This window comes from Chelonia mydas, chromosome 7, assembly GCF_015237465.2.
Source record: "Chelonia mydas isolate rCheMyd1 chromosome 7, rCheMyd1.pri.v2, whole genome shotgun sequence".
In the NCBI taxonomy this organism is placed as follows: Eukaryota; Metazoa; Chordata; order Testudines; family Cheloniidae; genus Chelonia; species Chelonia mydas.
The window spans coordinates 106,615,655-106,687,743 of NC_057853.1; the positions used below are offsets into that span (position 1 = coordinate 106,615,655).

Below are 72,089 nucleotides of genomic sequence, written 5' to 3' on the forward strand. Positions count from 1 at the left end.
TACTTACAGCTGCCAGTCCTGGTGCTCCATAAGTAGCACATTCCTACGGGGAGCAATTTAATACACTACACCTGGCGGCTCTCGCAGCCGTGCTGCCTGGCAGGAGCTCGCAGCCCCACTGCCCAGAGCCCTGGTGGCATGGCAAGCTGAGGCTGCGGGGGAGGGCCCGGGGGCTAGCCTATCCGGCCGGGAGCTCAAGGGCCAAGCAGGACGGTCCCACGGCCGGATGTGGCCCACAATCTGTAGTTTGCCCACCTCTGGGCTACAGGGAGGGGTATCCAAACCCTATCAAAACAAAATACTCCACTGCACACACAGTGCTGTCCCTGGGCAGAGGATCAGAGAGAGAACAAGCTACATGTGACAGATGTTAGTCACATCCCTTAATGCACTACAGGAAGGCACTCGGATACTATGGTGATAAGGGGGTTAAAAGAGCCTATATATAACAGAATAGGGTCAGAAATAAAGGATAATGTTGGCAGAGCTGTAGCGTGTGATGAATCTGGGACTTAGTTTTGTGAATGTCTGTGAAATCTGTGAAACTGAAGCACAATAAGAGACAGATTTGTATTCAAAATATCACTTTGGAATGCTCACCAGTTATAATTAAATGATTAAATGATTAAATCTGGTGCGTGACTCCTGCTTCAATTTAGCAGTTCTTACATGGTGAGTGTGCAATATGGTGTCTTCCTGAAAGATGCTGGAGCATGAAGACTGGGTGGCACTTAAGAAGGGAAGATGCAGGGAGCAAGGTCATTAACTTCAACTTTCCTTTCATGCAGATTTATATTTATTCTTGATGTTAGCCTGAAACAGGTGAGGAGGCAGCATTGGAGAAGAGAGAAAAGAGCTGGAGAACAAGCCAATAAATGTAATGTTTTCTTCCATATTTTATGCATATATTAGGGATAAGCAAAAGGAGAGAGAGTTTTGATTCTGTAGAATCAGAACCAACAGTGGTTTGGATCCAGGGCCCATTTTATCAGAACAACCAAAGTTCAAGGGTAGTTTGGGAATTATATAACAATTTTTAAAGTTTGTAAAGTGCTTTGGAGAAGAGCACTGCTCTATAAAAACCATAGATTATTCTTAGTAAATATAATATATTTTAAGGAAGAATCACTTAAATGAATGGAACTGACTTATTGAGAAAGCACATTATTCAATGTAAATAAATACATTGTTGGCTTATCATGAGATGACACCCATATAAAATTATGTTTTATTCTGAATCTATTATAGTATCTTTGTCTGACACCTTTCGCGCATCAAATTGAGGCCTGTCTCCTGGTATGTGTATCGCAGTGCTTCCACCCTAGGAACCACACCACAAGAGTAGAAATGGAATCCCACAAAAGCCTTGGGACTGGCCCTGCTGATTTATGGAACATCGCAGAGTGGTAACAACATAATCCCACTCCGAATATTTAAGAGGCTTACTCCTGTGGATCCTTTGAAATGACACACTATGGAAATGGTTCTGATGGGAAATGCTGGAGATGAATTTGTTTAGTAATGTGTTTAGTCAGTGGACATTTGCTTACCGGGAGTGAGTAGAGAGACATTACTGTTACAGGATGACACCTGCAAGCATAGGGGCACATCAGAACTAGAGAGTAACTAGTAATAGGGCATTTTGATAATAGTGAATGCTTTTCTACATAAGATGTAGGTGCACTCTCCATCCTTATGGATGAATGAACATCAGGCAGTCAAAACACACTAGCCCTTTATAATATCAGTTGCCAACCCAGTATATTGCTGGGTATACCGAAAGAAGGAGAGGAGACACTTGATATATATATTTTTTAATCAGGCCGCAACTTTATTATTAGATGTCTGGGACTACCCAGCAGATAAACGTGCACAGTGCAGGTAACTGCATGTTCATTCAATAACTATCTCCGTGGTTTCTGCCACCCCGCCACTTTTTTTCTAGCCACATCCCCCAGCCAACCCACTGCTGGGACCTTACCATCCATCCCCACCTCGTACAAGGGTTAAGGTGGGCTATAAGAAAGAGGGGTAGGCTCCCTGCTGTACAATTCATAGGAGCCCTGAAACACCCCCTTCCCACATTCCTTTAACCAACACCTCCTTTTAAAGTCCTTTATCAAGCCATTTATCTGGTCACTGTATCCCTTCCCTAAGGAGTACCTGCACTGCACGTCCACCCCACACTTACATCATGAGTCGCAACATATAGCCTAACTCCCTTCACTCCTCACCATAACAAAGCCCTCCCGGAACCTGCTGTGGAGAAGGCGAAACCCCCACCCCCAATCCACCTAGGCCAATCGGGTGGTGAGGGAAAAATTCCTTCCCAGCCCCCCTAAAAAGAAGCAGCTAGCGCAATTCCCACAGCAGGTTCTGACCAAACTCATGGGGAAGTAGGGTGTGTGGGTGTTGCCTCACTTGCTCCATGGAAATTATCAATCCAATATATTATTCTGTTACGTATACCAGACAAACGTTCTCTGTTTAGCTCCTATCTGATGGAATGTCCTCATGTTTACTAACGGTCCAAATCCTATAGAATTTGTTCCATAAAATCTCTAATTCAAGTGACTGAGTAAGGACTATAGGCTTTGGCCCAGTAAGCATTTATAACCGGCAGCCGGTATCAAGTGGAGTGCCCCAAGGGTCGGTCCTGGGGCTGGTTTTGTTCAATATCTTCATAAATGATCTGGAGGATGGTGTGGATTGCACTCTCAGCAAATTTGTGGATGATACTAAACTAGGAGGAGTGGTAGATACGCTGGAGGGCAGGGATAGGATACAGAGGGACCTAGACAAATTGGAGGATTGGGCCAAAAGAAATCTGATGAGCTTCAACAAGGATAAGTGCAGGGTCCTGCACTTAGGATGGAAGAACCCAATGCACAGCTACAGACTAGGGACCGAATGGCTAGGCAGCAGTTCTGCGGAAAAGGACCTAGGGGTGACAGTGGACGAGAAGCTGGATATGAGTCAACAGTGTGCCCTTGTTGCCAAGAAGGCCAATGGCATTTTGGGATGTATAAGTAGGGGCATAGCCAGCAGATCGAGGGATGTGATCGTTCCCCTCTATTTGACATTGGTGAGGCCTCATCTGGAGTATTGTGTCCAGTTTTGGGCCCCACACTACAAGAAGGATGTGGATAAATTGGAGAGAGTCCGGCGAAGGGCAACAAAAATGATTAGGGGTCTGGAACACATGACTTATGACGAGAGGCTGAGGGAACCGGGATTGTTTAGTCTGCAGAAGAGAAGAATGAGGGGGGATTTGATAGCTGCTTTCAACTACCTGAGAGGTGGTTCCAAAGAGGATGGTTCTAGACTATTCTCAGTGGTAGAAGAGGACAGGACAAGGAGTAATGGTCTCAAGTTGCAGTGGGGGAAGTTTAGGTTGGATATTCGGGAAAACTTTTTCACTAGGAGGGTGGTGAAACACTGGAATGCCTTACCTAGGGAGATGGTAGAATCTCCTTCCTTGGAAGTTTTTAAGGTCAGGCTTGACAAAGCCCTGGCTGGGATGATTTGATTGGGGATTGGTCCTGCTTTGAGCAGGGGGTTGGACTAGATGACCTCCTGAGGTCCCTTCCAACCCTGATATTCTATGATTCTATGTAGGGCCTGATTTTCAAAAGCATTGATCACCTTCCCCTTCTATTTACTTCCATAGGAGGTATGGGGGCTCAGCTCTTCTAAACATTAGGCCCACTGTGCTTTACTTTTTCAAAGTACATGTAGATGTTAATTAATCCTCACAACACTTTTGTAAGGGTTGTAAACAGGTATTAGCCCCATTTAATAATAATGAGGAAACTGAAACTACAACCTTGCTCAATATTTTTCAATTTATATTTGCCATTTTTCCTCTCGTCACTCTGAAATGTGCCTTTTAATTGCTTCTATATGCTTTCCCGTAAGGCTCCTTGATACTTATGAATGCCATGATTTCATTCAGTTACTAATAATACAATGTTGCATCAGAACTACATTTGGCACTTGATTGTGACTCTTCTGGTAAATTAGCCCTTGGCCCTTTGGAAGTTTTTGTGGCAATTTTAAGCTGGGATTTGAAAATTCCAGCTTTAATTCACCAGTGCCAGAGATCTAGGTTCCAAATATGCATTTAGAGAAAAATATCTAAGGAGGCCCCAAAATGGCCACTAATTTTGTGCCCAAATCAAGAACCATTTCAAACTGATTGCTGTCTAACTATGGGCTAAATCTGAGAGGTCATAGAATCATAGAATATCAGGGTTGGAAGGGACCTCAGGAAGTCATCTAGTCCAACCCCCTGCTCAAAGTAGGAGCAATCCCCAATTTTTGCCCTATATCCCTAAATGGCCCCCTCAAGGCTTGAACTCACAACCCTGGGTTTAGCAGGCCAAAGCTCAAACCACTGAGCTATCCCTCCCCCCACTCTGTGTATCTGAGTTTTCCACTGGAGTCATCAGGAATTGCAGGGGCTGTGTAAGTTTAGTAACTCTGAGACTTGTTCCCAAATGTACAGGTAGCTAAATATCTAAGTTATATCACTTTTGTATCACGATTATAATGCAGAAAACTTACTTTACTATAAATTACTTCATTCTCAGGGCCAGGATTTCTTATACAAGTGCTTAATGCATTAGCACTTGCCAAATCCTAGCTCTGGGTAAAAAAAGGGTTATAGCTGACCCATTTTCAGTAGATCATAGAATCCTATCAGTTCAGGTTGGAAAAGCCACATTAAATAATCTTGTCACTACTCGCAGGACAGGATTCTTCCCTATAGTTAATTTTCTACCATTTTTCCAGTCTAATTTTAACTGTTCCAAATAATGGTGCTTCCACTCCCTCCCTTGAGATGCTAATTAATTACTCCATCAGGGAGATCTTCATGATATTCAGCCTTATATTTTCCTTCCTTAATTTCATAGTATCACTCCTCATGATTCCTCTTGTACTATCCTAAAGTATAGGCAGGTGTTGAGATGATAACTGACCAGAGGGTAGCAATCTACTGCTTTATTTTAAGAAATATAATGGAAATAACCCCTCCCCTAACCCCCCACCAGAAATCTTCACAGTAACATGGTGTCAAAGATTTTCAACAAGAGCCAAAAGATTATTTTCAGTGAAAGTCATTTTACTACTTGTAGCAGAGTGTTTTTTAAAAAAAGTTCTCCAAAGAATCCTGGTGCAACCTGAGGGCAAAATGATTTTCACATACTTTACATTGGGTCTGATGTGCAAGCTTCAGGGAAAGACTAGTGTACACTCCCAAAGCTTCTTTGCACTTGGCTGCCAGAGAAACCTAAGCAAACAGCCATGGAAATGGCCCACACGACGAGCCAGATTCATCTGGAATAATAAGGGGGTACAATTTGCTGCCCTTACTCTTGCAAGCAGGCTGTACCAGGGAAGAGATGCACCCCAAGGGAGGTCAGGTAGCAGTAGTGTTGCCATCTTCCCCCACAGGTTTCAGCAGGGAAACTTTAAAATCCAGCTGGATCTCCATAGACGCCCTGCCAGAGGATGTTACTAGACTGAAGCACTGAATCAGCTCCCAGCTAGTCTATCCTCACCCCACTCCAGAGAGGACCGCACCCATTTCTGCAGGTGTATACGCTGGCTCTGGATGTACTGGCTGAGCAAGGTTGCGGGAGGCTTACGCTGCTGTGCTACCAGTCCTAGTAAACTTTCTGCCACCGGGGACCAGAGCCTAGGTTCCACCAGTTTATTGGATACCAGCACAATCCAGGGAGTGAATCTGGCCTAATCTCTCTTTTTCTGGGGGGAAAAAAACAAAAGTTGAAAATTAGGCCTGCAGGGGAAGGCCATTTTGGTGGCTTGAATTGAAATGATCCATGAATAGTTTTAGGTCTGTAAGTTAGTGTTAATATAAAAAAGCATCTTCATGTATTTTATTCATTGACACTCTTAACTGCAGCCTCAGAAGAGATGGTTAGGATAAACGAACAGGAAGACTGCACTGCCCTCTTCCCCAGAGACGTGGTGCCATCCAGCAGGGCTGAGGTGCCAGGGTGGAGCAGTATGCGGACGCTTGCACTTTTGCTAGCTGTGCTGTCCCTGTGCAGCTAGGGGACTTGCTGTCCACCTGACACCTTTCATGAGCACTGCATTCATTTATTTAAAAAAAGTAGAAACATAAAAATGTGATGAGCCCGTGCTATCATCATGCATCATTAAAGCACTCACTAACCATGACCAAAACACCCATGTCCTTGCACCCTATCCAGTCGCAGCCTTAATCAACACACATGGGCCTAGAAAGATTAGGTACTATTGGAAAACACCAAATTTTGTTTATTTTAACACAACACATTGGGCTGAGCTACAAATATTGTGCGACACATCTTATCTTTGGGCCATAAGCCTGCCCAGAAAGGGGATGCAGTGGGAATCCTGACAACTCAAGGCACGATTCTAGACAGTGGACCATAACAATACATCCTGAGTCACTTATTACTCCTGGTGGCTGGTAAATATTGTTCACTGGCTTGTTGGGCAAACCATATCCATATAGCCCACAAACAATACTGCCCCAGGCACTGGTGCTTGCATCAGATGAATGTGCTCAGCCAGGCGTGTTTGTTGAACATACTTCCAGTTCCTAGTACAGACGTGCACCCCTGAAGGTATTTACTTCATTTGTAAGGGTAGATTGGGGAGGGACCTTCTTTCTGTTTGTATAGCACTTGACATAGTGGGATCCTGGTCCAGGGCTGGGGATCCTTGTTGCTACCACAGAACAAAATAATAATGTTGCCAGGTGGTTAATATTACTTATGTCACTGCACCACATAGGAGCCCTAGTTATGACCCAGGACTTCATTGTGGTAGGCATTGTACATATAGAACAAAAGTGTTATGCTGACTACAAAGGATTTGGGGACTGCCTACGCCCTTTAAATCCTCATGTCATAGCACAGCCTACAGCAGGCTCCAACTCTCTGTAGTTGCATCATAATGGAATCTTCTACCTAAGTTCTTAATAATTATACCTGATGTTCCAAGAAGCTCAAAGATGCATCACCGCAGACCTTGTAGTTTTAGATCTCAGGGACAGGTGTGGGTTTGGAAGGCACGATAATAACATTTGCTCTTATGGTGCCTTTCATCAATGACTCAAAGCACCTTACAAACACTAATTAAAACTTTCAACATGTCTGTGATGTAGCTGTATTAGCTGCATTTCACAAATAGGGTAAGGCCAGAATTTTCAAACTTGGATGCTTAAAGTTAGGCACTTATTGTAAATTTATGTTTAGACACCTAAACAAAAGCAGCCTGCTTTTCAGACACACTGACATGCACTGAAATAGGGATTCTGGTACCTAATTGTTGGCATGAAAATTTAGACATCAGTGAATTGCCTAAGGCCACACAGTAATGCAGTGGCAGAGCCAGAATGTAAACTCAGTGACTCTGACGGCATATTCCTCTGTTTTAACCATTAGTCATGCTCCCTCCCAAATATTTAATGTCATGGTCAGCACTTGTTGGTTTCTGTACGAGACTGTAAACTCTCCAAGACAGGGACTGTGTCTCCAGATGTGTCTGTACAGTGCCTAGCACAAAGAGGCTTTGAGCCTGATCGGGTGCACTGTACTAAAAATATTAGATAATGATCATTAGGGCTGCAGACATGCCACCGCATTATTTTTATCAAAAATCACAGAAAAGCCACCTTAGCAAAAATCACGGGTGAGTAAATTTACTGTGACTTCTTTAAAAAGTGCCCTCCTCCTCACACCGACCACCTGCAGCAGCACCCTTTCCTGGCACCGCAACCTGAATGCTGGTTTTGGGGAGGGGAGGGGATGGGAGAGCAAGCCTTGGCAGTGGTGGCTCCTGTTCTGTGGGTCTGGGCCTGGTGCCCCACTCTGGGTGTTGTGACCTGGTGCATGATGGAGGGATCATAACAGGGGGTGATTGGGCCAAACCTGAGTGCTGCTGTGACCCCATGTGCCAGGTCTCAATGCCCAGAGCAGGGTGGGCTCTGGGTCTAGCTCCCCAGGACAGGAAATGCAAGAGCTATCCATGACGTCTTTCGCACAATGACAAACCTGCAGCCCTAATAATAATGATTGTTGTTATGTCTGTCTTCAAGTAAGTACTATACACTCCCTCCCAAATGACTGGGAACTTGTGATTACATGGCTAGTTTCTAAGGTACATTAAATATTTTAATATACCTATAACTGCAGTATCTAGGCAGCAATATTTGTTTGTTATTATTATATAATCCTTTCCACCCTGTAAATTAACGCAAAACTGAAATCCTTTGCCCTGCCTAATAGAGATAGAGCATTCTGAGCTCTATGGATTTTTAATTTCCAGACCTGGTATTTTAAAATAGAGAGATTACTTTTATATTTCCATAGTGTAGGGTGACTAATGCCATGTAGTGATAATCATCATAAAATATATGCTTCAGGTTGAGGACGTACTCTATGGGTCAGACATCTTGTGCTGCTTTGCATGGTGCTATGGCATGTTTGAGGCCCAGACTAGTGTGTGCTTTCTTTTGGGACGCTATCTCAAAAGCATATTCTGGTGAAACCTTAGGTCTGGGGCATGTTTACAGGAACCAGAATAAGGACTTGTTAAAATTGATCAGGTATATGTGCCTCTCCACCAACTCTATTGCCAAGGTTTTTCTCTCTCCCTTTTGGTGGGGGGGGGGGAGAGAAAGAGAGAGAGAGAGAATGTGTGTGTGTGTGCGTGCACGCAGAATGCAGAGTACAAAATTCTGGTGTCTTTGAGTAATTCAGCTGAGCATAAGGGCCCAAACCAGAATCCTGATTCTGAAACCCCTCTGTTGCTTCCCCCGTTGTCTCCAACCACCTCACTTCAAGCCCCAGGAACAGCTCTGTTGCCCCTTTTCTGCTGCAGCTGCTTCGCTGGCTGCCTGCTACATCGCAGAAGAGGAAACAGAGAATAGCTCTAGCTGCTCCATTGCAGCTGCCTTGCTGGGCTGTGGGAGGAGCCCCAAAGAGAACAAGGTAGGAACTCAACTGGCTCTGCCTAAGCCACAAGGAGTGCCTACAACCTATCCTGAAGGATGACCCATCACTCTCACAGATCTTAGGAGACAGGCCAGTCCTTGCTTACAGACAGCCCCCCAACCTGAAGCAAATACTCACCAGCAACTACACACCACACAACAAAAACACTAACCCAGGAACCTATCCTTGCAACAAAGCCCATTGCCAACTGTGTCCACATATCTATTCAGGGGACACCATTATAGGGCCTAATCACATCAGCCACACTATCAGAGGCTCGTTCACCTGCGCATCTACCAATGTGATATATGATATGATGTGCCGGCAATGCCCCTCTGCCATGTACATTGGCCAAACTGGACAGTCTCTACGTAAAAGAATAAATGGACACAAATCAGACGTCAAGAATTATAACATTCAAAAACCAGTCGGAGAACACTTCAATCTCTTTGGTCACTCAATTACAGACCTAAAAGTGGCAATTCTTCGACAAAAAAACTTCAAAAACAAACTCCAAAGAGAGACTGCTGAATTGGAATTAATTTGCAAACTGGATACAATTAACTTAGGCTTGAATAAAGACTGGGAGTGGATGTGTCATTACATAAAGTAAAACTATTTCCCCATGTTTATTCTCCCTCTTCCCCCTCCCTCCCTCTGTTCCTCAGATGTTGATGTTCCTCAGATGCTGGAAGTGGCCCCCCTTGATTATCACTACAAAAGGTTTTTTCCCCCGCCCCTGTTCTCCTGCTGGTAATATCTCACCTTACCTGATCACTCTTGTTACAGTGTGCATGATAACACCCATTGTTTCATGTTCTCTGTGTATATAAATCTCCCCACTGTATTTTCCACTGAATGCATCCGATGAAGTGAGCTGTAGCTCACGAAAGCTTATGCTCAAATAAATTGGTTAGTCTCTAAGGTGCCACAAGTACTCCTTTTCTTTTTGCGGATACAGACTAACACAGCTGCTACTCTGAAACCTAGCAAAAGGTGGTGTTCCTCCCCAACATGATCACCCAGAGCAACCAGGGGGAGATTGAGAGGGCGGGCTGGGGTGGGGTGTAGAAACTGAGAACCAACAAACAATTACAATTCCTGATTGTCTGTCTCAGCCATGTTGCAGGTTAAAGCAGCAGGGGTAATTTGCACAGGTGTCTATGGCCACTCTCCCTTCCTGTCCCCTACATGTTTCCATGCAGGGAACGAGGCACAGAAGTAAACAATGCTGAGGCCCTCCCAGCAGAGGAACTGTATGCAGATCGTCTCTCCTCCCTTTGCATGCCTGAGCAGCACAGGACAGAGAATCTGCACCAAAACACTGATCGTGGATCCCTTAACCTTTTTGAAATAATATTTTGATAAATCTGCTGAGCAGTAATAGGTCAGCAAAGAGTTGGATTAAGGGTTCACTTACTCAGCAGATGGGTCTAACAAATAAAATTTATTAAGGCAAAACACTTAGTGAGTAGTGATCAATTACTCACAAGTGGGAATCTCATTACAGTCCCCACCAGCACCAGACACTACAGCTTCAGCTTCCCTTTGTTACACAAACTTATTTATAATTTTTTATATTTTCTTATACATGTGTATTAGTCTCTCATTTCCACGTTAACGCTCCTCCCCTGTCAGTACAAGGTTAGTGTGAGTTCAAACCTGTGTTTTTTAGCTTTTTAGCTACTTCGTCTTTTTAGCTACTTTTCGTCTTTTCACCTGTAAAGGCTTAAGAAGCTAAGAAAACCTCGCTGGCACCTGACCAAAATGACCAATGAGGAGACAAGATACTTTCAAAGCTGGAGGGGGGGTAGGGAACAAAGGGTTCTCTCTGTCTGTGTGTTGCTTCTGCCGGGACCAGAGCAGGAATGCAGGTCAGAACTCCTGTAAAGAGTTAATAAGTAATTTAGTTAGATATGTGTTAGATTCTGTTTTGTTTAAATGGCTGATAAAATAAGTTGTGCTGAATGGAATGTATATTCCTGTTTTTGTGTCTTTTTGTAACTTAAGGTTTTGCTTAGAGGGATTCTCTATGTTTTGAATCTGATTACCCTGTAAGGGATTTACCATCCTGATTTTACAGAGGTGATTCTTTTACTTTTTAATTAAAATTCTTCTTTTAAGAACCTGATCGCTTTTTCATTGTTCTTAAGGTCCAAGGGTTTGGGTCTGTGTTCACCTATGCAAATTGGTGAGGATTTTTATCAAGCCTTCCCCAGGAAAGGTGATGTAGGGCTTGGGGCGATTTTGGGGGCAAAGACATTTCCAAGTGGGCTCATTCCCTGTTATTTTTGTTAGACGCTTGGTGGTGGCAGCAATAAGGTCCAGGGACAAAAGGTAAAATAGTCTGTACCTTGGGGAAGTTTTAACCTAAGCTGGTAAAAATAAGCTTAGGGGGGTTTTCATGCAGGTGCCCACATCTGTACCCTAGAGTTCAGAGTGGGGAAGGAACCTTGACAGTAGGTGACTCTCATCCCAGGCAGGATTTGAACTCCTGACCAAATGTTGAAAAACTTGTGACAATGCCCCCCATAAGGCTTTATGGAAATATACTTATGAATGTATATATGACATAACTAGAATGGGTTTTATGCTACCTATGCCATGTAACATATCTCTGTAAAGGTTATGATCTACTGAATCTATTAATCCTATTGTATGCATGTACCATTTTTGTATTCGAAGTTATGAATATTGGCTGCATACTTGTTTGATTCTGAGTAGGTTTTAGTGAAGCAGTTGGTCAGTTTCCTGTGAAAAGACTATTCTCAGTAAGTGCCCAATCAAGAAGCCCTTAAGCCAACAATGAACTTGGAGATGCCAATCCACATCTGCGCTTTCCCAGGAATGTGGCTTGGCTGGTAAGGAACTCAGTCATGCATGGACATGGGACTTGCCCAGGTGACTCCAAAACTCCATTTTGTAGCTGGACTTTGCATAGGAGAAAGGAGGGGGTCTCCACCCACAAGAGAGAGTCTATTTAAACCCGTGGGAGACCCCTCCATTTTGTCTTCAGCTGGCTAAAGAAAGAGCCTCTGCACCCCCAAAGATACCTGAAAGAAACTGGAACAAAGGACAGGAACTACAGGGGGTGTGAGTGATTGCTGGACCCAGACTAGAAGGAGATTAGTCTGTAAAAGAAAGCTTACTGGAATTGGTGAGGTTTTTATATAAGCTTTATACAGGATAAAACGGATCTATTTAGGGTTTGGACCCCATTGGGAGTTGGGCATCTGAGTGTTAAAGACAGGAACACTTCTGTAAGCTGCTTTCAGTTAAGAGTACAGCTGTTAGGGGACGTGGTTCAGACCTGGGTCTGGGTTTGCAGCAGGCTAGCAGGTCTGGCTCAAACCAGGCAGGACACTGAAGTCCTAAGCTGACAAGGCAGGAAAGCAGGAGCAGAAGTAGTCTCGGCACATTAGGTGGCAACCCCCAGGGGGTTACTGTGATCCAACCCATCACAAACTCCATAGCCCCAATCAATCCCAAATCATGCAGTGCCCCTTCATAAAATCAGTGCTTATGTCAATAGGATGTGGAGTGAGCATGGAAATAAGTGGTTTTTGTTCTCAGATGTAAAAGAAATGGAATATTAGGATCCTGTGCATTTGTTCAAAATGAATTGATAGTTGATGTGTAGAAACTTCTTTTGAACTCTCGGTTTGAGAGTGTCCATCCTTTGTTTATCTGAAAACTGGTAATATCATAATAGTAACATTATTTGGAAAAAAACCCCAAAGTGGTTCCAGTTCTGCAAAATACTGTGGGTATTTAGCACCTAGTAGTACTGGACTCCAGAAGACCAGGCCTGCGCCTACATTTTGCACATGCCCAAATTCCCAGTGGCCACAGTGTTAGTTTGAGTGTGCAAGAAATGCAGGACTAGCTCCCAAATTCTCTCTTTTTTGAGTCTTGGAAATTACTGATTACTTTGAAACATTCTAGAACAAGGAAAGAAAGGTATTCGACAAAGGGAGTCAGTACATGTTCCGCTGTTTTCCCACTAGGCTCCTGCCTTTCCTAAAATAACTCCCACTTGGGATGCCATTCGTTGGCATATGATTACATTTGTATCTAGTGTTACAGAACACTGGACAAACCGTTCAATTTGCATAGTGGCCTATGGGATGATACATGAATACAGTATTAAGAATGTGCTGCTTCTGTAGAGTTAACTGCCAAGAAATTCTAAAAAGAATCTGATTTAAAGAGGTACAGCTTTCCGAGGCAGCACAAATAACATGTTTTATGGTGTTCATATGCTCTTCATGCAGAGGATCCCTTTTTAAGAGGAAAGTCTTTTGCATAGACTTTTTGTTTCGTATGGACATGCTGAGATATCTCTGTCAATAAAAATAGGAGGGAAAACTGTTAATAGGATGATTTTATTTGTGGCTAAAACTATTTCTAAATATAGTTTTAAATGCCAGCTACATTAACTTTTTTTTTAAATCCACGTGTTTATTAAAAAATAGACTAAATCATGATCCACGTTACGTCCTCAGGCAGGGAAGTAAGAGGATGTAAAGTGCTCCCCTTGGTACCCTACGAAGGCTGCCCCACATCCTGGGGCGTAGTGTGGGGGAGAGAGAGTGCTTTCTCTAGTAGACTCCACGCAGCTATGAGACTTCCCCTCCTTGTGGGTGGGGAGTGGAAGCAGCTTCCAAGCACAATTAAACAGACATGAAGGCGGGGAAATAATTGGCACTAAGAAAAGGGCTGGTGAACCTTACTTCCCCTCTGAAGTAAGGGGGAACTAGGTGATGAATTGTGTCAGTGTCGTCCCTAGTCTGTTCCTAGTCAGCGTTAACTGCATTCGGCCCCTCGTTCAGGATAGCGATTATACAGTGTAGCCATATGTAAATAGTCAAAAGACTATATTTATGAGAAACACAATGCCTGTCTGTGGTGGTGGTTTAAATATAGAGAACAGGCCACTACTGGCATTTAAAATGTCACTGGCTGGACAAAATAGTGCAATCAGAAAATAGCCCAAGCCTTGACTGTGATTCTGTCTACAGGCTTCATATATTCTTATTGCTACTTTTTGGGGGGTGGGGAGAAGCATACTGGAACTGCTCAGATTTTGGGGTCTGTTTTGGAGAGTTTGGTTTGATTTTGTTTAACAAAATTAAATGTAGTGGCCAGTAGTTGATAGTAACTACTAGGCAACTTTTGTTACTGAAAAACCTCCGAAAATAGCAACCCTTAAACATAAATAACTGCATACACTCTGCATTCCAAAGCACATTCCCAGTTTGTAGAGCATAGCACTACTTGGATTGACTGGTGAGGGCAAGTGTGTAAGTACCCGATACGGCTGCTTGTGGAAGTCAATAGAAAACTTCCATAACTAATCACTTAGCAGGGTCACACTCTAGCCCTAGTATGATAGCACAGTCATGATGAGATATAAGGCACTCCCTTACTGTCCTGTGCTGGCTACCAACGTCATGGGTATTAACCCAGGAACTGAAACAGGCTCTGCAGAGCTGCAGGTGAGCAAGAGGGACAGAATTTGACTTGGAATGGGTGGCTTGGCTTCCTCGCCACCTCCTCCCATATGCTGGGTAGTTGATATGTCAGGCTGCATATACTCAGGGTGGGTGCAGTTTACTCCCTTTTAGCAGCAAGGGAACCAGGGGGAAGATAACGAGACATGGACAACACAATGCCCTGCCCCTCATTCAGGACTGATCCTTCTCTCATGATATAGTCTAGGGGTTCTGTCAGCCTCCATCCCAAACCCCACTTTGCCTCCAGCATTTATAATGGTGTTAAATATATAAAAAACTGTTTTTAATTTATAAGGGGGGGGGGGAGGTCACACTCAGAAGCATTCTATGTGAAAGGGATCACCAGTACAAAAGTTTGAGAACGACTGACTACAGTCAGATGATCAATACCGTTCTCCATGAGTAGTGCTACTGACATTAATGGAATTGTGTATGGAATAGAGTGCTATTCACTGTGAATAGGGGAATCAAAGCCTGGCTCCTGCTCCACTTGTCAATATATTTGTCATGAAGTTTTGACTCTGCATAGTCTTAAATAGCATTACATGACTCATTACATGCTTGATTGGTAGTGTAATGCCTCTATTTCAAAGGTAATTATAACCTTAATGTATCTAACTTCCAGTGAAGAAATAATATGCTTCAGTAATGACAATAGCCTAAATTCTCAGATTACTTTCTCAGCTAATCAATGACATTTAATAAAGATTTTTTTAATGTCCCACTGAGGGGAAAGAAAAAAGGGGAGTCTAACTAGAAGCTTGTTTATAGTTGATTTGCTAGAAGCATCCCTGATTTAAGTATTTGTGTTTTATGATGTCAGAGGTATGTCTCCTCAGAGATGTAATCTTGCAGGAGGATGTGCCACTGAAGTGAGTTCCTGCAAGAATTATGCAGGCAGATTAATTTAATTTGCACCTCTTACCAGAATGACTACAGTGCTCGTCACAAAGCTAAGAATAGCCAACTGGTTACAAATTGTTGTGCATATTTATGTGGTGGGGTTGATTATCAAAATGAAACTAACGCAAACATCAACAATCTGCCTATAGATTAAAAAGTCAGTAGACAGATCATAGACTTTAGCTTTGATTTTTTTTAAGAGACCTGTTTACTGCAATTTGCAGGCTATATTATTCTGTTGGAATAAATTATGTAATGACAACTCCAAATTCTTAATGGCTACAAGCCTTTCATAACCAAGATTTAAAATCCGTTTAGATTGGAAATTAAGATTGTGTCATAAATTAATCCCCTTCCAACTTGGATCAACTGATTTCACATTCATCATTTACACTAGATGAGGGTCTCCCACATTGTAAATACAAAATGTTAGCTTATAAAAAAATATTTTTCTTGTCCATTTTATAATTTGAAAGAACAAGTCATAGATACTTTAAGAATAGATAGCTGAAAACTCATTGGGCCTGAATCTTCTCACTTGCAGTGGTCGGGCTCTGCTGCCTTTAGTGGATTTACTTCTGATTTACATGGTTGTAACTGAAAGAATAATTAGGCCCCTTGTTTAAATTATACAGGAAAGCAGATTGCTTGGAAAAGTGATTGTATCTGGCAAAACAATACAATGCAATGTGTGCAGCTGGCCCTGAAATAAACTCACTGAACAGAAGATGGGTTTTTGTTGATCCCATTGATTTGCTGTTATAGAAACTGGATGCGAATACAGTGTGTGGAATGACAGCGAACTTGAGTCAACTATACAGTTAGTGACATGATTTGCTTTGGCAAGATTTCATATAAAAATACCCTAAAAGGACTAACTCTGTTAATACCAGCAGGTCAAGCAGCAAATATGAAGTCTCCATACAACAAAAAGTGCAGACAGCTGATAAACACAGCGGAAAGAGGGAGTTGGGCAAAGGCAAGTCATTGCCCTCATCAGAAAGCAGGTGTAAGCAGACATTATCTAAACCAGAATAGGATATTTAAAATATCTATTTTTAGAAGGCAAATACTCAGCTTTCTAGTTTATAAACCAAAAGACTAAGTCAGATTTCTATATTATTTTATTTCCCTTTTAAAATATAGCACTGAAGTCTTTCACACATATAAATAGCTCTACAATTTCTTACACACTTTCTATGCATCTTTACTTAAAGTGCACATTTGTGAACATTAAAAATAAAATATTCTTGCTAGAGTGGCTACATTTGTAGAAGGGTTTGGTATTCTGGTGAGGCAGGGCTTTGATTTTACAAAAATTACCTGCAGAAGAAACATTAAAATACAACACGTATCAATGTTAACCCAGAGGCATTTTTTGCATCCAGCTGGCACGAAAGTATCTTAAGAACAAGACTCGTTCTTGAAACATGTCTCTTTATAAAGTGTAAGAATACAGGATAAATGCATCATTTTCTTTATAGCCTCTCCCCCCCGCAAGTGTGTGTGTCCCAAGCTGCTATGTTGATTTAAAAACCAATGGATGAAAAGCTTCTGAAATGCATGCAACTTAAAATTCACTTAACACATTTCTAGTTATAAAGTCTGAGAGCTTTAAAGTTCAGCATGTGGCTATGGTTCAGTTGGGTTATTAACTGTGTTTGTTGTGCTGGCAAGATTGGTAAATACTTCTTCCTTAGTTTCAGGTTGATGTGTTTCCATTTTGGTTTCTTCTTTGGCACCTTCATTACTTGTATCTTTCCTGGTTTTGTCCGCCACAGGATCAATCTCCATGATTTCCTGTGGTGGCTTATTATTCTCCATCAAGGTTGACTGAAGTCCATAAACATGAACTACCTCTGGGACGTCTTCTGCTTTCTGTTCAAGTCTTTCCAAAATATTCTGAACCTTCCTCACACCATCTCTCCTGGCCTGGCGCACATCTGCACGACCCTCGGGGTCCACTGAATCTAGGGCTAGCAACTCTTTGGTCAAATACTCTTCAATCATCAAGTATTTTTTGTCATTTTTCTTGCCTTTGAAAGAATCAACTGCCTGTTCAAGCATTTGAACGTTCTCTAGAATTGCTTCCACTTTCAAGACACCTGGATGTTTCTGTGTCTCTTCCACATCCATCATCTTCTGTGGTGAAGTTTCTTCAGAAGCAAGCCTCTCCTCTGGATGTGCACTTTTAGCAGGACAGGGAATCGTTTTATCAACCTTTTCATCAACCTTTTCTGCAGTGGGTGGAGGTTTCTGTGGTGGTGGTTTAGAATCTGGTTCTTTGTGAATGACTTGAATTGGGATATAAGATGAAGGCATCTCAGTTCCTGATGGGCTTGCCTTGTTTTCAGGTATGCTTTCATGTAGTGTTTCTTGGGGTGGGATTTGTTGCAGAGAGACCTGAAGGAGGAAAGTTTATTATTCTGAGACATGAAAACAATGCTACTTCATTTGTAAACAAAAATTACAATTTTCAGGTCAAAAGATTTTCAAAAGTGACTAGTGATTTTGGCTGCTCAATTTGAGACACCTTAAACAGGCATGATTTTCAGAATGTGCTGTCTCAGGTCAGGTATCCAAAAAACTCAGGCACCTAAACATCACTAGTCCCTTTGGAAAAATCTAGGTCTCAAATCTTTTCCATCATACTGAGGCTTAATTGAAAGATGCTGCTTAAAAATATTAGTATTAACACCAACTTCTTAATAGACAACTAGCACTGGTAAAATCCAGATTTGCAAACATTGCCATTACCGACCTAAGACTATTTCCAAAGCTTATTAGCTTTAACTTGGTCTTTTTATTGGGAGATTTGTTCTCCTGCTGAGATCCAGCCCCTTTGCATCATTCAGGAGGTGCAGTGGGACCAGACATGGACTGCAATGGGCCAGCACAGAGTCCCCCTATCCATTCTGCAAGATCTGGGCCCTACATTTGCCCCCTAATCTCAACTCGGCATCGGGCCTGGGGGGGGATGCACCAAGGGCAGGAAAGAATATGGTGGATCTCAGCCGCAAGAAATAAGTGAGCTCGTATACTATAATTAAGGCTATGTTTTAGTCATGGGTATTTTGAGTAAAAGTCACGGACACGTCATGGGCAGTAAACAAAAATTTATGGACTGTGACCTGTCTCAGACTTTTATTAAAAATACCCATGACTAAAACTTGGGGGGCACTGCCCAGGGGCCCTGCGGGTGCTGGGGGAAGACAGCCAGGGTAGCTGCGCGCACCTCAGGACCCGTGCTGGTGGAGGGGTGGGTTAGTGGGGCTGGCAGGCTCCCTACCTGTGTCCGCGCGTCCCCACCCCAGCAGCAGCAGAGTTGGGATGTTGGAGGGGGCAAGGGTACAGGACGATGTGAGGCAGGCTCTGGGTGGTGCTTTTCTGGGGAGCCCCCCAAAAGCGGTGACATCCCCCTCGCTCAGCTCCTAGGCAGAGGCATAGCCAGGCAGCTCTGTGCATTGCCTCCACCTGCAGTCACCGCCCCTGCAGCTCCCATTGGCTGTGGTTCCCAGCCAATGGGAGCTGTGAAGCCAGTGCTCTGGGCAGAGGCAGCACACAGAGCTGCCTGGCCATGTCTCTGCCTAGCAGCTGAGTGAGGGGGATGTCACTGCTTCTGGGGAGTCCCCCAGGTAGGCGCTACCCAGAGCCCTCCTCACCCCGTCCAATGCCCCAAACCCTGGCCCCCTCCCAGGCCCAACCTCTGCAGCCGGTGCCTGCCTGGTGCAGCTGCTGCAGAAAAGTGGAAAGTCACGGAATTGTCAGAATGAGACAAAAGGGCATCAAAACAAATTACAATGTATTGCCATAAAAACCAAAAGGTAGCAAGGCTTTGTGGTCTGGACACAGGATTGGGGGTCACGAGAGCCAGAGTTCTTTTCCCATTTCCTTCACTGATTCATGGTGTGGCATTGGGAAAGTCACTCAGACTAATTATTTTGGATATAGGTGCCTAAAGTTAGGTGCTTAAATATTGATGTAGGGTACCTAAGTAAATGGGCCAATTTTCAGAGCTGATATGCACCGAGGAGAGTATTTTTGCCTGAGTAAAGACTGGATAAAATCTAATTAAGTGCCTTAAGGTTTGGCCCTAAAAAAAAAGCAAGCAGTGAAACTTAGCACGTCATTAATTCTGGATTTTGCTTCCCCCAACCCCCTTTAACTATTTTGTTCATGTTCTAGGTGAGATTTTCAAAAGGGCTGAGGGTTGACTTATTTCTGTTCCCTTTGACTTCAATGGGAAAAGCGCACCTTTGAGAGGTTTAGGGTTATCTTACAGATTTAAGTGATGGAAATCCGAGAATACGTCAATCTTTGTTTAATGCTGAAGTCATAACAACTCTAAATATCCTTGCTTTGGGGCCTCTGTAGGAATTAATTATATTCAGATCTGTACAAGTGGCCTAATTCTATATTCAGATATTGTGAGCAACTGTATCTGAGGGCAGAATTTGACCCCCCAAGTACTGTTCCAGAATGGCTGACTGTAAATCAAACAAATACAGCTCTTTTCAGTAAATGCATCTAATCAAAATATAGTCCTTCCCTTCACTAAATCAGACACCACTCTGACTCTCATGTGACTATACTTCAGAAAAGGCATGTAAAAAGCACTGTAGTCTAGTAAGTGCTAATCTTGGTCAGCACTCCTAGTTTCTAGTCCTGTGTCTTGCTATCTGAGTTTACCCATCTGTAAAATGGATATTACAATACCCACTTGACTAAAGCTGTGATTCTTAATTAGTGAATGTAACATGTTGTGAAATCTTTTGGATGACAAGCATTAAATAGTATTTAGTATTTAAATAGTATTTAAATAGTATTATATTTTAGAATTTGTCTAGGATACTATACACGGGACTACAGTGTAGAAAATTACTGTCTGTATGGTGGAATTTCACTGTCTTGAACAAACTGCAGAATTGGACACATTGTCCCTGAATGAATCAAGTTTAGTGAGAAAGTACAGTATGTAGAAACAGACTGTAGAGTAGATTTTACCAATCCCCTTTCATCATGATAAATAATAGTTACTTTCTGGATTTGCTGCTGTAATCAATGATAAATGAGACAAAGTTGCATTGTTACTATAAAGCCCATGGGCCTGATTCTCCGCTAATGTATACGTCCCTTACACCACTGACTGAGATTTACATAGGGTGCAAGTGAAAAAGAGAATCAGGTTCTGGGTTTTAATCAGAATTGATTTAGAGTATCCCTGAACTCTTCTTCTTTATTTAATCTCTAATTTTGACAGTTTCCCATTTGAGAATGAGGATTTTAGCACCCTATTGTGTGACATGCTAGCTTTGATGAGAATATAGTGCCTCAGTAACATGGTGGCACTATCAACAACAATACTGAAGGCCAGGTCCTCAGCTGGTGTATACTGGATTTACATGATCTGAGGATCTGATGCTGGCATTATGTTTGTGAAATTCTATGCGTTTATTAGTACAATCCAGATCTTTAACTTTATTAACACAAAGCACAATTACTATAGAAAAATCAGATTTTTCTGATCTTCCTGCATACCTGGGGTCTGTCCACAACTGTCTGTACTCTGATGGGAACTGGGGACTGTATCTGAGTGGTAACTCTGGCTGGTGAACTTTCACGACTTGACGAACCCTTCTGAGACATTCTGAATGGGGACTGCTCTCGTGCTGGTTTGGGCTCCCGCTCATCAGCTTGAATTTTGTGATACACTGGTTGGTGGACATGATAATCACTTTGCTGGGCAGGGTAGTGTGTCTTCTGTGCCTGATGATATACTTGTGGTGATTGCCTGAGGCCTTTTTCCTCATGGATCACAGGAATTGGAATATAACCTCGACGGACCTGGTGGCTTCCTGCACTGGGTCTACCTGATGACTGAGGGGAAACTGACTGTGAGTCAGAAGTTGTAGGAGACTGAGGTTGCTGTAAAAACAAGATTATTAATTAGTGTTAACTGTTTCACATTTTTATTTTATTAATATGTTGTCAGGCAGCCTCAACATTTGTTTCTCCCCCACCCCCCAAAAAGGGGGAGAGACACAGGAGTAGTGGTGGAATCTGTTTGCACATCAGGATTTGGTTTCCCGGGTTTTGCTAGGGGACCTGCTGGACAACTGCAGAACTAGTGAGAAAGCATCACTGTAATACGTGAAACCTGAGCTGCAACATTCCCTGAGGAGGGAGGGGACATTTAATCAGACTCTACCTGAAACTTTGTTCTTGTTTAAACTGGTTAGATGTGGGGCAAAAAGTTAACAAACAAAGGGGGGGAAAAAAAACCCCACAGTCACATAAACAATGTTGCCTTTGCCACACTAGGACTTCTTCCTGTGGTTTTGTATCTTGGTAGGATAGGGGTGTGAATGCTAGAATGACTAATGACTAATGCCACTGGTGGTAGCAATACTAATGTGGTTTTAGCATTTTAATCCACTGTTGTCTGAACACTGCTCAGAATGAGTTTAAGTAACATGACAGTTAGAATGCTGGTGGCACCTTGTCTACACCAGTGCTTCCACCATTGGTACTATCGGTGGAGCTGCACTAGCTGGATATTTTGGGAAAAATAAGGCCTTGGCTACATCACACTTAAAGGCACAGTTGCAGTTCTCTCGTTACAGGTAACACTTTAGTTTGTGGCCACACTGTTTTTGTGTATCCCTACCAACTACCGTTTGTATCAAGGAATTCTGAGAATCTGGACAGCTGACCCAAAGTGCTTCAGTAAGGGATACTGCTTGGAAGACATGCACATAGAGTGGCATCAACATTACAGGGGCAATATACTTTTGGAAGTCCTTTTGCACAAAGTACTGTGAGGAAAGAGGACTGGCCAAAGTGGTTACACAAATATGGCTTAGGGGTTCTGGCCATACTGAACAAACAAACAAAAAAACCCCAAAACCCAGTAGCTGGTTCATTCTTCTATCTTGTGCCTCCCTGGGCTTCAGGGACAAAACACTGTTAGCCGAGATAGTGGCTAACAGAATTTTAAAATCATGTGGTGTATGGGCCAATCATATTTAGAGTGAATCCTGCCACTATTTGAGTACAAACTCAGTTAAAAGATGTAATATAGCTCAAATTCAACATTCACTCCCCTCTCAACTCAGGGCTGGGAAAACTCAAGCTCAGGTTTCAGTCTGTTGTGAGGATATTATCTCAACTCCAACTCTCCAAAGAAAATAGGAAACCAAGTCCTGGTACTTCTGAGATACAAAGCAAGCAGAATCTTTTTTATGAAAAATCTTTGATTATGAATATATAGTAACAAATTAGTAAAGGGCATAGGCAGAAAAATTATTTTTCAGTTCATCTTTTAAAAAAAGCTTTAAACGAATTCAAATGACATACATTTAAAAAGAATATGCACTTTAAAAATATTCAGCTGCAAATAGTTCAGTTTGGTGGATTCTAAAATGGTCTCATTTATTAACAGCCTTTATTTTTTGTCAGGTTTGTTTTGTTTTTAGCTTTTGCACTTACATTGTTTCATAGTTATGTCACAGGACACCATAGGCTCAGTTCTGCTCTCATTTACATTGGTGCAAATCAGGAATAACTCCATTAAGTTAACCAGTGTGAGAGGAGAATCGGGCTCTACGTGCCTCTGTTTGAGACAAGAGACAGAATCAATCTATGTGCAATTCTTTCTGCACAGTCATTTGTGAGTGAGACACTGTGATGCTAGAGAAAATGTAAACATTTACAATGAAGTGACTGTTAGTAGAATCATTAAAAAGTAGATTTTTGTGTTTGTATTAATACTTCAAAAGTATTTGGGGGAAAATGTAATTCTACGGTGATTTTGGACTTTTGAGGGATAAATCCGCTGTAATGCCATTTTAGGTCACAAATGTTGGAGAGTAATCCAAAACACACCCCTGCACTACTGTCAAGTTACCTCAGGCCCATGTGAGGCTGGAGTTTGGGCTGTTGCAGCTGCTGTTGTCTGTCCACATTGTTTATCTGTCTGAGCAGCTTCAGCTGGTCCTCTAGCAGGGGATTCTGAGTGGGCGTAAGCCCCCCTTAAAGGTGACTGTGCCCGCTTTGTGGTGGGAACAGTTTCTGCTTTGTATCGTTGCATGCCAGGTTGATGAACGGAGTAATACGGATGCTGCTGTCTGTTCTCAGCACCTTCATGGATAACTGGAATAGGGATGTAGCCAGCACGAAGTTGAGGGTATCCCAAGCTTCCTTCTCTTACTTGTGGCTGCCTTGGAGTATCCTGAGAAGGACCATTTGCTGATGACTGGCCCTCCTAAAAATTAGAAAATACACCACATGGGAAAAGTTTAGAAGTTAGGACCAATGCAACTCATAAGAACAAGTAACCTTAAACCTCCATCTTTAAAGTAATGAAAGAACTGTATGTCAGAACTTTAAAACTTCCTTTATTTCTAATTAAATTCCTTTGCATGAGCAACTGGTATCACATTCTAATGCAGAGGATAACTACAGCTGCTAATCATTCAGAATTGTGGGCAGCAGGGAAAAAAGATGAACAAATTATTTGTCTAGGGATATTTTTAAAGTTTTCACTTCTCATAGACAGCAACTTTCAGCTTAAATATATCCAAATGTTTCACATTTCATGATTGTAATTCTGATCTGACACACAGAAGCTTTATACTAGTGTAACTCCACTGACTTCAGTGGAGATGTGTCTGATTTACAACAGTGCAAGATCAGAAAGAGATCCCTCAGCACCTTTTAGAATCAAGACCATTTGTAGACAAAGAAATTCTCAAGAAAACAGGAGATGATCAGAAAAGCAATGTTTGTCAGTATTGTTCTTTCCACTGGCTATTAAAAGAGTGTTCTTGATGCTGGATACTGAAAAATGTATCTGCTTTCAGCTAAATGTGATTCAGCTGTAATAGCTACTAAGGGGAGAATAACAAAAGACTAGAGTAGTAAAGGGAGGATACCAAAAGGAAATCTAACAAAGGTAATGGAAGATAAGTATTTATGGTGCTGGATTATGCTTATACTAATACTCTGCATAAGATGGAAGAGGTTTGTACCAAGATCCCTCATAAGTCCTCTAATAAAGTTCTTCCTGCAACTGTCATTCTATTTTGAGGCCCTCCTAAGGGCCAAGTTCCAGATGTATTTGAGTAAGATCATATAACAAGCACTCTACTACACAAGAGGGTAATGTCATTATTCAGTAAAGGGAGAGTTTAATAAGAGGACATAATAGGATTTCTAACCTTTCTATTGTAGTATTAAGTGTTGTTGTAATCAGAAAAATTACTTAGTTATGTAGCACGGTCATATGTAAGCAGACCAATTCACTAAATGAAAATTAATTATTTTCTAATCAGATACTGAGTGAGCCTCCCATATGCCAGTGTGTCCTTAAAACAAAGAGTACTGAAGAAACTCAGCAAGCTATAAAATTGCAGAGAATAAATTCTATTTGTTTTAACAAAGTTAATGGGACCACATATATGAAGTGCTTCCAGGAGGGAAGGGGCTCGAGTCAGAGAGCCTGAATTTTCTTTCACTGGTGTAAATTAAGAGAAACTCCACTGAAGTCAGAAAGGAAAACTGGGCCCAGAAAGTTTTCAGAGAAAAATAATTTTAGGTTAGCATAGAATCAAACCCATAGTCTTTAATTGTATCTCGCAGTGGTTTTATATTAGTGTAACTATTTATTATTTCAGACTTAACAGATGCAAGAGAAGAATCAGCACGTGCATATGTATGGTCTTGGGGCTGCTGGAGCTTAGTACAAACAACTAGGTCCTCTTCACCAATTTACCCTCCCTGCTGTATCAATGGATTTACCCCTGCAAATATAAATCTAGATCAACCCAGTATGTTTTTAGTGCTACTGGCAGTAATTCCCCTCTAGGCACTGGAGGGACATACACTTATGTTGGCAAACTGAGTTTACCTGAAAAATCAAGAACAGTCAGCAAGTGGCAACTGAAACCATGTGCAAAGCAGAATTTCTGCCAAGTGAGTGAAGCCAAACATGCTGCCTAGCAGTCAGGAAAATAGATGATTCAGTGCTCGGAAGAAACACCTTGCTGATTAGGCTGAGTCATTAAATTCCATGCCTGATTTACAACAGCTGCTCCACACAATCCTTCTGAAGAAAATTCCCTTCTATAGAGGAGGGGTTTTCAAGCTTCATTGCACCGTGACCCCCTTCTGACAACAAAAATTAGCACGTGACCCTGGGAGGGGGGACTGAAGCCTGAGCCCCCCCCCCCCCCCCCCCCCAGCCCAGGACAGGGGTGGCAAAGTCCAAGGGCTTCAGCCCCAGGCAAGGAGCCTGTAACCTGAGCTCCACCACCCAGGGCTGAAGCCCTTGGGCTTGGCTTTGATCCCGGGCTTCAGCTTTGGCCCCAGACAGTAAGACTCAGGCTTCAGCTTCAGCCCTGCACCCCAGTAAGTCTAAGCCAGCCCTGGTGACCCCATTTTAATGGGGTCGTGACCCACTTTGGGGTCCTGAGCCACAGTTTGAGAAACGCTGCCATAGATAGAGATCTATGGGTAGCTAGATATGTCTGCCTGAATTATACTACCCAGCTGGGATGACTCATGTGCAGATTTCCCCACACTAGTGTGGAAGGGGCGATCTGTCCACCTCTGTGGTATTGTCCTTTCCTCCTGTGGACCTTGTAGAAGATGACCCACAGGGTATAAGATCAGTGCTATGGAGAGGTTAGAGCCTGGGTGGGCCAGGAGGACCCCAAACAAGATGCCTCCTGAAGCTGTATTGGATCTTTCCCATGGAATATCTATGGCAGGGCAGTCCCTGTTGGCAAAGCTCCAATTGAGACACCTTATCAGCTGCTAGGGGCCGGTACGGAGGAAAAATCTTCCTTGGAATTTCAGAAGCCTGCTAGGTTTGAGGGTGGGCCTTGCAACCTCAATTCCAACCCCCAACAGAGCAATCTGGAATGAGGTGAATCCTTGTGAAGGTTTCTTCTATCACAACCACACTCCATAGGATTTATCTCATCCTATATGATCATGTTAGGGCCCTACACATTTTATTTTCAAGTATCAGGGGGTAGTCGTGTTAGTCTGTATCCACAGAAACAAGTAGTCTGGTGGTTTTTACCCACGAAAGCTTATACTCAAATAAATCTGTTAGTCTTCAAGGTGCCACTGGACTCCTTGTTGTTTTATTTTCAGGCGCTTTAGACTGCCTAAATTTGTGAACCATCTCAAAGCTATCTGACAAATCCTGCCTCCACAGCTCAGACCCTGGTTGGAAATGTAAAACAACTAGCCCAACAACAAAGAGGCTGAGAGGCGTGTTTGTGTGGGGTTTTTTTTAAATGCCAAGATTTGCCTGGAGTGAAATTTTATAGCACGCTTATAAACCCTGAAAATAGGGTTTATAATGGAAACATTGACACCACCTTAAACAGAACAGCATGAACTGTACTCCTGTAATCTGTCATTATACTTACAGCTGTAAATAAGTATAAATACATCCTGTGGAAAATTACAAAATGTAGTTAGTCCCTGTACTCAAATTCTCTTCATGGTCAATTATAAAAACTGTAGCTAAGTATTTGTCTTTCTACATGTATGTATCTATCTATGAAGGTGTTTATATGGCCTTCATCACTGTAGCATCTGAGCACCTCCCACTAAAGCAACAAAATTCTCTGTCCCCCTCTGCCTCCAGAAGTAGCATGAATTGTGAATTACATAAATCACAAATATAAGGAAGGTCATCCAATTACAACTATTTTTTATAATCCTGATTAGTAAATTTAAATTAGTATGAATTAAATGCTAAAAAAATAGTCGGTAACACTGGGTTGGTCCACACTGGAAACTTCCATTGCATAGCTACATCTCTCAAGGGTATGAAAAATCCACATGCCCAAGACCTGTAACTACGCTGAGGTAATCCCCACCTTAGATAGTGATTGGTCAAAGGAAGAATTCTTCCATTGAGCTAGCTACCACCTCTTAGGGAGCTGGATTACCTACACTGATGTGAGAAACGACCCTCCCATCAGCATAGGGAGCGTCTACACTGAAGTGCTACAGTGACAGCATCTTCTCTTCAGTCCAGCTGCTCTTCCCCCTCCCTCATTTTATCCCTACCATTTCATCACCTCCCCACTCCTCATCTCCCCCATGCTTCTGACTTGCCCTTGCAACTGCACCTCGGATAAAAATAAAGTAAAATGTGATGTATGATGCATCACTAAGAAATCTATGTAACTAGCTGCAATCACAATCTTATTGATGTAATTTGTTTTCCAACTGCCACTGATCTGTGCGTCACAAAGTCACTTCCCTTTATCCTCTATAAGTTTCCCCATCTATAAAACAATTTCCTGTCTCGGGGGTGTTAGGAGGCTTAACATTTGTACAACATCTAGAAATCAAATTGAGTGCATTAATTTTTTTTTTTTAAAACTGATTACAGAAAGCATTTTAAAACCTTGTTATTACTGATTTGTGATTTTTAAATGGTAGTAATTCTCAGCAGCAAAGGATACACACATTGCTATAAAATTTTAAACTAGCATTGTCAACAAACAGCAGGAGCATGTAAATATTTAATTTCTTTTTTTAAGCACTGAAGTACAAGCAAACTGTAAATGATGTCTTTTCTTGAACTAACTAGAAATACTGGAACATCATTTACAATACAGGTGGCTGATTTTGGTTTGAAGCTATTGTTCCTGATGCAAACATAGTTAACACTTTCTTTTCATATAAAAATAAACATGGATTTACATTAAAAAAATAACTTCCTTTTCCCGGTGGTCTTCTGAAACCCCTTTGCATGGTTTGTGATATCAGCAATCAGCTAATTCAGTAGCTTAGCATGGCCTTGGGTTAATAAGGCCTTGTCTATGCTTAAGTTTGCTGCTTTAACTAAGCTGGCATCCTTAAAATGGAGAGAAAAAAAAACCCAACTAGTGTAGATGCAGCTCTACTGGTATAAAAATGCTTATACCAGCATAGTTTATTGTGGTTTGGCGAAGCAAAATAAGCATAACTATGTTTGTAAACAAAACAACAACAACAACATCACACTCCTTACCAAAATATCTATGCTGGTAAAATCGTAACTGCAGATCAGCCCTTACAATATGTCAAGTTTTGGTCCTCCATTCAGGGTCTATGAGTGCCAGTGCTATCTCACATCCAGACTAATGGAGGAGAATTTTAAACATTAGTCCTTTATGCAAGATCTTTCCATGTAAATTTTGTTGGAAAAGGCACTTTGAAGAGAAGGATGAGATACCTCTTCTAGATTTTCAGTGGCCATAAAGTCCATCATGGCGCTGCTGTAGTCAATAGGAGTTCCGTCATTGGCTTCAGCAGAGCCTGGATTTCACCCCAGATAGACAATGGACCCAAAATCTGTTTGCATTTATTCCTTTCATAGCTGCTGGGTTTTTTTATATTTATTAAGAATGAATCTAAGAACCAACAGTGTTGAAGTTTCAGCCCCTGCCCTGGCTTTCTGCCTGTAATGGCCCAATAGTAGCAAAGCTTCATTGAAAGTAGGCTACTGTGGACTCTCCTGTCCTCTCTCTGATGCCCCCAGAATTCATGCTAAGTGACAATTTCATAGCCTTTAGTAATATTAACCGGGGGGGGGGGGGGATTTACTGCAGGGTTGGTAGACGGGAGGGTGAGAGGTGAAATGATTTGTTGACATCTGTCCCCTCCACACCTGATAACCTGGATCTCTAGGTCATCTCTACAGAAAGGCTTTTGTGCAGCATGGGGAAGGGAACAATGATGCCGCAGAGTCACCCAGCACAGAACTCTGAATTTTCATGACCTCAGTCTGCTGATAGAACAATCTGTCCCGAACTACTTACTTTTAGGTCCAATTCTGTTCTCATTGATGTTTGGGCCTTAGCATAGATTGAAATAAGATGAGATCTAAATGATAATGTGAAATTGATCAGATTCTTGATTATTCCTCTAATTCAGAATCTCTAGAAATAAATGGTTTTCCTAGTGAAAAGAGAAGTCCTTAAACATAAAAATAAATCTATAAGTATGTAAAAAAAAAATCTTTAAAATCTATCCAGAGGGAGTCAAGACACTACCCCAGAAACAGCACAGGCTTTTTAAAATTAAATCACTGCAAACTGATTTTGGTTCCATTGCACAGTTGGCCTTTTATTATGGGTTAAGGTTAGATTCTGTCATGGGTATTTTTAGTAAGTCAGGGACAGGTAGCGGGCAATAAACAAAAATTCACAGAAGCCCATGACCTGTCCCTGACTTTACTAAAAATACCCTGGTGGGGGGAGGGGGTAGAGGGGAGAAGAGGAGACAAACAAACAGCGCACTGCTGGAGCTTGCAGCTGTTCCAGCCCCAGGGGGGCTGACCCAACCCCAGCCACTCCGGGATCGCTGCTCCAGCAGGCCTGGGGGCTGACTGCTGGTCAGCAGTTCTGGCAGCCCTGGGGCTGCCTCAAAAGAAGTCACGGAGGTCCCAGAAAGTCACGGAATCCATGACAGAATCATATCCTTAATTATTGTTCAAAATCATAGTAAGTGCATATCTTAAAAGAACAGAGATTTCAATAATTGGGTTTTTAGGTCAAAAAGGATCTTCTGAAATTGTAATTCACAGTGCTATGCACAAAAGGCTGAAGTTTCTCATCTCACACACAGGAATCTTCTAGCACATAAAAAGAACGACATCACAGCTAGGATACTGGGATGGGGGAAGAGAAGGGGAATTAGCAACCACAGAATTTTCACTGTAGTACCATGAAGGTGAGAACATGGGAACCCCTCTAAAGAATATTCAGTCTCAGGGTTCAGCTTTGGAAGAAGTCATGCTTATCAGTGCTTTTTATATTCAGTTCTTATGTGCTATTTGCCTTACAATAAACAATGTCTGAACACAGATGTTTACACAGGCCAGAGTCCATACTCAAGACACAGGTATAAAAAGAAATGTCTAAACAAAATACAATGAGATTAAAAACTTAGTCGATGACCATCCTAGTTCAAATAAAGCAAGCAGAAATCCAAGTCCTATGCACCAACGCTGCATAATGGACTAAAAGGAATCTCTCTCATCTCGCTGCTACAAAGGTAAAATGTGCCACAGAGTATGCGAATATTTTTTAATCATAATAATATTGATAAAGTCCCCATCCCCAGTCGTGGATGGGCAGATTAACATTTAGTACTTTAAAAAAAACTAACATTATAATTAAAAAAAAAAAAAATCTCAGAACTAAAAATAGAGGAGTCCAAGATAAATGAATAAAAGGGAAGGTTAAAAGTAAGGTCCAACAGTGGTCTTAAAGGCATAGGATAAACCTGATCATCTGTTCTCTTATATGTGATGGGAGGGACCTGAAAAGCAGGTGGAATGTGAATGCAGAAACCCTTCAGAAAGTGGTTCAGAGGTTTTAAATATAGCCTACATCATAAATAGCTTTAAAATCAACAGTGGCAATTTAAAGCCAGTCCACCACTTTATACGCAACCACATTAAAGAACAGTGAGCAATCGGATCATATTATCCTTGCACGAATCAGGGAGGAAAACGTGTGCCTGCATTTCAAACAAGCTGCAAGTGAAAAAGATGCACAGTGCTCATAGCTCTGCTAAAGGGCCATTTCAATGATCACACCTCTTGGCGATGAGGGCATATGCTGCTGTTGTGAGGTCATCACCAGGACAAACAAAAGTGCAGCCAGCACAAATGCTTCATGGCACCACAGCCTACTCTTGGCTTCCGATGAGGAGGGTATGGTCAGAAGGGACATCAAGATTCTCAACCTTACTCACAGCTTTTAAATGAGTTCCCTCAGCAAGCAGGGCATGATGAAAAGGAAGGAATCCTTATGACGACAGCCTGTGCACACTAGCATTCTCCTCCTGGTGTGGAGGATGAGGTAAGGCCAACACATCGAGCTGATTGTTCAGGCATTCTTCAGAGGCCAAAATTATTATAATTAGTCAAATCCTGAGGTCATGCCTGAGCTTTCAGTCACTCCTAACTCTTCCATATTGTTCTATCAACAGATGTTGAAATTTTCCAGAACATGCTGGATGCAAACTAGAATGCACGTCATTACAGCAGGTCTCTTAAATTGGAGACAATTTGCATGAGTAAGAAGAGTAGGACTGAACTCCAAAATATACAATACTACAAGGATCTACAGGAAAAAAGTTGAAAAGCAACATTTTTGCTTCTTGCAGAACACGTGGCCAGTAACATTTTATTAAGCTGTGTTCAGTATAATTACACTACCCAAAGAAGGGAGACTTTCTAAGATTTACATATTAATTATAATACTTAGCTTTTCCATAGCTCTTACAGAGACATCGAAACAGACAGGCACTAAGGGGAAATGTACATACTGTATGTGCCTGTGTTATATGAACATTCACAGAAACCATTGGGATTTCTCTTATAGGGTCACCAAAGGAGGAAGTTTTAAGTTATGTTGCAGAACTTGAATTCACTCTGGTAACCCTCGCCACTAGCTTCAGGGAGGCTATGGATTTGATTCTGCACCCAGTGAAGTCCATGAAGGCAGGATTAAGCTCTATTTCACATGAGTGAGAGTTGCAGGATCTGGTCCCATGTTTTCAGGGAGCAAGGAGTCCCACAGGTCAGGAGAACAACATAAAATAAATGGAAAAGTGCCTGCCAAAATTGATTGAGACATTTTAGTAACGTAGTATTCTTTGCACATATATCTACTCCACTTTCAAAACAGAAGTGTCATTATATGATAGTATAATAGTAGCTCATATTTCTGAACGAAGAAGGATGCACCAGTTCCATTTACATGAGAATATTTTTACTTTATAGGAAGCCAAAGTGTCTGCAACTCAAAAAATTCTGACTGCTTGCCCTCTTGGAATTCAGTTACAGCCAAACCAATATCCCCCGCCCCCGAAAATGTGTAACAATTGATCTAGCTAGCTAACTAATCAGTGTTAAGAGGCTTTATTAAAAGTAAAAATCAGCACACCCCAGACTGTCTATACCAATGGTTCCCAAACTGTGGGGTGCGCCACCCTAAGGGGTGCAGTGGGGCCTGGGTCAGCCCCCATGAAGGAAAAGTTTAGGCACCACTGGTCAACAGTAATTTACTTACAAATATTAATTAAAAGCTTTAACCTAACCAGTTCCCTCAGTGATGCTATGTTTCCATGGATTAATAATAAGTGCTTACAAAGTGCTTTTTATTCATAGTTCTCAAAGCATTTTACAAAAGTGGGTAAGAGGGACAGAGGTTAGTTGACTTCACCAAGGTCATATAGCCACTTAAGGGCAGAATTACCATCTCCTAGGTCCCAGTCCAGTGCTCAATCCACTGGACTATACTGCTTCTACTGCTGTAATTCAGAAGTTCACCTACTCAGGATTTTCATATTCATATTCTCTCACTCACTTACAGTCAGTGTTCATATATATTGAGTGAGGCATCATTAACTAATGACTGAAGAAAGATAAGACAAATTCATGAAACTAAATATGTTCATGAGTTATCCTAATAAGGCATCTAATCTGTCACATCATTATTTGTACAACAGGCTGCTTGCTTTTGATGTTTTATTTGTTTAATGCTGGGGTTTTATTTCATGCCTTTCACATGTGCAGGCAAATAAGGCTTATGGTTTGTTTTTCTGTTAACCAAAGTAGTTAATATATACCTTGCAAATATTCCATTAATGCATACTCTCTATCTGATGGATAGTGACAATATGCTGATGAGTACCAAAAAAGCAAGGAAAGAATCTAACCACGGGTAAGTTCTATGTAGTTCAAAAGCAGAGATCCATGCTTCTAGCTGTAAAGTCACAACTTGGCTGTACTATGACCTAATCTTGTTTTATGAGTTATAGCTATAATTTTCTTGCTCACCAAGCAGATTCCTCTTAGGCTATCACATCCTGGCCTTCCACAAAACATGAAGACACTTGCCCTTTATGTCAATAAGTAGAAGTTGGCCCACATGAAGATTGCATCAGTTGGGCTGAATTGAACATGTTCTGAGAAAACAATGACATCCACAAAGAGAGACGGTCTCTAAGAGGGATAAACTTGAAGTAAAGCCTACTAAGACTCTGCCAACAGGAGTTATCTTGCCAAGGATACTAATGACAACGTGCTATACCAAGCTACTTCTGTTCATTACGTGATTTTCCTTAAGCAGCAGGTGGCCAGTCTGTCTTCTGTGCTCCCAATACTGGCTGTGTCCCATGAACTCAGAGCACAGGTGACAGGATGAATCTCAAGCAGCAGCAACATGCTGCCACTCATGAAAGGAAAGCAAATAGCGAACAAGTGATCAGTCAGTCACTCACTCACTTCACAGGACATCTCTGCTGCCTGAATTTTCATCTTGATTTAATTGTGCATAGGGCAGTCCTCTGGCATCACTCCCTAAAACAGCATTTCATCCACATAGATTATTTTTCCACACTGTAAAAACACTTGTTATGCCGCACCCTATTTACTGATAAGATTTCCCTAGCACCAGTTGCAAAAAAAGCCTCTCTTTAGCCACCTCTCGGGCTTGCAGCCCCTTTTACTTTTATATTTTCTTTGGAAGCAGAATCAGGAAGTATAATTTGGGGTAAAAATAGGGCAAGAATGTAGTACTGATGCCACAGAAGAGGAGTGAAGAGGGGTTCACAACATAGAAGAATGGTACTGTTAGTCCACTGAAACTCATTTCCGATAGGTATCTATGTTTGAAAGAAACATAGGAATGTCAGGGACGGTCTAGGTATACTCGGTCCTGCCTCAGCGTGAGGCGATAGACTAATTAATCTCACAAGGTCCCTTCCAGCCCAAACTTTTCTGCACCTGGTTTACTATTGTCTAATCAAATACAATGCTATTTATCACATGGGCATAATGAACAGTCATGTTTGTGCATCAGTTGTAGGTGTTAAAGACTCCTCACTAGGAGGAACACTGGCACAAATCTTTCCTCCACCTGTAGGTAAGAGGGTGTATCACTACTAATCCAGTTCCAAAATGTATAATTTAAGGAGTTAAAAAAAATACAGCTTCTATGCCCATGGAAGTGTGAATCTGTGGACCTTGATTGCCCTAATTCTCCACTGCCTTGTGTAGTCACTCACACCAGTGCAAACCGAGTGTAAAACGTTTGCGAAATAAAATCTGGTAGCATGTTACAACCACTGTGCACTTACCTTGACTGGAGTAAGAGATGGTATGAGGTGCAAGGTAACAGAGAAGCAGAACCAGTGGGTGGGATTTTCAAAACTGTTTACCACTGGCCAAATTCTTCTCTTATTTGAGTCAGTGGGAATTTTACCATTGACTTGAATGGGAGAAGGGTTAGGTCAATGCTGAGCATTTTTGAAAAAACCACCCATGTGTGGGTCTAGTGAACCAAGATTGGAGTTTGATGAGGAATTGAAGGGACAAATGTAAATACAGTCAGAAATGAATTATAGTGGTGGGGTGGGAGTCTTTGGAAATTCGAGCACCTGGGGCATAGCTGCATACACCTGTCGGTCTTTCTAAGCAATGCAGACAATTTGTTTGCATCACTTCAAGGCAATCAGCATTGTCCAATGATATGAGATCTTTGCTAGAAGGGCCACTTTCAGAAGTGTTACTTTCATGGCAGATGCCATTCAATGCGACAGGATTATCTTTGAAAACTCGTGGCAATCGGGGGAGGTCCTGGACAACTGGAAAAAGGCTAATGTAGTGCCCAAATTTAAAAAAAGGAAGAAGGAGGATCCTGGGAACTACAGGCCAGTCAGCCTCACCTCAGTCCCTGGAAAAATCATGGAGCAGGTCCTCAAGGAATCAATTCTGAAGCACTTAGAGAAGAGGAAAGTGATCAGGAACAGTCAGCATGGATTCACCAAGGGCAACTCATGCCTGACTAATTGCCTTCTGTGACGAGATAACTGGCTCTGTGGATGAGGGGAAAGCAGTGGACGTGCTGTTCCTTGACTTTAGCAAAGCTTTTGACACGGTCTCCCACAGTATTCTTACCAGCAAGTTAAAGAAGTATGGGCTGGATGAATGCACTATAAGGTGGACAGAAAGCTGGCTAGTTTGTTGGGCTCAAAAGGTAGTGATCAACGGCTCAATGTCTAGTTGGCACCCAGTATCAGGTGGAGTGCCCCAAGGGTCAGTCCTGGGGCCGGTTTTGTTCAATATCTTCATTAATGATCTGGAGGATGGTGTGGATTGCACCCTCAGCAAGTTTGCAGATGACACTAAACTGGGAGGAGAGGTAGATACGCCGGAGGGTAGGGATAGGATACAGAGGGACCTAGACAAATTAGAGGATTGGGCCAAAAGAAATCTGATGAGGTTCAACAAGGACAAGTGCAGAGTCCTGCACTTAGGACCGAAGAATCCCATGCACCGCTACAGACTAGGGACCAAATGGCTAAGCAGCAGTTCTGCAGAAAAGGACCTAGGAGCTACAGTGGACGAAAAGCTGGATATGAGTCAACAGTGTGCCCTTGTTGCCAAGAAGGCCAATGGCATTTTGGGATGTATAAGTAGGGGCATTGCCAGCAGATCGAGGGACTTGATCGTTCCCCTCTATTTGACACTGGTGAGGCCTCATCTGGAGTACTGTGTCCAGTTTTGGGCCCCACACTACAAGGATGTGGAAAAATTGGAAAACGTCCAGCGGAGGGCAACAAAAATGATTAGGGGAACGGAACACATGACTTACGAGGAGAGGCTGAGGGAACTGGGATTGTTTAGTCTGCGGAAGAGAAGAATGAGGGGGGATTTGATAGCTGCTTTCAACTACCTAAAGGGGGGTTCCAAAGAGGATGGATCTAGACTGTTCTCAGTGGTAGCAGATGACAGAACGAGGAGTAATGGTCTCAAGTTGCAGTGAGGGAAGTTTAGGTTGGATATTAGGAAAAACTTTTTCACAAGGAGGGTGGTGAAACACTGGAATGCGTTACCTAGGGAGGTGGTGGAATCTCCTTCCTTAGAAGTTTTTAAGGTCAGGCTTGACAAAGCCCTGGCTGGGATGATTTAATTGGGGATTGGTCTTGCTTTGAGCAGGGGGCTGGACTAGATGACCTCCTGAGGTCCCTTCCAACCCTGATATTCTATGATCTATGAGGAGTCTAGGGATTCACAGCTGTGAAGGTAGCCAGGATCTCCAACCTACTATGCCTCTGAGCCACTGATGACCACCACATCTATTCAGTGAATCTCTCTCTGCAGTTAACACCTGTGACCCATCTTTAGTTAGAACAAACATCAAAGGGGAGTAGTCCATGTAAAAAGAATACATACGAGTGGGACATTAGTTAACACTTATTTAAGCCTTGTCGATGTGTTCCCTTTCCTGAAAGCATTCAAGCCCTTCCCTGAAACCATCCTCCCCAGCTAAATTTGGTCCATTTCCAAAAGTTCGGGGGCTCCCACTGAACAACTTAGTAGACTGACCCACCGTTTCAAATAATCTTGGCAAAAGCCATGCTGAGTTATGACATTAATTACTCAGGAAAACAAATGACATACATGCCCAAGGGAAGATGGTTATTAACAAAGAAACTAAAGGAAAAGCAATGGTATTTGTTGGAAAACACTTCTCTAATAGAAATGTAATAAGTTATGTGGTCCACAGTATTGAAAGTGCCAGCAAGTCATTCAATAAATTAGTAGTTAGTATCCTGGGAGAAAATAACTATTAAAGAACTTGCCTTCATTCTCTAAATGCTTTTCAATCATTACCAAAAACATTACTTCTGTTCACTTCAGTCTAGTTGGAGATTTTATACTCCTTGATCTCCGGACAATGTCCGTAATCCATTCCGACATTCCATTTCATACAAATTCCATGATTCCATACAAATAACTGGGCCATAAACTGTTAAAGTTGAGAGACTTACCTACAACCACCACTCCTCCCACAAAACCTAAATAAACTGCATAAACGTATTGTGTCTGCTCTTCATATATGTGGGGGAAGAGGGCAACAGTAAATAACAAAAATAACCAGAACATCTTCATGTGGTTGCTGCTATGTATTGTATTCCACAGTTAACTGGCAATTGAGGGCCTGGTTCCATTGACTTAAATGGGGCTTGGATTAGGGGTTTAAGGGATAATAGGTCTAGTATTCCATTGAAATCAATGAAGTCACACCAGTGTAAAACCAGAATAAATGAAAGGAGAATCATGCCCAACATGACAAAAATAAGGGGGCTTCATTATCACTAATGGTCTCACAAAAGTTATTATTCAGTTAGCTAGAAAATGACTTCTCACTTTGTGTTTCATTTCACTGCTGTAGTCCTTTAAGTTAATTTCACTGCACAGGTCACTCAAAAGGATGAATTATCAAGAGGATGTAGATAATTTTAAACTGGTGTTTTAGCACCAATACCAGGGTGGTCCACAGTCAGTGGTTTCACTGGCTGCATTTATGAGCTTTCCAAAAGAACAGGGCATTACTGAAATCTCAGAAAACATTTTGTCTCTTTTGAATTATCCAAGTGTAGCAGGGTAAAGAATGAAAATTTTAGTTCTTATACTCCTCAGCTCATCCTTGAGATCAAAACAAAACTTGTTCTTCTGTTTGAATTGTACTAGGTAAATGAGGGAGAAAACAAGGAAGCTGTTTGAAAGTATTCCTCCTCTTGACTGCATACAAAATCTGATCTCAGTCATTCATTAACACAAGAATCATAATTAATGCCCCTTCAGAAATATTTTTGTATTTACAGTTGAATGTGAAGCCAGAGATTAATTTTTTGTTCTGTTTGTTAAAGTATGCCAATTAAGTAGCAAAATTTGACAGCTCAGAATTCTTATTTAGGGACACACAACATCTCTTGAGGGCCAGAATTTAAAACCTTTATGACCTTACTCCACAAATAGTTCCAGTGAAGTCAACAGGACTACTAGTGAAACATAATGCTACTTAAACCAGAGTGAAGGTGCCAGAATCTGCTCCCTAATTTGAATAGGTGATTCAAAATTCAGGCCCAAACTCTAAGGGCCCTATCAGGCCATTCATGCAAAACTTGTATTGAAATCAACTGGAGTTTGTGTCTGTTGTCAGTAACAGAATAGAGCATTAAATCAACAATTTTCCTTTCCTTCTCAGGAAGCACTAACCTTTACCTTGATAAGCTGTTCATATAAATGCCTGTTTTTGAGAGTATTTTTCAAGTTTTCCTATTAGGAAAATTTATTTCATAATATCTCTTCAAAGGTAGGTGCAATTGTTTCTTGTTTTTATATAGAAGCGTGTACATTTTCCCTTCAAACTACTTCCAAACTGATTTGTAAAATAATCCCTAAAACCTGACAGGAAAGGAGTTACTTTCCATTACTACAGATTTCACATCAGATAAGGCTGGAATTTATTTTGTTTCAATCACAAAGGAAGAACTCTGATCCACTATAATTCAAAATTTTCCTGTTTTCAGATGATTATCAAAAGCAGCTTAAATCTGACTTTTTATCTTAAACAAATTAGAGGAGACATTTGTTAATTTCCCAAGAGATGGCAAATTTATAACAGAGCTAATTCAAAAATTGCACTCTTTATTCTTCAAGAAAGTGTTATGGTTACCTAAACATCGATCAATATTTATTATTTGTTTATAGTAGTGTCAATGCTGTCTGGGACCCCATTACACTATGCAGACAATCTGTCTGAAGATGAACTAAAGCTGTTTATATAGTATTTAATACTGACCGATTTATATTTTTCTGAGATCTTCACCATAGCACCAAAATTACATAATTTACTTTGTCATTAAGTAAAACAGTGCCTATCAAAGCATTTGAGAAAAACATTTACAAAAATGAAAATAGAAATGAAAAAACTGTTTTGTAAAATCTGGATTAAATACAGAAAATCTCCTTTCACACTGGTTCTATACCCATGTAGTTCAATTGACTTCTGTGGAGTTACTCCTGATTCACACCAGTGTGAAGAAAAATCAGTCCCTCTGGCTTCCCTTACGTACTGTATTGCTTGTACTCTGAGTTCACAGTTGTGGCCTGCATTCACAAAATGAGTAATAACAAATTTTATTCAATTATCATTCTAAAACTGAGGAATTTAAAAAAGTATTCCCTGTTACATTTAGTGTTTGAAGTGCCAATATTTATATTAATGAATAAGGTTACAAGTGTCAGAATTGCACAAAAAATGGTTATCAGTCAAAAAAAAAAATCACTTTGCATGGGCTGATTTATAAAAATGCACTCCAGACCTCTACATAATTGTCTATTTTACAGTATTTCAAACATAATTCAAAAACAAATAAATGTTGTTACAGTGGGCTTCTTTTTATATATCAACACAGACAACAATACTGTCCACTAACAGGCCCTAAGTCCTTCCAGTGTGCTGATAAAATGGTGAAACAATAGTTATCTGCAGGGTTAGTTTGAACTGAATGTTGTCCTGATGATCTAACTGCTTTGGTGCTCTACAATAACCTGCTACCTTTACAAGCCGCAGACCACCAGCACTGCATCATTTTTAAGGCAACAGTTGGAAGTTTTAGCTGATTTCTAAAGTGTCAGGAACCTTCTCTCGCAGCTGAAGCTATCAGGTGTTCAGACTACCAGTCCAATATACAGAAACACAGAGCTCACCCAAACTTCTTTCAGCACTGGCCTGAACAGCACCTTCCATATTTTATTGGGAGCTTTCTTTCCTCTGATGTGCTGCAGAGTTCTGTACAGCCCTCTTCTATGTAGGCCTGGAACTCAGGGTGTAAAGATAGCAGAATTGGGCCCTGTGTTAGTCCTATGACAGTAATGTTTTATGACCATCAGTAATATGGTTTCAAAAATAAAGGCAGGGACAAAGTTTAGCATACCAGAACTTAAAACAAAATAAACAAACATCTGACAATAAACTCTTATTTTCCACTAGGTTCTAAAAAAACTTCCTAGTTCATCTAGGGAGTTTCCAGCTCCTTCTCTCCTGGTTATTGCCTAAATCTAACAAAAAACACTAATTTTGATTAAATGTAGGGACACTATAAATTCAGCATTTCTTTAAACTAAGACAGGTTTACTTTAAAGATCCACTTATGAGGGCACCTAGAAAAATCATGACTGCTCTCTACCTCTCAGCTACTTCTCTTTACATGGACATATTTGGAGTGAGAGATGGGTTTCCCATAAGCATGCTTTAAAACAAAACCAAACCAGAGAGCAAAATTACTGAGACAGTTAGTCAGGGGAAAAAAAAAAAAACCTTGACGAGGAAGGGTTTTTTTTAGTGATGTCCATTGTTTAAACTACACGCATCTGAAAAATAAATCAGAGTTTGTGTCTCCCCAGGCAGGCTGAGTGGACTTAACCACCTTTAAATAAACATTACAGGGCTAAGGTATCAAATGATTTAATGCACAAAAAAAGGACTGCAGTGCGTCAGAGACAAAAGGCAGCTCCTGGCCTCACTACATTGCCATGTACTGAGGAGAGAAGAGGGCAGATGGCCCTGCCACTGCCCCTCACCCCCACTGCACTACTATGTACTGAGGAGAGGGCAGGCGGCTCTGCCACTGACCCTCGAACTCCCCCCGGAAATTAGCATGTACCCAGAGGAGGGCCAGCTGCCCGAGCCCCCCGCCACATTTGCCATGTAGGTAGGGGAGGGACAGCTGCTCCCCCTCCCCGAATTTGCCATGTACTGAGGGGAGGGCCTGTTGCCCCCCTCCCTTTACCATGTATCGAGGGGAGGCCCGGCTGCGCCTCCCCCCACCCCATTTTCCATGTACCGGGGGGGAGGCTGCCCCCCCCCGCAATTGACATGTACCGAGGTGGGGTTCCCCCCACAATGACCATGTACCGAGAGGAAGCTCAGAAGCCCGTCCCTTCACGCACCTCCCCCCCCGGGGCTCTGCTCTGCCCCCTGCCGTGCCCGGCGCTGCGCAGAGGACGAGCTCCGGGCCCTTCACTACAAAGTTCCCGGCGCGGAGCCCCCCGCCGCCCCACCGTGGCTCCCCAGCGGGCACCTTGTGCGGCTCCGCCAGCAGCCGCGGGTCGCTCCAGGTGGTGGTGCGGCTGTTGTGATCCACAAAGAAGGGCCAGCCGGTCTGCGGGTCGATCTTAACCTCCCAGCCCGGCGGCAGGGGCTCTCGCTCGGCGCTGCCCTCCATCTGCACCACGGGCGAGTGAGCGGCGGCGCTCATGCTCCGGCTCCCGCAGCGGCCGCCGTGCAGTGCGCTGTGGCGTCAGGCGGGGAAGCCGGCCAGGCCGGCACCTTTATCAATCAATGGGCGGAGGGAGGGGGCAGCGAAGGGGCTGGAAGTGTCTGGAAATAGCTGCAAAGGGGCCAGGCGGAGGAGGAGCTGACCGGGGGGGGGGGAGGAGAAAGAGGTGGAGAGACGGCGCAACTGGCCGGCTCGGCTGGAAACTTCTGGTTGTGTCGAGCACAACTTGGTTGCGGCGGCTGGGCGGAGAGAGCCTGCCTGAGGCGCCCTCGGGCACCGTCGTTGTTGTTAATGCGCGTTGTGCGCAGCGAAAGCCGCCCCTCAGCGCTGGCCGCCCCCCCGGACCCGCCTGCTGCGCTCTCTGGGGCGCGGGGACAGAGCCAGGGGCGGAAAGCCTTTCCCCACACTTGTAACTTCTTATTCATGGGTTAACAGATGTCTACATCCCATCCTTTCCTCTGGGGACTGGCTCGTAAATTCTGTGATTAAACAGTGCCTAGCACAATCCGGATCAGGGGCTTTGGCAGAGGTGGCGCTAGCCTAGTGGGGGCCCTAAGCAGGAATCTTTGGCCCCCCCTCCCCGGACAGCCAGAGCCCTGCCGGCTGGGGCTGAAGTCATGGAGATTATGTAAAAATCGCAGAGTCCATGACTGCTGTGATCAACTCCTAGCCTTAATAAAAAGCAACTAGAGGGACCCCTATTTGAGCTGCCCGGGGCCCTAACAGTTGCTTGGTCTGCTTATGCCTAGCACTAACACTGGTCTTTGGGCGTTACCATAATGTAAATGATTAAAAATCTGGGTGCTGGGTACCTTTGCATACAGCAATAAACCAGCAGTTTCTGATTGATAAAATCTTACACATCTAAAACACCTAAACAGCCATATTCTCCTCTGAATCACACCCATGCAACCCCACTGCCTGCACCAGCTTCATCCTTCGAGTAACTTCATTGTGGCCAGTGCACAAAGGATAAAGGTACTTGGCCTGATTCTTCTCTCATTTACAAGGTGTAACTTCATTCACTTCAGAGGAACTACTCAGACCCTAATCATAGAAATGCTTATGTGTATGCTTAAATTTACTCTGAGATGCCTTTGTCCACACAGATTCCCCTGTAGGTGTAAGCACCTCATGCATGCTGGAAGCCTGGAATGTTTTAGCCAGCTCTGTCCATTGGGGCTGTGCATACATACACCCTGCACACTCTTGCACCCACTGTAGCGAAGGTATAAATTGTGTAGCAGCCCTAACCCCCACTCAATTCCTTCTCACCAGCCACGGTAGCAAGTCGGAGCCCACAGTGTCCTCCTGCTTCCTTGTAGCTCTTAGGTAGTTTAGGACTATAGTTAGTAAAATAGCTTAGTGTAGATTTTGATAGGTTTTATTTAAGCACATTGGCTAAAAACATAAAACCTTTTTAGTCTTGCCTTGGCACCAAGAAATAGGTCTGATGGTGCAGAGCAGGTCTTTGGACTTCAAAATCTGCCCTGCCTCTTAGAGTGCTGTGCCTGCTAATGATGTACATTTTAAGAAAGTGTTTATTGTTGTTTGGGAGAATCACACATACCTAATAAGTGAGCCAGTTTTTGCTCTTTTTCTGAGTGCACACAGAGTACTTGTGATGCCTTTCTACAGTAATTTTTTATATAGAAATCTATGTGAAATATGTCTGACTCCACAGTACCCTCCTCAAGAGCAACCATTTCTTGCTGTGAAGCCAGTTTCTTCAAGTGACCTAACTTTAAGAGATGTCACTCCAGGACATGAGATCTGCTTTTAAGAGAGCATCTGCTGCTGGCAAACACTCAGAGCCTGCTCATTCCTACTCAGTCCTTCTCAGGTCAGTGAGTTGCTCCTGCTACCCAAGGCAGGAAGGAACAGAGCTCTACTGTGGGCTTGGGCTTGGCACTGAATGGGGACAAAGTTCTGCAACTATCTAAAGAACTTCCTGAGGAGACCAGAGATGAACTGAGAGAAGAGGCTTCAGAAGACCAACTTGTGACAAAAAATGCTTTGAAGACCTCATTGGATGCCTCTGACACCGCAGCCAGATCAATGGCCACTGCAGTCTCTATGAGAAGAACATCTTCGTTGCAGTCATCAGGAATTCCTAAAGAGGTTTGGGCCACTATTTGGACACCTACCTTTTATGATTAAGATCTGTTTAATTCTCAGATGGATGAGGCACGCTATGGTCTGAAGGATTCCAGGGTGATGCTCTGGTCTCTTGGTCCATGAGAGGAAGAAAGCAAGATCTTATTCATTTTCTAGGCAGAAGCCTCCATCTTTCTCATATCAACATTGTGACAGATCATTGGACAACAGCAGGTGATCCAGCACTCACACCTGAATATGGGAACTGTGCCAAATTGATAGATTGAGGATAAACTGGAGAGAGTTAAAAGCTAATTACCTCATGAATTCAGAGGCATGGGCGGCAAGTTCTATGGGTCCGTGGTGCCCGGGCACCAGGAATATTCCTGTCCCAGCGGCCCGGCTCCAGCAAACTTTCCCACACGCTCCCCCCGCGCTTCCCCCGGACCCACCTGCCGCCCCCAGGTGATTTAAAACAGCCCGGGGGCTCCCGCCACCACCCAGCAGCGCCGCAGGGCTGAGCAGCTTCCTGCGTGCTTATTCCACGTGGTTGCCAGCAGGTCCTTGGAGCCTATGTGAGGGGGTTGTGCCGCTGCACACTGCCCCTGTCCGTAACGCCCCAGCGGCCAATGGGAAGCTGCAGGGGCAGTACCTGGAGACAGCAGCATGAGGAGACCCCCCGGACTGCCCCGCCTAGTGTTATACCAATAAAATAAAAACCAGCAGGATCTTATTAAAGGGAAAAAGGCAAATACCACATTTATTGTGAATATAGAAAGAATCATAGTAAGCAGTTAGTTATAGCTATAACATTCCATTCAATCTCAGATTTATTCACACATTCATTCATACAAACACACACACACACACACAGGTTCTGCAAGGTTGTTATCATAGTTACCAGCCTTAGAGTTGCTCATGCCAAGCCACTGGCCAGGTGGCCTGGACATGAGGAGGGAGCAGGGCCTTGTCAGATGCTCATCTGATGCTCCTGGAAGTTGGTTTGCAGAATCAGACCCCAAAGTTCTCACTTTTTAGAGTCTATTTTTATAGGAATTTCTTCCTATGCCAGTCTATGGGAATTACTTCATCATGCTGTTGCTGAATCAATCAGCAGATAGCACATTCCTGACGGCTCCGTGCTGCTAGATGTTATCTTGTTCTTTGGTTCTCCCATTCTTGAGGCTGTTGGGTGGATTCCAGTCTGCCCTCCGGGGGTCCTCTGCTTATTTCCACTTGACGCTTTCTTCAGCCGATGGACACTGCATTCTTAGGCTGGCACCTCCCTGATCATTCAGTTATTATCCACACCAAGCATCCATCCACATACATCCTCTATCTCTATTTTAATCACAATTGTTAATACAACAAAAGGGCGGGGAGTCTCTGGGTGCTGTTTCTGTTGTTAGAGTATTGCTTTGAGTCTCTCTCTCTCTGTGAATTGCTTTGAGAACAGACTCTAACACAATTAGCAGCTTGCAAGTTTCACACATAGAGGGAGAGAAACAGTACCAAAAACCAAGAGACCTCTTAATTAGTAATACCCTGGAATTTAAACTATGGGGAATCAAACTCATTTGTGATTTTAATACAGAACTTCTTTAATATGATCCAACACTAGGAGCCACTGCCGGAGGGGGTGCCCCAGGTAAGCATCGAACCCCCCATCCACTTCCAGAGCCTGCACCCATACCCCCTCTGCAAACACACCCTTCGGCCCCCAGATTTCCTCCTGAAACCCCCACCCCTGCACCCCCTCTCGCCCCCAAACTCCATCCCAGAGCCTGCACCCCACACCCCATCCCCTACCAAACTCCTTCCCAGAGCTCGACCCCTCACACCCTTTGCACCCAAACTCCCTCTCAGAGCCTGCATCCCCACTCCCTTGTGCATCCCAATCGCCTGAACCCCAGACCCCCTCCCCCACCCAAACTCCCTCCCAGAGCCGTAGGCAGGTGTGTGGGGGGAGTTTGTGGAGGGGGGGGGGTTCTGGGTGTTCTGGGCACCACCAAAATTTCTACAAACCTGTCGCCCCTGCTCAGAGGGTACAAAGGTACAGGAAGGAAATGCGAAAGGAGAGAGAGAAAGTGGAAGAGCTGTAGGCCAGGCCCAGGAAACTTTAGGGCATGTCTGCGCTGCAATAAAAAAACCTGCAGCACCAAATTTTCTGGACTGTTTGACCACAGTTTATCAGCCAAACATATGCAACATGGAACCTACCAATGGAAGTTTCTCACCACATGCTATCACCTCTCATTTGGTGGACAGATCTTTTAAATGTCTACCAACATGTTCTGTTTCATCCACTGCCCCCTCAAGGACTCTGGTGACAGATGTGTCCAAGATAGGTTCGGATGCTCACTTGGACTCTCTCTGAATTCAAGGCATGTGGTCCTGAGCACAGTCTCAATTGCACATAGATATACTAGAGCTCAGGGTCATTCATTTAGCCTGCCAGGCATTCCTTTCCCTCTTTGAGGATATCACCGTTCATATTCTGATGGACAATATGACCCTTATGCTCTGTATAAACAGAGAGGGCTAAGACCTCTCACCAGCCAGGACTGAGCTCTCAGCCTTGGCCCTGGCTGGAGCTCCAAATCCAGAGCCACTCCCCCCTTCCGCCCCTTCTGCCCACAGACCCACCCGTGGACCCACCCCATTCCACCCCTTCCCTCGTGGCTCCGCTTCTGTTTTGCCCCTTCCCCTGCACCTATGCCCCCATTCCGCCCGCACTCCGCCTCTTCCCCCTGAGGCTCTGCCCCGACTCACTCCATCCATCCCTCCGCCGCTGTGGCCCCAAGACTGGAAAAGTTCGGTGCTCCCACTGGGGCCCCAAGAGCTTCTCCAGCCTCAGGGCCATGGTGGGGGGATATTTTTCCGGGGGCTCCAAATCCACCACTGTCCCCCTCCCCCGGTGGCATGAGTTTTCCTGCCTCCATTACGCACTGCCCATGAGAAAGACCTCTACTAGAAAGACGTATTAATTGAAGTGAACACATTTCTCTTCATGGTCTATTCAGAATCATCCAAGAATCCTTGGACTTTTCTATATCAGTCATCTTGGACTATTTATTGTCTTTAAACTTCCTCCTGTGTTATTGTCTTTTGACTTTCAGCGGGATCCACTTAGCTGCTATATCAGCATATAATCCACTTGCAGTTAGTCGCTCAATTTTTTCTCACCCTGCAGTATATAGATTTATAAAAGGTCTGATTCATGGTTTCCACCAGTTAAGGAATCATTGCCCCTTTGGGACTTGAATGTAATACTCACATTGTTGATGGACCCTCCATTTGAGACAATGGCAACATGTTCTTTATTTCTTTTGTTAAGACAGTGTTTCTAGTAGCTATTGGCCCACAGAGTGGGAGAAATTCAAGCATTAATGGCAGGGCCATCATATATTGTCTTTCAAAAAGGCAAAGTCACACTCAAACCATAACCAATGCTTTTTGGCAAAAATAGTCTTGGACTTTCATATGAACCAGTTTATATACCAACCAGTGATTTCGCTTAAATCTCACGATTCTCCTGGGGAGATTAAACTCCACAGATCAGATGTATACAGGGCTATGTCCTTTTATCTTTCTAGGATGAAGTATTTTCATAAATCACCTAAACTTTTTGTGACTCTTACTAATAAGTCTAAAGGGCAAGCTGTTTCCTCTCAAAATACTTTCTAAATGGATTACAGGCTGCATTAAAGATTGCCTACTTTCTGTACAAACTTCCTATTCCAAGTTAGGGCTCATTCTACTAGGTACCAGTTGTCAAGGTTCCTTCCCCACTCTGAACTCTAGGGTACAGATGTGGGGACCTGCATGAAAGACCCCCTAAGCTTATTCTTACCAGCTTAGGTTAAAAACTTCCCCAAGGTACAAACTTTGCCTTGTCCTTGAACCCTATGCTTCCACCACCAAGCGTTTTAAACAAAGAACAGGGAAAGAGACCACTTGGAGACATCTTCCCCCAAAATATCCCCCCAAGCCCTACACCCCCTTTCCTGGGGAAGGCTTGATAAGAATCCTCACCAATTGGTTCAGGTGAACACAGACCCAAACCCTTGGATCTTAAGAACAATGAAAAATCAATCAGGTTCTTAAAATAAGAATTTTAATTAAAGAAAAGGCAAAAGAATCACCTCTGTAAGATCAGGATGGTAAATACCTTACAGGGTAATCAGATTCAAAACATAGAGAATCCCTCTAGGCAAAACCTTAAGTTACAAAAAGACACAAAAAACAGGAATATACATTCCCTCCAGCACAGCTTATTTTACCAGCCATTAAACAAAAGAAAATCTAATGTATTTTCTAGCTAGATTACTTACTAACTTAACAGGAGTTGGAAGGCTTGCATTTCTGATCTGTTCCCGGTAAAAGCATCGCACAGACAGACAGAACCCTTTGTTCCCCCCCTCCCTCCAGATTTGAAAGTATGTTGTCTCCTCATTGGTCATTTTGTGTCAGGTGCCAGCGAGGTTACCTTAGCTTCTTAAACCTTTACAGGTGAAAGGATTTTGCCTCTGGCCAGGAGGGATTTTATAGCACTGTATACAGAAAGGTGGTTACCCTTCCCTTTATATTTATGACACCAGTCAACAACCGTGGCTTGTTGAAGAGAGGTTACTATTACTGAAATCTGTAAAGCAGCTACCTGGAGTTAGGTACCTATGTTTTCCTGTCAGTACTCCACTGTCACATCTTGTAGATCAGATGCTCACTTTTGCAAAGCTGTTATATAGTCATTATTTTAATAGGGATTCAATCAGCTACCTCCTTGGAAGGTAGTTGCTAGCCACTTACCTACAGTGGGTCCATGCGGAGAAATGCTTGAAGAAGAAAAATAGGTTACTTACCTTACAGTTACAAGTTCTTCTAGATGCCTTTTATACCTTCTCTGAAAGGGGTGCAGGGCACATGTATAGCCCCAATGGATGCTACTGGCTAAAAGACTCCCAGCTTGTTCTCGTGAGGTGCACACATATTCAGTGAAATTTGTGAGGACTAAGGCATAATGAAAAACTCCTCTTACTATAAAGTAAATAACCTGCCTTTAAAATATTTGCAGAACCAGGCTCTTATGCTAGTGTAACCGAAAGTAAAATGTGGCCCCACGCTTGGATTTGGCAATACTGCCACAGTAAGATGATTCAGGAAGGAGTAAAGTCAATAGGCCAAGCCTTTTGGTGACTCATTAGGCAGTTCAGATCACCTGATGTTGGCTTCCCCTTCTTTCCTTCTGCTTCTACATGTATCCAGGTATCTAGTTTTATTACATTACTAATCTCTATTGCTTTCACAGCTGGAAATGAGGAGGAGGAGGAGGAGGAGCCAGTGGAAGTCCTAGGGATTGCTGCTATATAAGAGAAGGAGACAAAGGAGAAAAGAGTCCTTTCCAGGGACAGACCCATGGCTGGCACTTGAGCTGCCAGCCACCATCAGCAACTGCCAGTGGAAAAGAAATATTCAGGAAAGAAAGGAACTGGGCAATAAGTGCAAGGGAGGAGGGGACCAGATCAAAGAGAAGCACCATCAATGGGAAAAGGAGAGCATAAGAACACATTCAGAAGAGAAGGGGAACAAGCTGCCAGGCAGCATGGGGAAGAAAGCAGGGGAGAAAGGAGACAAGAGGTCAGGCAACAAGTGCAAGAAGAGAGGAGGCCCTGCAGCAGAGAAGCATGTGAATGAGAGCTGGAAAAGAGAGAGAGAGAAAAAACAGAACAGATGGAAGGGGAAGATGAAGCCATATTCATTATATTGGTGGGTTTTGTCCTTTGCTAACTAAAGAAAGCTCCTTCTAGCTTAGAATCAGGTTTGGAAGTTTAATCTGAACTGGTATCAGTCTGATGATCTTGTTACCTGGGGTTCTTTCAACTCAAAGCTCTTCGTAACTTTTACTCTGTGCGAGGTGGTGTCGGGAAATAAATCAGGGGAGACACGGCCGTCCGACCGATAGATGGCTGGCACAAACAGGACAACACAAGAGTGCTTTCACTTAAAGCTAAACTTTACTTAGTCTCAAGCACCTATATACATGTCCGCAACAGGTTAGTAAAACACCCCCAACCCTTGATAATCACCAAAGCTAAGTGTGGCTCTCGAGTGGCATAGCTGCCGGTGGGAAACACAAGATGCATCCAGAGAGAGAGTCCAGTCCTGAAGAGTCCCACCACTTCAAACTTTTCCCCCTTATTTATACATTAGTAATAGAATGACATGTCCCTTAAAGAAAACTTGTTAAGCAAGCAGTTCCAATGGGCAAGCAAGAGGCTCCTTCTGATTATCGATTAACCAGGTGTGGGTTTTTTCAGAGTTTGCAGCCTTGAGGCCCATTCCTGGGGCACATCCTGCTCTTCTAAGATGCATGTATCAGCAACTTCAACACAATTCTTATCAGGAAGGATGCGGGGTCAAGCTTCCCTCTCTGTGGCACCGAAACCCCCCCTCCCCTCCTGCCTTGGTTAAACTGAGACTGCTGAATGGCCAATTTATAGCCTGCTGACTTGGCTGCTTTTAGCAATAAGCCATAGTGGTTTCAGGCACTTTACTGGTTTGCCAAAGTTTCCCCATACAATCTAGTATGTCCCCAAAGGCTTACTGTGCTGGCCAGCTGAAGAGGAAGGGGGACAGTGCTCCTAGCCCCAAGGATGGACAGCTAAAGAGGAGTTGCTCTGCTTCCTGGAACTGAGGGGAACTCCAGGTAGGCTTCCTGGATTAACTGAACCACTAGTTATCTGATGGTTTTGGTTGTCCCCTGAAACCTTTAGCTAATCAGGATACCACTGCATTGTCTATATCTAGGCATATTTTCCAACCCCAGGAATACCATATATTGATGCTAGTAAGAGTTACCCACTCATCATGGGGAGAATAGACTTAAGGCTGTGGCCCATCAGTCTCATTTGTAGCATTGTTTTGAACCATAGGGTTCTACAGATAATACTTCACTCGGTGTACCTTATAAACAGGCCACTGAGAAAATTGAATCTATTTAAAAATAGCTTCATAAAACATATACAGAACGTGTCAAAGCTAGTTTTATTACACTGCTAATCTCTATTGCTTCAACTCTTGTAGCCTATTCTCTGGGCAGTCTCCTTCACTTCAAACACTTTTCATCACACTGAACACTCATTCTTCTGCACAGCTTGTTCCTGGTACAGCCACAACAAATTCTGTCCTGAAAGAAGTTCCTGAGACATTAGGAACTACATATGATAAATCAAGACATATGGGCACTTTAAGAGGGTCCAAGAAGCAGCTATTGACAGAGGGATATTCCATTAGAGTCACATTGTCAGGGAGTGGGATAGTGCAAAGCCAGTGCAGAAAGGTGGGGCATTTGCAGGAACAGCCCTGGTGCTTGCTGATTTAAGGGCTGGCTCTGTGGTTCATTTCATGGCGGCGAACCCTACTTCCCAACACAATATTTGAGAAGGAAATACATGAAGGGTCTTCCTGGAGATTTCAACCCCCTTAATCCCCTTCTATGGGGTTTTAAGGGGGAATCCAGCTCTACGATATACAGGTTATTCTTACAATTCCTTTTAAAGGGACATCAAGCTGTTTTGTCCCTGCCTTTTAAATAGCTTAAAAGATGCATAACTGTTCTAAATGTCTTCCTGGTTTACAGTAAAGGTCACATTTTGCCCCATTTACACCCCAGGTAACCCCGTCGTTCTTAGTAGTGTTCCTAAGAGCAGCACAATTTGGCTTTAGTTGTTTATTTTTACAAACAACCACTGCAATGCTGAATAATTACGAATACAAATCACTACCTTTAGAGGGTCTGTTGTTACCATGGTATTCTGTTGCAATATGTATATGGCGCCCCTCATTTGAAATACTAGTACTTCTAATCATGCTCCCAGTTCACAAGAGTAAAGCTGTAAAAGAATTAATGCCTGAACAGAACTTCCATTAACTTTAATGGGAACTGCACAAACACTAAAGGGGGAATAGACACCCAAGTATACATACTACACAGGAACAAAGCTGTTCAGGCCTGCATGTTGTAATCACAGTGCACGTACACAGCTTCCCCTAATAAGAGCATATGGGGATTCACAAGGGACACAGTCAGCTCAAATTTAGCCCCAAATTTCAGATTTTTGTATAATCAATCTTTTCCAGTAGAAAGTATCCAAAGAGCTATACAAAATATTTCCTGTGTTTGTTTCCATTGCATTTTAAAAAACAAACAAACATGGCGTTGCAGCGTTTGCAGCCCCCTCACTATAGCACTCAGATACCGAAAGTGAACCTGCGAACAAAGTAAAACTGACTGATTTCTGAAGTCAAAGTGAAGCTGACTGTCCAAACTCAGAAAAATGCAAAAAGTAAACAAACAACAATGGCAGTGAAAAGTACTCTGGATTTTTGAAATTCTTTCATTTTACTAATGTAAGGTGTTATTAATAACAGAGGTAAATTCATGTGTTTATTTAAAATGTATTAATTTTAGGTTGACCATGTCCCTTTCATCTTGGATAATTTGGGTTGCTCTCTCTCAGTCAACTATTGGCTTAGGAGGAAGTATTTGTGCCTACAAAGAGATCAGGAAAATCTGCCATCTTTCATAAGAAATTAGGAGATGTAGGGAGCAGATTCTCAGCATCGGGTTAGTGTTACAGGCCTCCACCTAGTGGATAGATTGCTATTCTATACTCATACTGCAACTGGCTACAATAATTAGGAATCGTTTTTGCCATCCCGGGAGACTACAGCACATTTGGATTGTCCCAGCCAAAGCAAAAGAACTATTGTAGGAGCTCAGCATGCCCAATGTGGTGATGTCACTGCTTTAAGAAAGACGCAGATCCTAAATGAAAACCAGTTGAAAAGGGAAAGGAAGAGGTTTCTTTCAGCATCATTAAAAGTAGTGACAGCAGGAGGCCACATGTGGAAGCACAAGACCCAACAGTAATGTATGTGTCTTTCTCTCAACTTTTCCACCAAGTGCAAAATCCTGGTCTAGTTATTACTGCAGTAAATTTTAAAAATCTTTTTTCGGAAGCTGCCAGTGTCACTGCTATTGCTCTGGCCTCTGCTTTGCTGCTTTGGCACAGTTGTAAACAGTGACTTCTTTTTGTGAATGGATAAAAAGTGGTGCCTCTAGAAAGGCTGATCCAGAAAAAAATGCAGACCAGCATGTGACGGGCTCTGGGTGCCGAGCCAGGCTGCCCCCATTGGCCTAGTGTGGGGTTGGTACACACTGTCGTTGGGTTTTCCTGCTACTACAGGGAGTTGCAGCCGGGTGGGCTCCTGTCCCCAGGTGGGGCCGTATAAACAAATAATCCATGACCCCTGAGCCTCTGGGCTGGGACCAACACCCACAACTGGATGGGGCAGAACAATGATCCATTTGTAGCCCCTGGGCAGGGCAAAACAAACAGTCTATAGCCCCTATGCCTCAGAGCTGGGACGTAAAGCAGACAGCAGTCACGCCTGGTGGCCTGTGGAGTGGTAAGGAAACCCTGCCCCGTCCTCTCCACCAAGTTCCAACCCAGGGCCCTATGAAGTCAGGGAACTCCATGCTAGGGGTTCAGGCATCAGCTTCTACTACCTTCCCTGGGACACTTCCTACCACAAGTTGCGTCCTGGGCACCTCCTCAGCTGGCGACCACCACAGGCATGTTGCACATATGCTAAAATTCTCAAGGTTGTGTACGGCTTCCCATCACAGTAGTATCAGAGTACTGTCACACAACATAAATTACACCAGCATAAGCGCTCATGTGCACAGCACTATGTTGGCGGCAGAGCTTCTCCCACATAGATATAGCTTCTGGCACTGGCGGAAATGTTTTTTTATGCTGACAGGAGAGCTCTCACCCGTCGGCATAGAGCGTCTTCACCACACGTGGTCCAGCTGTACTGGTATAGCTGTGCTGCAGCAGCACTGTATGTATAGACGTGGCCTGAGGTGTCTTTGGGAGGGGCCCCCTGGAAGAGTTGATTCTCCTTAATGGCCCGTCAAAACATGGCTGGCTAGTCTTGATGTAAATCTGTCTTGTGGGTATACCCACGAATACAACATGTTTGGTAACAAGCATACAGTAAAATTTGATCACTTCATACCCAATGATGATATACCCATTTCAACAAGATGTCACTGTTCAGCAGATCACAACTTTTCCAGTGATATCTTATATGGCATATTTAGTACAAGATTTAATGCAATTGTGTAATAGTGGTAACAATACTAGTGTAAATGGTCAACTTCCTTTTTATACAATATCACACTCCCTTGCTGCAGTTTGAGCCAATTACTTCTTGTCCTGCCCTCAGTGGTTAGGAAAAAAAAATCACCCTCTTCATAACAACCTTTTCCATACTTGAAGACTGTTATCATGTCCCCCTCAGTCTTCTCTTCTTCAGACTAAACCAACCCAATTTTTTCAGTCTTTCCTTGTAGGTCATGTTTTCTAGACCTTTAATCATTTGTGTTGCTCTCTTCTGGACTTTCTCCCATTTCTCCACATCTTTCCAAAAGTGGGGTTCCCAGAACCGGACACAGTGCTCCAGTTGAGGACTTATCAGTGCTGAGGAGAGTGGAAGAATTACTTCTTGGTCTTGCTTACAAAACTCGTGCTAATACATCCCAGAGAATGATGTTCACTTTTTTTTGCAACAGTATTACATTGTTGATTCATATTTAGTTTGTAATCCAGTATAAGCCCCAGATCCTTTTCTGCAATACTGTTTTCTAGGCAGTCATTTCCCATTTTGTATTTTTACAATTGATTATTCCTTCCTAAGTGTAGTACTTTTCATCTGTCCATATTGAATTTCATCCTATTTATTTCAAACTGTCTTCAGTTTGTCAAGATCATTTTGACTAATGCAAACATTCATTAATTTTTTTCACTGCTTTATCCTCCTCTTGAATTGCCCCTTTCTCAGAAAAATGTGTTTAAAAACTCTGTACAGCAGTGCACAGCTCACTGACATAGAACCCAATCCTCATAGAGTTGGGGTAAATCAACTTTGTTGTATTGAACAAAATGGCAGCACACTGATTTACCGCCAGGTGAGGATCTGCCCTAGAATATATTCAACATTGCTTGTCCCACCAATTTCAGTTTCTTAGGACTTGTCTACACTTACCAGAGGATCGACACTGCGGCGATCAGTGCATCGGTGGTCGATTTAGCGGGAGACCTGATAAATCGACCGCCGATCGCTCTCCCATCGACTCTTGTACACCACCTGATCGAGAAGAGTAAGGGGAGTCAATGGCAGAGTGTCTCTCGTCGACGTCGCATAGTGTGGACCCTGTGGTAAGCAGATCTAAGCTACGTTGATTTGAGTTAAACTATTCACGTAACTCAAATTGCATAGCTTAGATCGACTTTTCCCTTCAGTGTAGACATGGCCTTAGTCAATAATAAGGGAAGGAACCCAAAATATATTTAAGAGGAACTTCCACAAAAGGGCAAGTTTAAGGGGAAAAATAAGAGAATATTTGTTATAGTTGTAGCCCTAGTAACATCGATAGTTAAAGCTGCAAAATATATCCATTGTATCTTTTCAGTCATTCATAATTTCCCAAAACTTCTGACCAGCAGATTGAAATTTACCAAATTTTATCCCTGCCTGAAGGTGAATTTTTGTATTTAAAATTGGAGCCAAAAAGATTCAGCTGTTTTTTGTGTAAGAAGAAGTTACGAAATAATCTTCCTTGTAATAAATAAATAAAAATGGTGATTTTTTTTAAAAAAAAAAGCTCTTGCACCAAAATGGCTGGGAAGAAAATTAAGTTTGGCAGAGAAATAACCCAGTGTGACGCAGACGTGGGCTGTAATACAACTGAATTATGAGCCTTTGAAAATTGCATGCCCCGTCATTTTTTTATGACAGTGATATTTGTAATGGTGAGCACTAGGAAGGAAAGGGTGCTGTGTGTGCACGTGTTGGCTAATTTAGATGCACACACACGCAATTATTCACAGAAGGCAGGCTCTATAACTGTGCATTTCCTAAGGGGTACGCTGACTGAAGTATTAGCTTCCACTATTGAAAACTACGCATTAAGGCCCTGATTTTGCCTTTGAATTCATGAGAGTTTTGCCATTGACTTCAATGGGAACAGGATCAAGCCTTTGAGGCCCCAATCCTATATGCTGTTCCATGTAACTTTACCCCTGTGCCTCTTCAGGGAGCAGTAAAGATGCGACACATGGATAACTAAAAGTTGTGGCTTTCCTTGACTTTCGAGTGCTATGAAACCTTCATGCTTTCTTAACATAAGCTGCTTTTATAGCATACCCAGAACAATGCCAGAAATGTTTTGAGCTCCCATTGAAGTGAGCTGTAGCTCACGAAAGCTTATTGCTCAAATAAATTTGTTAGTCTCTCAGGTGCCACAAGTCCTCCTTCTCTTTTTGCGAATACAGACTAACATGGCTGCTACTCTGAAACCTGTCATTTCTATTTTGTAAGCCATTGTGTTATGTACATTTTAAAGCCTTTTTCCTCACAGCCCAGCTTTTCTTTCTGCCTGATCCAGCACTGAAATCACAAGGCCAGTTCCTCAGCATGATTTTTGGGAATCATGTCTGATTTATGCCAGCTGAGGATCTGGCCCAATACGCTGCATTTATAATATTACAGTACCTGCCGTTGTGGGAATAACGAGATCACCCATTACTTTTTAACTGCAGGAATAATCAGGAAGGAGTATAACTAAGTCATTTGAACTGAGTACAGCACATTGGATGCTACAAACATTTTTCACAATTAACAAAAATGGCAAGAACAAATATGAAACACACATGATAGAAACAAATCTATTTGATAAGTATTACATATTATACACGTCTCTTTTTAAACTTATTTTGGTGTAAACCTGGGAGTTTGGGGAATGGTCCTGAACAGTGTAATAAAATCAAATAAGAGAATATCTGATTACAGTGCCATATCGTACTATTGACTTCAATGGAGAGTTCTTAAAAATCAATGGAACAATCGATCCAAAGATATGGGGAAATATTGAAGAGAAGGGCTAAGAAGATCAATATCCAGACCACGTGTCAGGAGATTTTCAAAGGGATTGGGGTTATATAAGATGTACATTTTATGATCAGACTTGGAGAAATAGTATGCCAGATGTTGGCACATTTGGCAAGGATTACTTGGAACTAGAGTCAAGAACATGAGGTTACAGCAGTCTACATCTAAGCTCTGAGCATATTAGAATTGGCCCATTCCATTAGGATTTTAGTAGTTGTACACTGCAATAAGAGATTTTATTCTGGATCTGGTGCATATTCCATTAGTTGGAAATAGATCTGTAGTAATATTTCTGCAGACATGCTACTGAGAACCAAGAACCAAGTCTGCTTGGAAGATTTTCAGGGGATCATGTGCTGTGAGACTGTTTTAGTTGGGTTTAAGAAAACAATAAATTAAAGAACTGCGAGCCTTCTAATATTTGAGACTAGGCTAATGCTACAGAAGGAGACTGAACTCTGTTAAGGCAGAAACTCATTATGTGGTCCTGCAATTTTTTTTTGTTATGTTCAGGAAAGCAAAAGTGCACCAGTCTATTAATATACTTATCTCACTGATTTTGGCAGATCACATTTTGGTCCTGTTAACTCTGTGGGACTGCATCCAAGTTATTTTTTTTTTCCAAATTGTAGACTGTGATCAAATGGGGACAACATTGCATCTCAAAAGGTATTGTGTAATTTGTGGGGTCTGGGTCTTGGGGAGGGGAGTTTTGTTATTGGAAGCAATAGATACCAAAGCACAGGCAAATTCATTTAAACTCAACTTTTATTTACACTGTCGAAATCATGATGTTTATTTTTGGTGGCGTGGCCTTTAGAGGCATAAAGGCTCTAGAAGATGTTCCCTGATTAAATTATACTTCCTGTTGAATAAGACTTTCAGTGATGAGGAAATTGGTATTGGAAACAGTCATGGAATTATAGAAATGGAGGGCTCAAGAGGTCATCTAGTCCAGCGCCCTATACTGAGGCAGGACCAAGTAAATCTAGACCATCCCTGAGGGTGTCTCTCTAACCTGTTCTTAAAAACTCCCAGTGAGAGGGATTCTACAACCTCCCTTGGAAGCCTATTCCAGAGCTTAACTATCCTTATAATTAGAATTTTCCCCCTAATATCTAATCTAAATATCCATTGCTGTGTTTAAGCCAATGATGTCAGGTCCTAACTTCTAGATACGGAGAACAATTGATCACCATCTTTTTATAACAGCCCTTAACATATTTGGAGATTATCATCAGGTCCCTCCTCAGTCTTCTTTTCTGAAGACCAAACATGCCCAGTTTTTTAACCTTTCCTCATAGGTCAGGTTTTCTAAGCCTTTTATCATTTTCATGTTGCTGTCTTCTGGACTCTTGTGACAGATTTTCGTTACCAATCTGCCTGGGGCATCAGTTGATCAGGCTGATGCCACAGGATCGTTTTGGGAGGAGGTACCGGAATGCACCAAGTGTCTAAATTTAAAAGCTTTATTGATAAAATAATAAAATAACAGCAGAGAGTGCTGGGAACGCTCCCATGTCACTCAGGGGAAGAAAGAAAGCATTAGTGCCCCAAGCTCTAACCCACTTTCATACTCACACATGCACTACCCAAGACTGGCCAGGCCTGGGTGTAACGTCAGAAGAAGAGCGGGGGAAGGGTGGACGGGAGTGGTGTCCTAGGCCCAGATCATCCAAGGATCCACTGTTGAACTTCAGTTGCTCCAGCTCTCAGGAGGGTTTTAAGTCCTGGGCTCCTTGGGGGGGTATTCCACTCAGGGACCTCTGCTTTTGGTGCTCTTTATGCCAGTCCAAACTGGCTTGCTCTGGCCTCCTTGGTTTCCCAAACATCCCGGCTCTGGAGACTTTGTTTTCCCTTCTATTGGCCTTTGCTGTCGCCATCTCATTTGCTCTCACTGTTCTCGCTGCTATCTCTGCAGCTCTGCTCAACTTAGTTCTCCTCTTCTCGCGGTTGGGCAGCTGCTGATTTCTCATTGAGCCCCTGATCTTGGGCTGGGGCCAGCATCTTATCTTCACATGGAGCTAGCTGAAGTGTTGAGTTAACCCGTTCTCTGCTCTCTTTTTCCTCTCCCCGCCCCCCCCCCCCCCAGCCTCTCGTGATCTGCAAAGGAAACTTCCACTCCCCACTCACACACCTTTGACCCTTCCCCAAAATGCTTTGCGATGCTTGAAACAGCGTTAGCCATATACAGTGCTGATCTGCCTTCCCAGGGGAACCCCTGAGGTTGTGATACTCTCCCCAGGTTTGTCCACATCTTTCCTAAAGCGTGGCAATCAGAACTGGACACAGTGCTCCAGCTGAAACTTCACCAGTGCCGAGTAGATCAGGACAATTACCACCCATGTCTTATATACAACACTTGTATTAATACACCCTTGAACAATATTAGCCTTTTTTGCAACTGCATTGCATTGTTGTAATAGTCAATTTGTGATCCACTATAACCCCCAGATCCTTTTCAGCAGTTCTACTACCTAGCCAGTTATTCCCCAGATTATAGTTGTGCATTTTATTTTTTCCTTCCTACATGTAGTACTTTGCATTTATTTTTATTGAATTGCATTTTGTCCATTTCAGACCAGTTTTCCAATTTATCACAATTGTTTTGGATTCTAATCCTGTCCTCAAAGAGTGCTACCACCCATCCCACCTTGGTGCAATCCACAGATTTTATAAGTATATACTCCACTCCATTTTATCCAAATCATTAATGAAAATATTGAATAGTACCAGACTCAGGACATAGACAGAGAACCATTGATAACTACTCTTTGATTATAGTCTTTCAACCAGTTTTGCACACGCTTTAGAGTAATTTCATCTAGACCATATCCCCCCTCGTTTAATTATAAGAATGTCATTTGGGACTGTGTCAAAAGCTTTACTAAAATCAAGATGTAAGATATAACCAGGAGACAAAGATCCTGTGTCTTCTCACAGACTCCTGTTATGTATTTTGGGATGTCTGGAGGATAACCATAAGATGCAAATCTAAACCATAAGATCCAAAGGTAATTTTCTTTGTCCAAGTTGCATCTTTCATTGCTATCTGTCATCATGGGCAGGTGACTTAGAAGAGTTATGATTCTTCTTGTTTTGGCCTTGCTTTATAGACAAGTTTCTTCCTCAAAGCAAAAGGTAATTGGTGTCAAAAGGCAAACAGTACCTTCAAGCAGCAGGTTTGAGCCCTTCTTGTGTTTTTAAATATTTTAATCTTCAAACAGTTGCAATTTAATTTTCCCCTCTCTTGTGCACTAATGCTAATCAGCTCAGAATATTCAGTTCCATGTTCTGACCCAGCTGTGACTTCTTACATACCTGCATTTAGGAAAACAATTAGTTCATAAGAGGTTTGTGTATCTGTGCGTATACTGCAAAGGTGAAATATCACAGGCTACCAGCCCCCACTCTTAAGAGAAATGTCAGCCTTTAACTGGAATGAGATATAGCATAAATTTGATCTCAGAAGATATTTTATTTAAATCAAGCATTCTGATTTCTTAGAGTGTGATCAAGAAAAAGAGATTGTTTTCTATGCAGTAGAGGAGGAGGAGAACTTGTGTACAGAGTTTAATTTCCTAAATAGGGGTCAAGTCTAAGTTCCTTTCTGTTGTTACTCCATAGTTATTCTGGTAAACTCCATTAGCTTCCATAGAAAGTTGTGTGAATAAAGACTAAGTAAAACCAATGTAAGGACTTCAGGATTTGGTGTTAGCTTTTTTTTAAATTATTATTATTCCTGTGAGATCTCACAGACTAGAAGAGCTTTGTTATATCTCATTGCACATGGTGTCTGTTGAGAGGATTGTTCAGTTGGGAAGGGAATATCTACAAAAGTAAGAAAAGGGGACAGATCCCCAGGTCCAGCCTAGTTGCACTTGGTACAGGATTTAGGTTGGGGTGGAAGGAAAGATGATTCTTGGATTAACCTGGTGTTGAATTAGTCCCCAGTTTGTAGTAGAGTAGCCCTGCTACTATGCCTGCTAGAGTGGTCCCTTACAGACCACTCACCTGGCTGGGGATCACAAGAGTGCACTACACTCTGATTCCACCCCATCCTACCTGCAGCTTGCTCAATATTCCTGAGGGGAAGCAGATAGTGTAGAAGCTATGCTGGCTTTATGCCACTTGAGGATTCCCCTGACATCAGGGGAATTCCAGGTTTCTCTCTTGGGGCATCTCTCTGTCCTCTTTGACTCAGCAGATCAGTGCAAACTGGACAGTCTCAGGGGGGCAGCCTCTGGCCCGAGGTCTTGATCAAGACATTAACTCCTCACAGTAGGTCAGTTTGCTCCATAAACCAGAAATGTGTCTGTTTCATCAACAAACATGTCACTTTTAGAGATGAGGTGAAAACTAAGAAGATATCAGAGCTGAGATATCATCTCATCCCAAAGTTTCACAATTGCAATGTAGCTTCCAGGACTGTCATGGGTAAGGATATAATTAAAAATGATGGTGTAGAAGCCAAACAAGTTTTATAATATAAACTGCACATACAAAGAGAGAAATCAAGAAGGTACTTCATAAAATTCCCCCAGTAGAGTCTATAGCCAGTGCAGTACCCCCAAGTGGGCCTTATTGTGCTATCCGTAGAGCTCTGCATGGATACAATAATTTGGATCCACATCCACAATAATTAACTTCTATCCGACCCGCGATCTGCACTCCATCTTTTATATGTATCTGCATCAGCACCCTTTCTATATCACCGTTAGAGCCCTGCACAGATAGAAAAATTGGGATCTGCATCCGATCCGCAAAGATGGTAAACAATACAACCACATCTGCACACATGGATATCTGCAGATTTGCAGAGCTCTAACTATCAGCTTTCCATTGGAATCAATGTGGAGTGGCGCTGGACAACTGATATTACAGTGTGGCCCAATGCGTGAAGGACTGGATGACTGACACATTTCCAGGACTATGTTAACTACTTATTTAGTCCCGGAAACAAAACTAACTGGCATGGATTAGTCAGAATAGCTGATTCGTTGAAGCATGGGTCTGCTGATCACCAACTGAGCATCTAAGAGACTCTGCTTGCCTTCTGCTGTCAAAGGTTCAGTATGATACACTGATGATACATCCACCATGGAAAAAGTCTTTCTCACAGATTTCACCATTTAATTAGGAGATTAGAGATATTTCTGAGTAAGGATCTTCAATCACACAGAAGATTCTGTGCGTCTGATTTTCAGTCGCTTTGTTCCAGCTAAAAGGCGGGAATGGAGAGAGAAACCACACCATACAAACTGATAATCATTTAAATAGAACAGCTGAATACATTCTGTGTTCTAGTCTCATCTCTGGCTCTGATTTGCTGCGTGAGGTCAGGTAATTCACTTAAGCCTTTTGTGTGTTTCCCTATCTGTAAAACAGAGTTAATTATACTTATTTACTTAGTTGGAAGGAGTCTTGTTGGATTAATTAATAAGTGAACAGTGTTTTGAAGCTGTAAAATGCTGAGTGTTATGCAATGAATTTAAATGGCTACATGCCGCTGTGAAAATGCTCAGTGCTGAAGGTGACCACCTCAGGCATTTCCTGGTCCCTTGTCTGTCCAGTTTGCACTGCTCCAGCAGCGCAAAGAAATCAGATCAATCGTGGTTACTAGATCCTGGTGAGTCTGACACCCATGTTCAAAGTCAGCTTCTGATTTTTTTCCCCCTGAAGTCTTATGTCCAAAAGACCCCCTTCCCCTCCGTGCAGTATTATTTTTAGACCTGCAGCCCAAGCCTTGCCAGCCCAAGTCAGTTGACCTGGGCTCTGAGACTCACTGCTGCAGGTCTTTTATTGCAGCATAGACCTACTCTAAAGGCCCAGAAAGGTTTATCTCTTCAGATTTACCCTCTGTAAGAATAAGTTTGCAGACAGAGGGGCCAAGATGCCTTTCCTTGTTGTGAGTGCCAAAATCATGAATCTGCACACACAAGAGATCCTCTCCTTGAAAAATAAAAGAGGCTTCAGTCACAATGAAATACAGTTTCCCCACAAATTTCCCTGTCTTGCCTGAATAGAATGCCCCTAAGTTGGACTATGACAGCCCTGACTGAGTTTCTGTGTTATGATCAAATGGGCAACAGCTGAATTATAACTTCTTATCACTTTTCAGTGTTAAAAATTAATCAATTATAACTTTCTAAGACAGGTGTCAAGTTTTTGAGATACACTTGAGCTTGCTATACTGTATCTTGCCTAAACGTGGCCTGCGCACCCTTTGAATAGCCATATTCACTGCTGTACCATCTAAATTCCGGCCAACCAATGTTGATTGGAGTTCTTCTCTCCTGATCCTCACAACCCCTAAAGCTGTTGTTATTCTTATTTGATACCATCATCTGTCTCAGATCCCAAGTCTACTGTTTCAGTGAAGATAACAGAAGTTTTCCCAGTTCATGTCTACACTTACAAGCTTACAGCAGCACGGCTGTATTGATTCAGCTGTGCCACTGTAAAAGCGCTCATGTAGCCACGTTATGCCGACGGGAGAGAGCTCTCCAATCGACATTATAAAACCAACTCAATGAGTGGCATAGCACTGTCTGTTGGATCATATTAAAGAAGTTCTGTATTAAAATCACAAATGAGTTTGATTCCCCATAGTTTAAATTCCAGGGTATTACTAATTAAGAGGTCTCTTGGTTTTTGGTACTGTTTCTCTCCCTTTATGTGTTAAACTTGCAAGCTGCTAATTGCGTTAGTACATTCTAAGGCAGAGTCTGTTCTCAAAGCAATTCTTTGTAATAACAACTACTCACACAGAGAGAGACTCAAAACAATACTCTGTAACAACAGAAACAGCACCCAGAGACTCCCCGCCCTTTTGTTGTATTCATCTTGCTTTGTTAACAATTGTGATTAAAATAGAGATAGAGGATGTATGTGGATGGATGCTTGGTGTGGATAATAACTGAATGATCAGGGAGGTGCCAACCTAAGAATCCAGTGTCCATTGGCTGAAGAAGGCGTCAAGTGGAAATAACCGGAGGACCCCCGGAGGGCAGATTGGAATCCACCCAACAGCCTCAAGAATGGGAGAACCAAAGAACAAGATAACATCTAGCAGCATGGAGCCATCAGGAATGTGCTATCTGCTGATTGATTCAGCAACAGCATGATGAAGCAATACCCATAGACTGGCATAGGAAGAAATTCCTATAAAAATGGACTCTAGAAAGTGAGAACTTTGGGGTCTGATTCTGCAAACCAACTTCCAGGAGCATCAGATGAGCATCTGACAAGGCCCTGCTCCCTCCTCATGTCCAGGCCACCTGGCCAGTGGCTTGGCATGGGCAACTCTAAGGCTGGTAACTATGATAACAACCTTGCAGAACGTGTGTGTGTGTGTGTGTGTGTGTGTGTGTGTGAATAAAGACAGGTTTCAGAGTAACAGCCGTGTTAGTCAGTATTCGCAAAAAGAAAAGGAGTACTTGTGGCACCTTAGAGACTAACCAATTTATTTGAGCATAAGCTTTCGTGAGCTACAGCTCACTTCATCGGATGCAAGCTTATGCTCAGATAAATTGGTTAGTCTCTAAGGTGCCACAAGTACTACTTTTCTTTGTGTGAATAAATATGAGATTGAATGGAATGTTATAGCTAAAAACTAACTGCTTACTATGATAACAACCTTGCAGAACCTGTGTGTGTGTGTGTGTATGAATGAATGTGTGAATAGATATGAGATTGAATGGAATGTTATAGCTATAACTAACTGCTTACTATGATTCTTTCTGTATTCACGATAAATGTGGTATTTTGCCTTTTTCCCTTTAATAAGATCCTGCTGGTTTTTGTTTTTATTGGTATAACATTTCCACACTGTGCTTTTGTTGGTGAAACTTTTGTTGATTAGGGGCACAAGCACTGACTTTCCAATGTGCTGGGGGGTGCTTGATCCCCAGCTCTGCCCAAGGCCCCACCCCACTCCATCCCCTCCTCCAAGGTCCCACCCCCGCCCCACCCCACCTCTTCACACCCCCTCCCCCGAGCATGCTACGTCCTTGCTCCTTCCCCCTCCCTCCCAGCCTCCTGCATGTTGCAAAACAGCTGATCACAGCAGGCGGGAGGCACGGGGAGGGAGGGGGGAGGTGCTGATCCACCTGACCTGCCAGCAGGCAGGAGGTACTGTGGGGAGGGGAAGGTTCTGATAGGGGGGCTGTCAGTGGGTGCTCAGCACCCACCATTGTTTCCTCAGGGGTGCTCCAGCCCCGGAGCACCCACGGAGTCAGCGCCTATGTTAAGGGTGTGTTTTTTCACACCCCTGACCGACAAAAGTGTTACTGACAAAAGTGCTGGTGTAGACAAAGCCTAAGACACTTTGCAATTGCTTTTATAAAGTATTTTACTCCATGGGTATCAATATAGTTTTATGCAGGATTAAAGCCATTTTTGGCCTGCAATTTGCAGTGTGTTTTAAAATCTCTAAAACTGAAGCCATTTTTAGTGGCTGTACAAATGGTGTTAAACAAGGTGGCAAACTTTTGGTTCTTCTTATGTTGCATTTTCTGGCAGAGTGCCTTTCAACTAAAAGTCTCCACCCCCTTCTCAGGCCCAGACTTCAGATTGTGCAGAGAAGTCTCTCTGCAAGACCCTGCCATGGTGTGAGGGAATTTGTGCTCATAAGAAAAGAGATCTGGGTATGTATGGTCTCATCAATGTGTGAATATAGGAGGCATGATGTGGTGCAGAATGTACTGGAAGTTTTTTCGAGATGGTTAATTTTGGATAATACAAATTACCTGAGCTTTTAGTAGAGTTCATAACTTCTCTCAAAGGTCCAGTAGAGTTAGTTTGCAAGCTCCAAGGATGTACAGATGCACCATCCTATTTGTCTGAGTTCAGGTTCCACAAACTATTTTAATTATCTCTTGTACACCTCTAGAAAAACTAAGACCTGCCCTAAGTGAATGGAAGCAAGGGTTCTCCTCAGAATAGATGGAGAAGTACACGACTTATGACTTATGAGGAGAGGCTGAGGGAACTGGGATTGTTTAGTCTGCGGAAGAAAATAATGAGGGGGGATTTGATAGCTGCTTTCAACTACCTGAAAGGGGGTTCCAAAGAGGATGGATCTAGACTGTTCTCAGTGGTACCAGATGACAGAACGAGGAGTTATGGTCTCAAGTTGCAGTGGGGGAGGTTTAGGTCGGATATTAGGAAAAACTTTTTCACTAGGAGGGTGGTGAAACACTGGAATGCGTTACCTCGGGAGGTGGTGGAATCTCCTTCCTTAGAAGTTTTTAAGGTCAGGCTTGACAAAGCCCTGGCTGGGATGATTTAGTTGGGGATTGGTCCTGCTTTGAGCAGGGGTTGGACTAGATGACCTCCTGAGGTCCCTTCCAACCCTGATATTCTATGATTCTATGATTCTGTGATCCCCTGAAGGAACAATAATCCGATGAACTAATTTTCTTCTGGGAGCTTCACTTGCAGATTACACTAATATCTGCATTCAGGAAAAACGGGTTTAAAATATCATTAAACAAGGAATATGTGTGTGTGAAACATAATTGAAACCCCTATGCCATGTCATCTAAGGAGAATAAGAGTCACATAACAATTGCTTCTATGATTTGTTAAAATATTTTGGCTACATTGTTCCTTGCTTATAGCTGGTCATCCTGTACTAGGACATGGATATGTCAAATATCCTGGTTACATCATTTTCACTACAGAGCTACTTGACTCTGTGAAGAATGGGTATGGGTAGTTTAAAAGTGCTGCTGCAAATTAATCATCTCTACTCAAAGACACAGATGAAATTGAGCCATTTTCACATATGGGTAGCTCCTCTGCAGTTGCTGTTTCTAGACTCTGGCTTCAGAAGCAGCCACTGCACGTCTGTATCAGCTCTGCAGGATTCCAGGCTACTGGATCTGCAGAAGCACAGATCCAGTTGCCCATCTTACATGGACCACACAACGTAGTGCACATCCCCCCCATGTAAATATTTTACCTAAAATCTCCCATGCCAGGCAACCTTGAATTGCACAGATCTTCCTCATCAGGGAGCAGTTTTTCTCAGACAAAAGAAATGTGGAAAATCTCATCTGATCTCTGACAAATCAAGACCTATCATTGTTGATATAGCTGATTACACCATGCCAAAAATTCCTCGCATCTTCATCCCTCTTGCATTTTTTAACACTTTTCAAAAAAACACCTATCCACTTTACATTTTCAAAACCCATACTGCCTCCAGCCGGAATGTCTTCTTCCAAAAATGTGGATTCAAAATCCAGCAATTGTAATGTATGTTTGTGTCAGGGTTCCTTCCCCACTCTGAACTCTGGGGTACAGATGTGGGGATCCACATGAAAGACCACCTAATCTTATTTCTACCAGCTTAGGTTAAAACTTCCCCAAGGCACAAATCCCTTCTTGTCCTTGGACGGTATTCGCTGCCACCACCAAGTGAGTTAGACAAAGGTTCAAAGAAAAGAACCACTCGGAGTTCCTGTTCCCCAAAATATTCCCCCCCAAACCCCTTCACCCCCTTTCCTGGGGAGGCTTGAGAATAATATCCTCACCAATTGGTACAGGTGAGCACAGACCAAATCCTTGGGCTTTTAGGACACTAAACCCAATCAGATTCTTAAAAAAAACAGAACTTTATTATAAAGAAAAAAGGTAAAAGAAGCACCTCTGTAAAATCAGGATGGAAGGTAATTTTACAGGGTAATCAGATTCAAAACACAGAGGATTCCCCTCTTGGCAAAACTTTAAAGTTACAAAAAAACAGGGATAAACCTCCCTCTACCCATAGGGAAAATTCACAAGCTAAAACAAAAGATACTCTAACACATTTCCTTGCTATTACTTACCATTCCTGTAATTTAGATGTATTGCTTTACTTGCTTGGTCTCTCTCTTTGTCTCAGAGAGAACACACACAGAGCATAAAAACAAAGCCTTCTCTCCCCCCCAGATTTGAAAGTATCTTCTTTCCCCATTGGTCCTTCTGGTCAGGTGCCAATGAGGTTAATTGAACTGATTAACCCCTAACAAGTAAGGGGATTCTGTACCTCTGGCCAAGAGGGATTTTATATTACTGCATACATAAAGGTTGTTACCCTTCCCTTTATATTTATGACAGTTTGGAATAATGATGTGAAAACATCAGTGCATGAACAGCATGACTTGTAAATGTCCTGACAAACCTCTTTACAGATTGTTTTCTTTATTATGTCACTATTTGAAGGGATGGGAGAAAGTATTAAAGGACTTGCCTACACAGGGAAGTTATTCCAGAAGAAGGTAGGATGTGAATTTGAAGTGCTATAGCTAGTCCAGAATAACTCCCATGTGGACACTCTTATTCTGGAATAAGAGTGCCTTTTTCCACTTTAGCTTAATCCACTTCCAAAGTGGGTTAAGTTAAATCAGAAAAAGCACTCTTATTCTGGGATACAAGCATCCATACAAGAAGCTAGTCTGATCCATTTCCCTGTGTAGAAAAGCCCTAAATAGACATCATTAAGTAAAGAAAAATAAAGATGTTCCTATGCTAGTTTTTATATGGAGCCTTTATTCAGAATCTTCATAATGAGAACATTTTAATCATGCCAGTAGTAGTTTATGTGTTAGGTATAGGAATCTTAGTCCTGCCAAAAATGTAGGTTCCCTAAAAACTGCCTTTTTAGAGAGCGTATGGGAAGAGCAGGACAGAACACCCTGAAAAGTGACTATAATATTACAAAATATATAAGTAGCAATAGTTTGCTAACTCTTATTATGTTTTTCATTTTTACCTTAACAGAGATTATGTTTTTATGTACATAAACTCAACACCTCTTAAGAAAATCATTCACAGAGCACTATATTTTGTCCAGTATATTTTTAACATTGTTGTGAAATAAGTGCTTCTGAAATTTGCTGGAGGGTCAGCCCTGAAAACCAAAGTCCTCTATTTGTCTTCAGCACAGGCTGAAGTATGCATTTTTTTCCACATGACGCTCCTGAAACTTGACTTAGACAGCACTTCTAGTTGAAAAAGGATAATTCCATTTCCATGTTCATTTATTGCTTGTCCTCTCTGCTGAAATTGCCAGTAAAGATGACAGTTGTGATGCAGACACCTCATTCTTAGAAACTGCACTGAAACACTCTTGTGACTATGATGAGCATGTAACTTCCCTGCACTGAGTTTGAATCCTTAGATGTAAAGGAGTAAGGTAAAAACCAGTTTGCTGATTCAAGTCCGAATTTGAATGTAGTTTTTTATATTTATTTGCTCAGTTTTAAAATGGGCCAGTAGTTTTAGTACAATACTTTCCATTTTTGCTTCCAAACACCTCAATTTCAGTCAGCATGGTTCTTTATTCTTTGAGGCCTTTTGAAGAGGATCGAGTTTGGATTGAAATAAAAGCTTTTGAAACCAATGTTAATATTAAACAGTGATAAGATACAAAGCACCAATTCTTTCGGAAGTACTGCATCAATTTTCTGATACCTAATATGTTTCAGTGTTTAGGGTTAATCAGTTGTATGGAATCATTATGGTAATAATATGAATACAACCTGGAATCTATATTTAAAGAATCACCATCTAAAATTTAGCAAGACTTAGATAAGAAACATCCCAATATATCCCAGGCTGTCCCACAAGTCATGTAATTTATACAGAAAAAATTGTCAGCGCTCTGAAAAAAATGGCTGAAATATTGTAGCATCAAATTTCAGATCCTGAATTTCTGATGTTCTTGAAGCTACCCCTCTGGAAGAAAGACTGAGAGCATTAGAGATTCCAGATTTTAGGTGTGTTGCAAGTAAGTAGTATAAAATCAAAACTTTGGGGTACATACTACCCTCTGCTGGGAAGCTAAAAACAATGTGCGAGAAAATCCCTCAAATCTTCAGTGGGAGTGGATGTGAGCAGTGATTCTGCTGCATTTTCCATCCTGTATACCCAGTTGAGGAGTAGCTGCATTCTGTGGCATGCTTCTCTCAAATCCTGATGGATTTCCAAGCATGAATTCACGTAGCAGCTACTGCTAGATAAAAGTAAATCCCCCTATATTAAAACACAAACCCATTGCTCCAGTGTAGATTTCTGTGAAGCCTCAAGTTAGGGGTTGTATATCAGTATGTGCTGCAATGGGAGAGGTTAAAGAGCAGAATACAGGCCTTGGGCTGCTGCATGTATGCTCTGGGTCTTTGGAAATGTCCCAAAATCTGTGTGAATCTTGGCGCATCTATGGGTTTTGTGGGTGTGATAAATGAAGTGTGTGTGTGGGGGGTGGGGGGGGTAGTTCCCTTTTATGGACACCCTGCCAGACAGTTAGCTATAAAATCCCTGTTGGTAGCTGTTCTCTACTTGCTTTGCCTGTAAAGGGTTAAAAAGTCTGACTGCATGCCTAGGTAAAAGGAAGTGAGTGAGCACGTGGCAAAAGAGTCAATGGAAGGCTAGAACTTTTTAAAATTGAAACAAGACTCCCCTTTTGTCTGTCTGTTGTTGTTCTCCGGAGAGAGGGGACAAAGCAGGGATGGGGCTGGAACTATGCTGTAAAAAACTTTAAGCCAGGTATGAAAAACAATCAGCTCATACCTAGAAACTACTCCTTTAAAAACCCCAGATATGTAAGTAGATCAGGAAATGTCTAGGAAGACACGATTAGGTTTATTTCTTTTATTTCTTTATGGCTTGTGGACTTCTCTGTGCTAACCCAAGTGCTTTTGTTTCACTTGTAACCTTTAAGCTGGACTTCCAGAAAGCCACTCTTGATGCTTAATTATTATATTTGCTCTTTTTAAATCTAGCAGTAGCTTAAGTTCCAAATTTATTTTCTTTCTTTTTGTTTTTAATAAAATTTACCTTTTTTAAGAACAGGATTGGGTTTTTGTGTCCTAAGAGGTTTGTGCATATGTTGTTTAATTAGCTGGTGGCAACAGCTGATTTCCTTTGCTTTCTTTCTCAGCTCTTCCCCGGGAGGGGTGTGTGTGAAAGGGCTTGAGGGTACTCCACAGGAAGGAATTCCCAAGTGCGCCTTCCTGGGTTCCAAAAAAGTGGGGGTTTGCACTTGAGTGGTGGCAGCATCTACCCATCCAAGGTCAGAGAGAAGCTATAACCGTAAGAGTTTAATACAAGCCTAGAGTGGTCAGTATTAATTTTTAGAATCCTTGCGGGCACCCACCTTCTGCACTCGAAGTGCCAGAGTGAGGAATCAGCCTTGACAGTGGGTCAATCCCCTTCCTAGTTCCAATGCCCTCTCAAATGGAACTATTCAGGAGAAACTTTGTAAGAAGATCCTTGCACAGTGTTCTAGCTCAGGGGTGGGCAAACTTTTTGGCCTGAGGGCCACATCGGGGTTCCAAAACTGTATGGAGAGCCGGGTACGGAAGGCTGTGCCTCCCCAAACAGCCTGGCCCCCGCGCCCTATCCGCCCCCTCCCCCTGACTGCCCCCCTCAGAACCCTCAACCCATCCAACCCCCCCCGCTCCTTGTCCCCTGACCGCCCCCTCCCGAGAACCCCCGACCCTAACCGCTCCCCTGGGACCCCACCCCCTATCCAAACCCCCCCACCTTCCCGTCCCCTGACCGCCCCACCCAGAACCTCCGCCCCATCCAACCCCCCCTGCTCCCTGTCCCCTGAACGCCTCCTCCTGGGACCCCACCGCTCCTAACCGCGCCCCCCAGGACCCCACCCCTTATCCAACCCCCCCTGCTCCCTGTCCCCTGACTGCCCCGACTCCTATCCACACCCCCGCCCCTTGACAGGCCCCCTGGGACTCCCACACCTGTCCAAACGCCCCCTTCTCCCTGTCCCCTGACTGCCCCCCAAGACCTCCTGCCCCTTATCCAACCCCCCTGCTCCCTGCCCCCTTATCATGCTGCTCAGAGCACCAGGACTGGCAGCTGCACCGACTGGCCAGAGCCAGCCACGCAGCCGCGCAGGCTAGAGCCGCACTGCCCAGCAGAAGCTCGCAGCCCCGCCGCCCAGAGCGCTGGTGGCACGGCGAGCTGAGGCTGCAGGGGAGGGGGACAGCAGGGGAGGGGCCGGGGACTATCCTCCCCGGATGGGAGCTCAAGGGCTGGGCAGAACGGTCCTGTGGGCCGTAAGTGGCCCGCAGGCTGTAGTTTGCCCACCTCTGTTCTAGCTCTTGTGTGGGAACACCTAAACAGTAGGATATGGCTCAGTAATTCTAAGACCATTTTGACACACTAGTTGTTAGGTACTATAAAAATGCCAAGACTCAACATAGCTGAATGGTACATAGAATTTAGTGAAACTAGTGAGTTAATTATCAGCTTATTAATAAAACAGGATTTTAATGAAATGGATGGTCTCACTTTCTTGGCATGTAAGATTAAAAGCCAGGATATTTTGCTGAATGTATTTGTGATTCCTATGATATTGTATACCGTAATA

General features: G+C 42.8%; 1 protein-coding gene across 1 annotated transcript; it reads right to left on the bottom strand.

Moving 5' to 3' along the window:
* Positions 1 to 16,536: 16,536 nt before the first annotated feature.
* Positions 16,537 to 41,853, bottom strand: BAG3 (BAG cochaperone 3). The gene is made up of 4 exons (XM_037905060.2): positions 41,396 to 41,853; positions 23,337 to 23,693; positions 20,969 to 21,355; positions 16,537 to 17,833 (listed from the first exon to the last, which is right to left on the bottom strand). Exons 1-4 carry the CDS (start codon positions 41,570 to 41,572, stop codon positions 17,063 to 17,065), a joined length of 1,692 nt encoding a protein of 563 aa, XP_037760988.1. The 5' UTR covers positions 41,573 to 41,853; the 3' UTR covers positions 16,537 to 17,062.
* Positions 41,854 to 72,089: the final 30,236 nt, after the last annotated feature.

Bases quoted from the DNA above. Each gene is read 5' to 3' on its own strand.
- BAG3 (XM_037905060.2), bottom strand. From the start codon at position 41,572: ATGAGCGCCGCCGCTCACTCGCCCGTGGTGCAGATGGAGGGCAGCGCC. The intron at 23,694-41,395 runs GTGCCCGCTGGG...TCTAATTTTTAG, and splicing joins TGCTGGCGGAGCCGCACAAG to GAGGGCCAGTCATCAGCAAA. The intron at 21,356-23,336 runs GTAACTTGACAG...TTGTTTTTACAG, and splicing joins CAGCCTCACATGGGCCTGAG to CAACCTCAGTCTCCTACAAC.